At 51.7% G+C, this 60,948-nt stretch overlaps 6 protein-coding genes and 1 non-coding gene across 16 annotated transcripts in view; 5 read left to right on the top strand and 2 right to left on the bottom strand.

The window, feature by feature from the left end:
- The first annotated feature begins 1,000 nt into the window (after positions 1–1,000).
- Positions 1,001–21,717, top strand: Eif4g1 (eukaryotic translation initiation factor 4 gamma 1). Of its 4 annotated transcripts, none has more exons than XM_052159221.1 (33): positions 1,001–1,099; positions 1,834–1,890; positions 2,103–2,196; positions 2,464–2,550; positions 3,596–3,772; positions 3,980–4,079; positions 6,421–6,533; positions 7,325–7,417; positions 7,616–7,682; positions 7,940–8,749; positions 9,289–9,377; positions 9,465–9,651; positions 9,753–9,886; positions 9,989–10,147; positions 10,308–10,493; positions 10,685–10,882; positions 11,295–11,441; positions 12,510–12,746; positions 12,904–13,008; positions 13,109–13,268; positions 13,530–13,630; positions 14,233–14,335; positions 14,581–14,677; positions 14,863–15,089; positions 15,216–15,334; positions 15,466–15,638; positions 15,840–15,965; positions 16,110–16,191; positions 17,731–17,829; positions 17,923–18,057; positions 18,208–18,289; positions 18,444–18,584; positions 21,088–21,717. In XM_052159221.1, exons 3-33 carry the CDS (start codon positions 2,137–2,139, stop codon positions 21,270–21,272), a joined length of 4,779 nt encoding a protein of 1,592 aa, XP_052015181.1. In that variant the 5' UTR covers positions 1,001–1,099; positions 1,834–1,890; positions 2,103–2,136; the 3' UTR covers positions 21,273–21,717. The 4 variants fall into 4 exon arrangements, with proteins under 4 accessions (XP_052015181.1, XP_052015179.1, XP_052015182.1 ...); XM_052159219.1 differs by having other exon boundaries at positions 10,305–10,493; XM_052159220.1 differs by lacking the exon at positions 1,834–1,890 and having other exon boundaries at positions 1,005–1,099; positions 10,305–10,493.
- On the top strand, positions 13,331–13,405 carry LOC127666419 (small nucleolar RNA SNORD66). Its single transcript, XR_007973618.1, has one exon. It is a non-coding gene; the product is annotated as a small nucleolar RNA SNORD66 (small nucleolar RNA).
- A 416-nt stretch (positions 21,718–22,133) lies between the features above and the next one.
- On the top strand, positions 22,134–31,203 carry Fam131a (family with sequence similarity 131 member A). Of its 3 annotated transcripts, XM_052158051.1 has the most exons (7): positions 22,280–22,314; positions 23,470–23,531; positions 24,448–24,590; positions 27,497–27,590; positions 27,838–28,020; positions 28,210–28,326; positions 29,611–31,200. In XM_052158051.1, exons 4-7 carry the CDS (start codon positions 27,521–27,523, stop codon positions 30,069–30,071), a joined length of 831 nt encoding a protein of 276 aa, XP_052014011.1. In that variant the 5' UTR covers positions 22,280–22,314; positions 23,470–23,531; positions 24,448–24,590; positions 27,497–27,520; the 3' UTR covers positions 30,072–31,200. The 3 variants fall into 3 exon arrangements, with proteins under 3 accessions (XP_052014010.1, XP_052014011.1, XP_052014012.1); XM_052158052.1 differs by lacking the exons at positions 22,280–22,314; positions 23,470–23,531 and adding an exon at positions 23,790–23,878 and having other exon boundaries at positions 29,611–31,203; XM_052158050.1 differs by lacking the exons at positions 23,470–23,531; positions 24,448–24,590 and having other exon boundaries at positions 22,134–22,314.
- Positions 31,204–31,206: 3 nt separating this feature from the next.
- Positions 31,207–44,416, bottom strand: Clcn2 (chloride voltage-gated channel 2). Of its 2 annotated transcripts, XM_052158047.1 has the most exons (24): positions 43,939–44,413; positions 41,657–41,813; positions 41,380–41,511; positions 40,951–41,079; positions 40,739–40,872; positions 40,558–40,635; positions 40,398–40,476; positions 40,146–40,271; positions 39,977–40,061; positions 39,782–39,883; positions 38,640–38,724; positions 38,377–38,532; positions 37,985–38,054; positions 37,619–37,729; positions 37,154–37,367; positions 36,689–36,822; positions 36,343–36,515; positions 36,127–36,241; positions 35,893–35,966; positions 35,626–35,685; positions 35,470–35,508; positions 35,246–35,350; positions 31,764–31,850; positions 31,207–31,646 (listed from the first exon to the last, which is right to left on the bottom strand). In XM_052158047.1, exons 1-24 carry the CDS (start codon positions 44,020–44,022, stop codon positions 31,452–31,454), a joined length of 2,724 nt encoding a protein of 907 aa, XP_052014007.1. In that variant the 5' UTR covers positions 44,023–44,413; the 3' UTR covers positions 31,207–31,451. The 2 variants fall into 2 exon arrangements, with proteins under 2 accessions (XP_052014007.1, XP_052014009.1); XM_052158049.1 differs by lacking the exon at positions 35,626–35,685 and having other exon boundaries at positions 43,939–44,416.
- Positions 44,417–45,720: 1,304 nt separating this feature from the next.
- On the top strand, positions 45,721–50,611 carry Polr2h (RNA polymerase II, I and III subunit H). The gene is made up of 5 exons (XM_052158053.1): positions 45,721–46,024; positions 46,786–46,869; positions 47,131–47,224; positions 48,619–48,702; positions 50,266–50,611. Exons 1-5 carry the CDS (start codon positions 45,952–45,954, stop codon positions 50,381–50,383), a joined length of 453 nt encoding a protein of 150 aa, XP_052014013.1. The 5' UTR covers positions 45,721–45,951; the 3' UTR covers positions 50,384–50,611.
- Positions 50,612–53,443: 2,832 nt separating this feature from the next.
- On the bottom strand, positions 53,444–57,308 carry Thpo (thrombopoietin). 2 transcript variants are annotated; one of them, XM_052158803.1, is made up of 6 exons: positions 57,217–57,308; positions 56,866–56,993; positions 56,531–56,617; positions 54,256–54,423; positions 53,964–54,044; positions 53,444–53,847 (listed from the first exon to the last, which is right to left on the bottom strand). In XM_052158803.1, exons 1-6 carry the CDS (start codon positions 57,227–57,229, stop codon positions 53,536–53,538), a joined length of 789 nt encoding a protein of 262 aa, XP_052014763.1. In that variant the 5' UTR covers positions 57,230–57,308; the 3' UTR covers positions 53,444–53,535. The 2 variants fall into 2 exon arrangements, with proteins under 2 accessions (XP_052014763.1, XP_052014761.1); XM_052158801.1 differs by having other exon boundaries at positions 53,444–54,032; positions 54,252–54,423.
- Positions 57,309–60,536: 3,228 nt separating this feature from the next.
- Chrd (chordin) overlaps positions 60,537–60,948 on the top strand; it is a 9,449-nt gene continuing 9,037 nt past the window's right edge. For all 3 annotated transcript variants that reach the window (XM_052158799.1, XM_052158798.1, XM_052158797.1), the window contains exon 1: positions 60,537–60,948. This exon is cut by the window's right edge and continues 101 nt beyond it. In XM_052158799.1, coding sequence (XP_052014759.1) covers positions 60,902–60,948 — 47 coding nt within the window. In that variant the 5' untranslated portion in view covers positions 60,537–60,901.

The following is a 60,948-nucleotide window of genomic DNA, read 5'->3' as shown; positions in this document are numbered from 1 at the left end:
GAGCTGCCCTATGGGTGATGTGAATTGAACCCAGATCCTCTTGAAGAGCAGGCAACAAAGAGCAGTCAGTACTCCAACCATTGAACCATCTCAGAAATCTTCAAGATGGGGGTTTCTGTGTGTGTAACTCTGGCTGCCCTGGAGCTTGCTTTGTAGATCAGGCTGGCCTCGAACTCACAGAGATCTACCTGCCTCTGCTTCTGGAGTGCTGAGATTAAAGGTGTGGTTCACTCCTGCCTATTTTAAAGTTCATGGTTGAGCCAGGGGGTGGTGCACGCCTGTAATCCCAGCACTTGGGAAGCAGAGGCAGGCGAATTTGAGTTCAAGGCCAGACTGGTCTACAGAGTGAGTTCCAGGACAGCCAGGGCTACACAGAGAAACCCTGTCTCAAAAACAAACAAACAAAAACCCCAAACAAAAACAAACAAAGTTGATAACTGATTCCCTGCCGTAGCTATCAGAATTCTGGAGAGCACAGACAGCACATGTACACCAGGCTTTGGGATTCCTTCTACCTTCATTCCAAAGTTTTCATGTTTGAGTTTTGCCTTTCGCTAGGAGTGACTGATTTTTTTAAAAACAGAAAATGTAAAATTGCTTCTTTATTTATCGCGTCAGTTCTTTTGGTGCAACATTGAATTTCCTTTGTTAATATCAAAGATCAAATCTATAGCATTTTCAGAGGCTGCATAATTTGTAGTGTACCATTTTAGGGCAGGACTGCCTTTTAGATTCCGCACTCGGAGCTTCAGGCCGACGCTTCACTTAGCACTCACGCGCTCAATAAATGCTTGCGCAAAGTATGAATGAACTAAAGAACCGCCAGAGCCTCAGAGGGGGTCGGCCTGGGAGTTCCAAAGTTCGGGAGGGGACACGGGGGGCGGGCAGTGGGTGTCACGTGATGGGGCGGAGCAAATCCCATGTGCTTCCCCAGCGCCAACGCAGCTCCGCCCTCTGCGCCGGTCACGTGGGGCGCTGGCTGCGCCTGCGGAGAAGCGGTGGCCGCCGAGCGGGATCTGTGCGGGGAGCCGGAAATGGTTGTGGACTACGTCTGTGCGGCTGCGTGGGGCTCGGCCGCGCGGACTGAAGGAGACTGAAGGTAAAGCCGCCATGTCCGGGTCCGACCCGGCCCCCCACCCCTCCCCCCGCATCCGCCGCCATCCGGGCCAGGGCCCGCCACCCTGCGCCGACGCCCCGGCGCCCCGGGCCCCGAGCCCGCGTCCAGGCCCTACTCGCCAGGCCGATCCCCGGCCCACGTGTGCCGGCCCGGGCCCGGGTGGGGGTGGGGAGCAGGGCCCGGGCGGGGAGGGCGCTGGGGTGGTGGCGAGACAGCCACCTCGACAGCCACCTCCGCCCGGCCTGGGCCGCGGCCCGGCGCAGGCTGCGCGGCGCGGACCCACCACCCCCTCCCCCTGCGGGGCCCGGGCGGCCGCCGGGAAGTGACACGTTGTTCTTTGGCACTGGCCGCGTTGCGCAGAGCAGGGAGGCGGCGGCGGGCAGGGAGGAGCCCCCAGCCCCGCCCGGCGGCCGACCCTCGCCTGCTCCGAGCCGGCTTCTTCGCGGCGGTCGCCGCCCGCCCTGCTGGTGCGGCCGGACTCGCGCCCTTCCTGGCTTGTGTTCCCGGGCGGCCTCAGGCCTCTCTGGCCCCGCGCGAGTGCCCCGCGGCAGGCTCCGAACCCGGTGTCCCCGGGTGGGGGGTGGGGATATCACGGCCGGAGCAGCCGGCTTCATTTGTGATCCGGGAGCCTGGTGCCAGCGAGACCTGGAATTTCCGGTCTGGTTGGTCTTGGGCCCCGTGGAGCCAGGTTGATACCCCTCACCTCCCAATCCCAGGCCTTCGGATGCCCAGAACCTGTAGGCCGCACTGTGGACTTATTCTTAACCGAGGGGGTGAGTGAGGGGGTTGTTTGAGCAGGCAAGGGTGGGGTCAGGGTGATGCGGTGTGTTGGTGGGCTCCATAGGCTATATGTTTTCTGTTGCTGCATTCACTTGGCACCTCTCGTAATCTATGTTGGCCCTAGCTCTTGACACAACCTTTCCCCCAGCCCATTTGCCTTAAGCTTGGGCCCTTTCCTCGTTCCGAGCTCTGCTCTTTCCAACAGGTGCTGGGGGGACCCTGATGTGGCACCAAATGAAATGAACAAAGCTCCTCAGCCCACAGGCCCCCCACCCGCCAGGTCCCCTGGACTCCCACAGGTAATCAAGGCTAAATGACCAGGACTCCCGGTGGGGTGGAGGTCATACAGCTCCAAGTTTTCCCACCCCCATCTGTGTCAGGGCAAAGTGCAGCTGCCTGCTGCCAAATTGAGATAGGGCCCCTGGCTGTCCCTAGGGCTGTCACAGGGAGGGAACATGTGGACTGCTGAGGCTGTTGATGCAGGTCTGCACCCCTTACCTCACCAGCTTGGGTTTAGGCCCCACCCAGGCTTCCCCTCTTGCTGAACTCTGGTCTCTCCCCTTCAGCCAGCGTTTCCCCCGGGGCAGACTGCACCGGTGGTATTTAGCACGCCTCAAGCGACACAAATGAACACGCCTTCTCAGCCCCGCCAGGTGAGGGGCTCTGGCTAGAGTAAGGTGTTGGGTGGAACTGGGAAAATGAGCTGCTGGTTTGGGGCTAGTTTGGAAACTGTGGAGACATGTATACTTGCCCCCCAATTTCCTGACAGTTGCTCTGAGTTCTTCCTTGCTGTTAGTTACGTAGGGTGACTGACTCTTGTGAAGTTTGTAGACTGTGAGAGTGGCATTACTGGGGTACTTGTGCCTTTGAGAACTGGAGACTTGTGCTGTGGGTCCTGCTGCCAGCTCTTTCTGACTACACTAGGAGGTTGCCATTACCCTGTTCTTTTCTCTCTTTCTCTTTGAACTGTGATGAGATAAACATTCCAGCTGTGCTTTTATTTTTATTTACTTATTTTGTTCTCCAAGTCCTTCCCAAGTGGAAGGATTCTTCTCCTACCCACTTTACTACTCCTAACCCCACTCCATCACCTTGGGGATAATTGTCGTCTTTCCTGTCCCCATGTGCTCTCAGGGAGGATTCAGGTCTCTGCAGGTAATACCCCTTCCTAATCCTGAGCCACCTATGCAGTCACCCCATCATCCATCCTAGTCCATAGCTAGACACAGAGTGGGATGGATATTCAGGGGGGTGCCTTGTTTGCCGTTCAGGAGTTTGAGTCCAAATACTGCATGTTAGAGGTCAGCTGTTGACAAGCAAGTGCCCCAGAACTGGGAGACAGTTGCATGTAGCAGTTAGCCTCAGTACTTGAGATGGGATAGTGCATGCTGGGGAGTATGGTGCCCAGAAGGGCATGATGTATCTTGATGTTAGGAGGCCTCTGGAGGGATAGTCTGGAGGTGACAGAGTGTACATGGCAGTGACAGTACAGGATACAGAGTTTTCATTCAAGTTTGAAGGCAAGTGTTAGTACAGGAGGTCACTTAGCCATTGTTGGTCATATGGGTCTTGGGAAGTATTGGTGGCTATGGCTCTGAACCCTGTTGTACTCTTAAGACAGTAAGGACATTGTGGAATGCTGATTTTGCTGTTCGTTCCTCCTAATTTGACCCCACCTACTTTCCTTCTTCCTAATAGCACTTCTACCCTAGCCGGGCCCAGCCCCCTAGCAGTGCAGCCTCCCGAGTGCAGAGTGCAGCCCCTGCCCGTCCTGGCCCAGCTCCCCATGTCTACCCTGCTGGATCCCAAGTAATGATGATCCCTTCCCAGATTTCCTACTCAGCCTCCCAAGGAGCCTACTATATCCCTGGACAGGTGAGGCAGGGGCTGGAAGCAGATAACCTAGTGCCTCACCCTGCACCTTTCCTGCCTGGCCTTGAGACCCATTCCTTTTGGGGGGGGTGGGGGTGAGGGGACTTGTGGTCTTGTCCAGGTTTGGCTTACCCTACTTCATAGTCTGATGTGTGATGATTGTAGCTTTTCTCATCTCTTTTCACTCTTTTCTTCCCCAACCCCCATCAGGGGCGTTCCACGTATGTTGTCCCAACACAGCAGTACCCTGTGCAGCCAGGAGCCCCAGGCTTCTATCCAGGTGCAAGCCCTACCGAGTTTGGGACCTATGGTAAGCAGGGCAAGGAGAAGGTGCGGAGAATGTGTCTTAGGGAATAGCTCAAGTAGTCAACCTTTCTAAATGCTAAGCTATTCCTCTGCATGCTTTTAGTTTTTAAAATGATAGGATTAATAGATGATAGGGATTAGTGCCTAGTTAACTTAGGTTGGTAAAGGAAGTTTTGGTCCTTCCCCACTTCCAAGAATCACAGGATTAAATGTGCACACGCCTTTAATCCCATCCAGCACTAAGGAGGCCGAGATAGGCGGATCTGTTTAAGTTTGAAGCCAACTAGATCTATATAGTGAGTTCCAGAACAGGCAGAGGTACATAGTAACATCCTGTTTCAATAAGAGAAACACAGGATCAGGGCCTTCAATCTGGCTCTGTGGGTCAAAGCACCTACCCCCACGCCTGATGACCTGAGTTTGATCACTGGGACCCGGGTGGTAGGAAGACAGAACTGACTCCCACTAGTTATTCTTACTTCCACTCACCCATACACACATAATGAATAAGTAAATAAACTGATCATTTAAAAAAGAAAGGGCTTGAGGTACAGCTCAGTGGCCAAGAGTGAATTGCTCTTGCAGAGAGGACAAGGTCCGTACCAGCACCCATGTCAGGCAGCTACCAACTGGCTGTAACTTTCAACTCCTGGTGGATCCAACCCTTTTGGATGTACTGGATACCACACACACACACACACACACACACACACACACACACACACAAGAAGATAGATGGAAAGGCATGCAGGCTCTGATTTGAAAGCCAGGTTAGTGAACTTTATGTGGGGTTTCTTTTTATAGTTGGGAGACAGTAACCTGGACTTGAGTGGTTTTCTTTCTTTCTTTTTTTTTTTTTTTTTTTTAGATAGGGTTTCTCTGTGTAGCCCTGGCTGTCCTGGAACTCACTCTGTAGACCAGGCTGGCCTCGAACTCAGAAATCCGCCTGCCTCTGCCTCCCAAGTGCTGGAATTATAGGCGTGTGCTACCACGCCTGGCTTTGAGTGGTTTTCACAGCTAGTTTTCTTATGTTCAAAGAAAAAACTCTGAGCTGGGCAGTGATGGCACACACCTTTAATTACAGCATTTGGGAGGCAGAGGCAAGCGGATTTCTGAGTTCAAGGACAGCCAGGGCTACACAGAGAAACCCTGTCTTGAAAAACCAAAAAGAAAGAAAGAAAAACTCTGAACTTTATGGGTTTTGTTTGAGACAGTCTTATGTGGTTCTAACTTGGCTTGAAACTTGCCATATAAACCAGGCTAGTCTTTTTTGTTGTTGTTGTTGTTGTTGTTGTGGGGGTTTTTTGTTTTGTTTTTGTTCTTTTTTTTCTTTTTGAGACAGGGTTTCTCTGTGGAGTCCTGGTTGTCCTAGAGCTCACTCTGTATACCAGACTGGCCTTGGACTCAGAAATCTGCCAGCCTCTGCCTCCCAAGTGCTGGGATTAAAGGCGTGCACCACCACGCCCGCCTTGAAACCTGGCTAGTCTTAAACTTGCAGAGATCCCCTTGCCTCTGATTGCTGGAATTCAAGTGTATGTTACCATGCTAAGCTTACAGCAGTTTCTAAAAAAAAATCTTCCCATCAGGAGATCTTAAGGAGTACATGTATAGTTGTGTGTGTGTGTGTGTGTGTGTGTGTGTGTGTGTGTGTGTGTGTGTGTGTGTGAGTGTGATTAAACATAACCACCATTGATACTTTCAAAAGGAACAAGTGGGAATTAGGGATGCGTTACAAATTTACACCCCTTTGGAAACAATTGCTAAAGGGAATTTTTATTTCTTTGGGACTGGATGTTACTTTTTGTTAATGGTTGCCCCTTGCAAAGGGCTGTGTTAGAAATTTGAGTCAGCTTCAGTGGAACAATTTGGAAAACCCTGTTCATTCCCTGCCAAAGAGCTGATTGTGTCTCAAGTTGAGGGTGTGCATGTGTGTTGCTGGGTTGGGGGTATGTGTGTGAGAGAGAGAGAGAGAGAGAGAGAGAGAGAGAGAGAGAGAGAGAGAGAGAGAGAGAGAGAGAGAGAACGCGCTTGCGTGCCCTGTAGGGGAGAACAGGAACCTGGTAGCTCCTCTCGGAAGGAGTTCCTCCCTACGAGGTTTGTGAGTGTGTGTGTGTGTGTGTGTGTGTGTGTGTGTGTGTGTGTGTGTGTGGAATTCTTGTAAATGCAGTTCAAACTGGTTCCCCTGCTTTGACAGACACTTAATTCCCCAGGGAGGCGGGCAGGGCAGGGCAAGGGGCCGGCTGTATATGATGAGAGGTTCTGCAGTGGGAGGTGTTCAAGCACATATTAGTATATGTTTGGATCTTGAAGCTGTCACGAATCTTTTCTGTCTTTCTTCCCTCAAGCTGGAGCCTATTACCCAGCCCAAGGTGTGCAGCAGTTTCCTGCTAGTGTGGCTCCTGCCCCAGTTTTGATGAACCAACCACCCCAGATTGCTCCTAAGAGGGAACGGAAAACTGTAAGTAGCAGCTAGGGGCTCTGGGACACCTGGAAAGGGACACTCATGGCTTGGCGTCGGCTGGGATGTTGCGCCTGTGGGAGCAAAACTTGATAGACCTGTGAGTGTAAGCAGAGAATCAGGTCTGTGGAGGAAGAGCGCCCCTTGTAAGGGACTGTAGTGTAGAGACAGCTCACGAGAGGACTAATGGGCGACGGGGGTTCCTAAGACTTGGCTTTAGTCAGGTTCACACGATGTAGGATTGTTTTGGGGATGCTGGTGGTTAGCTTTGGAAATGGTTTGTTTTCTGTGCTCCTAACTCCTTGGTCCTGGAAGCTCTGGAGGCCTACGCCTCTGCTCAGTCCTCAAGCCCTGGGCATGGTGCCCAGAATAGGGTGCCAGGGCTGGGGAAGCCGCTGAGTCACCCTGGCTCCACCCACTGCATCTGGGCCCTACCCCTAGAGATCAGGCCGGCTAACCACAAGTGAGCTAGCTGGATGCTTGACGGGGGTCTTTAGCCTTAGGGTGTTTGGCTATTGACTTAGGGATTGCTGGTGGGTAGAGGGGAGGGAGGGAGGGGCATTGTGATGTACAGGACTGCTCTGTGAGGTCAAGAGTCTTAGGGGTGGGGGCTAGGGCATCGTCTACAAGAGCAGCCGGATGGGTTGACAGTAGAACTCATGGGGTTTCTGGCACCCACCCACCTGCTTCCCAGTAGGGGTGGGAGGTTGGCCCAGAGTGTTAGGAGGGGGACAGGGTGGAGAGGTGGGCTCCTTCTGCTTCCCACTCATCCTATAGCTTTTTCTCCCCAGATCCGAATTCGAGACCCAAACCAAGGAGGGAAGGATATCACAGAAGAGATCATGTCTGGGGCCCGCACTGCCTCCACACCCACTCCTCCCCAGGTACTGTCATATCTTGTGATACCTTGGTTTGGCAGCTATTCTGCCCTAGATTTCAAAGTCACTTGATCTTTTCCTTCACCTTAGGGGTTTATTTCCCTGCTTTCCTGGATTTCTAGGCAGAGCTAAAGTAGAAATGACTCTAGTAGAGAAGGGTGTGGAACTCTTCAGTGCAAACTTATAACACTTTGTGTCCTGCAGACGGGAGGCAGTCTGGAGCCTCAACCCAATGGGGAGTCGCCTCAGGTTGCTGTCATTATCCGGCCAGGTAAGGAAGGCAGTGGCACAGTTTTTATGGGGGAAATGGGGAGTATGAAAATTTACACTTGAAGGAGTGATTCAAACAGTACCAGAGAAGAATGACTTGGGTTTCACGTACTGGGTTTGAAGTTGTACAGTTTCATGAGAGATGGAAACAGCCAAGGTGGGAAGGTTGGGATGTGTTTTGTTAAATTGGAAGTAAGCACACTAAGGAAGGACAGGAACAGTGAAGGACTTGCTGTCATGCATTCATTCTTCTTGCAGATGACCGGTCACAGGGAGCAGCCATTGGGGGGCGGCCAGGACTGCCTGGCCCAGAGCACAGCCCTGGCACAGAATCTCAGCCTTCGTCGCCTTCTCCAACCCCATCACCACCCCCAATTTTGGAGCCGGGGTCTGAGTCTAATCTTGGAGTCCTCTCTATTCCTGGGGACACTATGACAACGGGGATGATACCAATGTCTGTAGAAGAATCGACCCCCATCTCTTGTGAAACTGGGGAGCCATATTGCCTCTCTCCAGAACCCACTCTTGCCGAACCCATACTGGAAGTAGAAGTGACACTCAGCAAACCCATTCCAGAATCTGAGTTCTCTTCCAGTCCTCTCCAGGTTCCCACGTCCCTGGTGCCTCACAGGGCTGAAACTCACGAGCCCAATGGCGTGATCCCATCTGAGGATCTGGAACCAGAGGTGGAGTCAAGCACAGAGCCAGCTCCTCCCCCTCTTTCAGCTTGTGCTTCTGAATCGCTTGTGCCCATTGCTCCAACTGCCCAACCCGAGGAACTGCTCAACGGAGCCCCCTCGCCACCAGCTGTGGATTTAAGCCCAGTCAGTGAGCCAGAGGAACAGGCCAAGGAGGTTTCATCAGCGGCACTGGCCGGCCTTCTCTCTCCCGCTCCACCTGTGGCTCCTTCAGATACTTCTCCTGCTCAGGAGGAAGAAATAGAAGACGACGATGACGAAGAAGGTGGAGAAGCTGAGAATGAGAAGGGAGGAGAGGATCTCCCCGTTGACAGTACTCCTGTCCCAGCCCAGTTGTCTCAGAATTTAGAGGTGGCAGCAGCTCCCCAGGGTAAGGAGGTTGGCTAGCTGATTGATGTTGCTCATCTGGAGATGCTTTCTTACTGACCTCCCATTGGCACCTTTTAGGTTTGGAGACTGGATCTTGATGTAGTCTGGCTACCTGCTTCTGCCTCCTGAGTGCTGTTTTATGAACAGTCCCACAAAATGGGCTTCCATTTTGGCCTAGTGTTAGACTCTAAGAAGTAAAATTGAGGACTCAAGCTGTTTTAGACAAGGTTTTTATGTAGCCTGAGTTGGCCTTGAACTCAATCCTTGTGTCTGTCTCCCAAGTTCAGGGATTACAGGAATCTACCATGATGCCTGGTTTACAGAGGGGATTTTATCATTTAAAGTGGGAATGAAGGGTAGAGGAATCTGCCTGCCTCTGCCTCCTAAGTGCTGGGATTACAGGCTTGCACCATCATGCCAGGCTCAGGGTAGAGGAATGTTATGGCTGGTTTTCTTTCTTTCTTTATTTCTTTTTCTCTTTTTCTCTCTGTGAGGGCTGTTTATTAAATCATTCACACCTTGTCCTCTTTCTCCTTTCAGTGGCAGTGTCTGTGCCAAAGAGGAGACGGAAAATTAAAGAGCTAAATAAGAAGGAGGCTGTAGGTGACCTCCTAGATGCCTTCAAGGAGGTAAGGAAGCAGAAGTAGTTGAGGGGAATGGCGTAGTTTGGAGCACTGATCATGCAACTGAACCTGGGTGTCCATCTGTGGTTGAAGGAGGACCCAGCAGTACCAGAGGTAGAGAATCAGCCTCCCACTGGCAGCAACCCAGGCCCAGAGTCTGAGGGCAGCACAGTGCCCCCACAGCCTGAGGAAGCAGAGGAAACCTGGGACTCTAAGGAAGACAAAATTCACAATGCTGAGAATATCCAGCCTGGGGAGCAGAAGTATGAGTACAAGTCAGGTGTGTTTAAGAAGAGCAGTTGAGCAGTCCTTGTGTACTTCATGAGAACTGGTGTCCTATTGTAGGACACAGGAGTATGACTGATGCCTCCTGTCTTGCAGATCAGTGGAAGCCTCTAAACCTTGAAGAGAAGAAGCGCTATGACAGGGAATTCCTGCTGGGCTTTCAGTTTATCTTTGCCAGTATGCAGAAGCCAGAAGGATTGCCTCATATCACTGATGTGGTGCTGGACAAGGTTGGTGTTTGGAGGAGGTTGATCTGACCTGGAAATGCCTGGGGTCGCCATAGAGAAGGCAGTCATCCTAACCTGTTTGTAAGACATGAATCTTCTTTGCAGGCCAATAAAACACCACTTCGGCCACTGGATCCCTCCAGACTACCTGGCATAAACTCTGGTCCAGATTTCACTCCATCCTTTGCCAACCTTGGCCGACCAGCCCTCAGCAACCGTGGGCCCCCAAGGGGTGGGCCAGGTGGGGAGCTGCCCCGAGGGCCGGTGAGTGGGGCTGGCTGAGGGGCAGATGGTTAATGAATGGGGTGGAATGTTAGGTGTGTCATCCTTTGGGGATGTCTGTCTCACAGCTGTGTGGTAATGGGGTCACATATTGTACTTGGCTTTTCTCTGTCTTCAGTTATCTTCATCCCTTGTCTAGCAGGCTGGCCTGGGACCCAGGCGCTCTCAGCAGGGCCCACGAAAGGAAACTCGCAAGATCATTTCCTCAGTTATAATGACTGAAGACATAAAACTAAACAAAGCAGAGAAGGCTTGGAAACCCAGTAGCAAAAGGACGGCAGCTGATAAGGATCGAGGGGAAGAGGATGCTGATGGAAGCAAGACCCAGGTACTGGCAAGTCTCCACTGCTGCTCCTCTAGAGCTGCCTTGTAAGCCACTGTCTCCACTGTCTTTACTCACCCACCGTCTTTACTCCACTGTCTGGGCTCAGTCCCTACCTTTTTGTCCTGTCTCAGCACCTGTTTTTATCTTGAGTACTTAACTAGATCCCGTATACTAGCTATGTCCTCTCTCCACAGGACCTGTTCCGCAGGGTCCGCTCCATCCTGAATAAGCTGACACCCCAGATGTTTCAGCAGCTGATGAAGCAGGTGACACAACTGGCCATTGACACCGAGGAACGCCTCAAAGGAGTTATTGACCTCATCTTTGAGAAAGCCATCTCAGAGCCCAACTTCTCTGTGGCTTATGCCAACATGTGCCGCTGCCTCATGGCGGTTAGTTTCTACTATTTGCTAAGCCTTTAAAGGTTTTTTCATGCTTTTATTTATTTAACATTTTATTTGCCATGTCTGTCCATGTAGTTGCATGTTTACCACAGCACAATTGGCAGTCATCAAGATAACATGCAGAGTCAATTCTCTTTTACCTTTATGTAGATTCTGGAGATTAAACTCAGACTCCCAAGCTTGCATGGCAGGCTTCTTCACCATCTGAGGTCTGAGCCATCCTCCTGGCCCAGTACTGTCTAGCTTCCGCGTCTTCCTGGGGATCCTAGAGGACAGCTTACTTGGCCCCTTGTCTCTTACGGCAGCTAAGCCTGCAGTGCAGCATAGGCTTTCTGGGTCCGGGAGACTTGAATGGCCTTCTCTGCTTTGGACTGATCTTAATGTGAACTTTGGCCTACAGCTGAAAGTGCCCACTACAGAAAAGCCAACAGTGACTGTGAATTTTCGAAAACTGTTGTTAAATCGGTGCCAGAAAGAATTTGAGAAAGACAAAGATGATGATGAAGTTTTTGAAAAAAAGCAAAAAGAGATGGATGAAGCTGCTACGGTGAGAGACTGCATTGCCAGCCACACCCTGTACTCCCTCCCACCCTCGACACTAGCAGTCAGAAGTCTGGACAGTATTAAGGATCTTGGGGGCTCTCTTTATTACCTTGGGACATGAGTGCTTAGTGCTGGCCTGGCTGGCTATCCAGATAAGAAGAGAAGGGGGTTTTAGCCAACTGGCTGTATGGTTTTGTTCTTAGCTTCTTTATATGTATGTTTGGCCATCCTGTATATATGTGTGCAGTATACATGTCTGGTGCCAGAGGAGACCAGAAGGGGGCACTGGATTCCCTGGAACTGGAGTTAAAGATGGTTCTAAGAACAAAATCTTGGTCTTTTGCAAGAGTAGAAGTATTCTTTCTTTTCTTTCTTTCTTTTTTATTTTTTTGTTGTTGTTGTTTTTTTTTGTTTGGTTTTTGGTGTTTGGTTTTTGGGTTTTTTTTTGAGACAGAGTTTCTCTGTATAGCCCTGGCTGTCCTGGAACTCACTCTATAGACCAGGCTGGCCTCAAACTCAGAAATCCGCCTGCCTCTGGCTTCCAGAGTGCTGGGATTACAGGCGTGCGCCACCACCGCCTAGCTCTCTCTCTCTCTCTTTTTTTTTTTTTTTTAAGACTTATTATATCTCAGTACTATGTAGCTGTCTTCAGACAGGGACATCAGATCTCATTATGGATGGTTGTGAACCACCTTGTGGTTGCTGGGATTTGAACCCAGGACCTTTGGAAGAGCAGCCAGTGCTCTTAACCACTGAGCCATCTCTCCAGCCTGAGCAGAAGTATTCTTAACCACTGACCTGTCTATCTCTCTAAGATCCCCCCTGCTTATCCTTTTATATATATATATATATATATATATATAAAGATTTGCTTATTTTATGTATAGAGAACTATGCCTTCATACATAACAGAAGAGGGCATCAGCTCCCTTTACAGATGGTTGTTAGTGTGAGGCACCATGTGGTTGATGGGAATTGAAGTCAGGACCTCTGAAGAAAGAGCAGCTAAGCCATCTCTCCAGCTCCTTGGTTATCTTTTTGACATAATCTTTGTCTTACGACTGACTGACAGGCAGAAGAACGGGGACGCCTGAAGGAAGAGCTGGAAGAGGCCCGGGACATAGCTCGGCGGCGCTCCTTAGGGAATATCAAGTTTATTGGAGAGTTATTCAAGTTGAAGATGCTAACAGAAGCAATAATGCATGACTGTGTGGTCAAGCTACTTAAGAACCATGATGAGGAGTCACTGGAATGCCTCTGCCGCCTCCTCACCACTATAGGAAAAGACCTGGACTTTGCAAAAGCCAAGGTAGAGGTCCTGGGATGTGGTGTGGAATGAGTAGGCATGTGGGTCTTCTGTTTGCTGACAAGATACAGGCTGAGGGGTTTGGGATGCTTAGCTAATGTCGGAGGTAAAAAGAAAGAGAGGGCGGAGACAAAATTGATGTGATCCCTTTGCTGCCTAGCCCCGAATGGACCAGTATTTCAACCAGATGGAAAAAATCATTAAAGAAAAGAAGACCTCATCTCGCATCCGTTTCATGCTGCAGGATGTACTCGATCTGCGGCAGGTGTGTGTCGTCTCCCCCACTTCGTCGGCTCCTCCAATTCTGATATTACCTTGACTGATCCCTGCCAACCCCAAAATAACTGTTTCCATTTTGTTGTCAGAGTAATTGGGTGCCACGCCGAGGGGACCAGGGTCCTAAGACTATCGATCAAATTCACAAGGAGGCTGAGATGGAAGAGCACCGCGAACACATCAAAGTGCAGCAGCTCATGGCCAAGGGCAGCGAGAAGCGCCGGGGCGGCCCTCCAGGACCGCCTATCAGTGAGTCTGAGGCTAGGCCTACGGAGGAGACACTGACCCTCCAGAGGGGATGATGGCGTTCTTTCCGCTGATGACCTCTGTTAGTGCCACGTGTCTGGGCCACTGAGACCACATGATGGGATTGAGGATCTGAGGAAGGGAGGCTGAGGGTGGCCCAAGAACAGGTTGTTAGGACTTGTTACTCCAACATGCTTCCCCCACCCTTCCTTCTTCCCTCCGTCCCTCCCTCCCTTCCTTCCCGTCCTCTTCCCTCCCTCTCAGACCGCGGCCTTCCACTTGTGGATGATGGTGGCTGGAATACGGTTCCCATCAGCAAAGGCAGTCGCCCCATTGACACCTCACGGCTCACCAAGATCACAAAGGTAAGGCTGTGTTCTGGAGTAGGTGAGTTGGAGGGTGAAGAGAATGAAGTGTGCATTGGACCCACAGTTAGGGTGGTGGTAGCCGGTCTTAGTAAGCTGATAGGAACACCAAAATCAAGCCAAGAATGGTTTTAAAGGAGTGATATTTTATGGTATGTTGAATACGTACAATTTGGACTCAGGTTAAGAGCACTGGCGGCTCTCTCAGAGGTCCTGAGTTCAATTCCCAGGAACCACGTGGTGGCTCACAACCATCTGTTAATGATCATGGGCTGGTCCCTTTTTCTGACCTACATGCATACAGAACAGTATATTTGTGATAAATAATCTGTTTTTAAAAGTCTATAGAATTTGAATTCTACTGTCTATGGGTAATTACTTGATACAAGTTATATCTTATCTATTTTCACACTGTAATAACAGAATGAGTAGTAACCATAGGCTGTGGATTGCAAAGCCCTAAAATGTTTACTGTCTTGACTGTATAGTCAAAGCTTGCCTCACCCTTCATTTGGGCCCTTTATCCAGTGTGGCTGTGTGTGGTGGGGTTGGTGAAGGGTGTAAGCTATGTAAGACATACAAGTCTGCTGTCTCCTCTGCAGCCTGGCTCCATTGATTCCAACAACCAGCTCTTTGCACCTGGAGGACGACTGAGCTGGGGCAAGGGCAGCAGTGGGGGCTCAGGAGCCAAGCCCGCAGACACAGGTACTGAGGCCTGTAGGGAAGGGGGACTTGTGATTCTCGGCTTCCTTGAGTTAGTCTTTCTTACACAGAATAAGTAATTAGGGAATAAATAGAGGAGTCATATACATGATGCCAAGAGCTGAAATACTTTGTCATTGTTGTGACCGAGAGTCACAATAAGGGAGAGGGCTGCATAAAGTAGTAAAGGTGTGGCGCACTCTGGAAAGGGAGAAATGGGTTAATGAAGTTTCTCTCTGCCTTCCTAGCATCGGAAGCTACTCGTCCAGCTACCTTGAATCGCTTTTCTGCTCTTCAACAAACATTACCCGCAGAGAACACAGATAACAGGCGTGTTGTACAGAGGTGAGTTTCTGGGGGTGGGGCTGTTGTTAAGAGAATACTGTGATTTGGGTTTTAGTTGTCAAAGCATAGGGCTCTCTCATGCCTTTATTGCCTGGACATGTCCTTGATAGCAGTGGCCTGAATATGGATAGTCACATAAAATGCTTGAGTGGTACAGCTGAGAAACAGTGTGTTTCGTCTTCCAGGAGTAGCTTAAGCCGGGAACGAGGTGAGAAAGCTGGGGACCGGGGAGACCGGCTAGAGCGGAGTGAGCGGGGAGGTGACCGTGGGGACCGACTTGATCGTGCCAGAACACCTGCCACCAAGCGAAGTTTTAGCAAAGAAGTGGAGGAACGAAGTAGAGAGCGGCCATCCCAGCCTGAGGGACTCCGCAAGGCAGCTAGCCTCACAGAGGACCGTGGTCGGGACCCTGGTGAGGAGGAGGGAAGGCTTGCAGAGGAATGGCCTATTGGCTGATATGGGACTGAGTACTCCCTAACTTTCTTGGGGAGCTCTGGATACTTTTAAGATGAGTAGCTGAAAAGTTCTTCCCCTGTAGTGAAGCGGGAAGCCACTCTACCTCCAGTGAGCCCCCCAAAGGCTGCGCTTTCTGTGGATGAGGTGGAAAAGAAATCCAAGGCCATCATTGAGGAATATCTCCATCTCAATGACATGAAGGTTGGCATTGGGAAGGGACTAACTAGTGATTGCTAGAAAGGGTAGGGAAAGGGACTCGTGCTGACTGGCACGGTCTGTGTAGACTGCAGACCCAGCACTGATGGTTCTCTTCCCTGTATGTCCTGCCTCAGGAAGCAGTCCAGTGTGTTCAGGAGCTGGCTTCACCCTCCTTGCTCTTCATTTTCGTACGGCTTGGCATCGAGTCCACGCTGGAGCGCAGTACCATTGCTCGTGAGCATATGGGAAGACTGCTGCACCAGCTGCTCTGTGTGGGGCACCTGTCCACTGCCCAGTACTACCAAGGGTATGATCCACATTAGTCTGTGGGCCTTCCAAAGCCATGTCACCCACTGATCCCTTCTCCTTTGGGGGATTCCCGGGATCTTGGATGTTAGCTTGAGGTTGTCTCATGTCTAGAAAACATTGATTACAGTTGTGCTGTATTTCCCTAGACGCAGGCTGTCTAACCCATCTCTAAATGCCCTGGCTCTTATTCCCTTTTCAGGCTCTATGAAACACTAGAATTGGCTGAGGACATGGAAATTGATATCCCTCATGTATGGCTTTACCTGGCAGAACTGATAACACCTATTCTCCAGGAAGATGGGGTGCCCATGGGAGAGCTCTTCAGGTAAGCCCTCCCTCCCTATGTGGATGGGAGGGAGAGAGAATAGGGGAAGTGAGACAAGTTGCATACTTGGGTTTGGAGAGGGATGGAGTAATATTGAAGGCTTTGGAGGTCATCAGGATTGATTTTTTTTTTTTTTCCTTACAGGGAAATTACAAAGCCTCTGAGACCCATGGGTAAAGCTACTTCTTTGTTGCTGGAGATCCTGGGTCTCTTATGCAAGAGCATGGTGAGTTGAACCTTTCAAAGGTTGATGTATTCAGAGACTTTTGTGTGGCTTTGGCTGCCCTGCTGGGTGACCCTGGAGCCTCTCTGGCTTTGTGTTGGCCAGGAGTATTTGTAATGCTAAGAACACTTTGATACTTGAGAGAGGAAAAGGTCTAAATAATAGGTAGTTTCTGTCCTGAGTTCTTCCTGGGCTGAAGGAAGATTGGCCTACACCCATGGTTAATTCATTTGACTGGCGTTTCGTTTACCAGTTCATTATAGACTAAGTCCCTGGGATGACAGCAGTTAGACAGTATGAACTTGGTACAGAACAGAGGAAGAGATGGGAACTCCACCTAGAATGAAATAGGGAGACTGTCTCAGGGCTGGCCGTGGAGTTGCAAGAATATTTGGCAGTGTTTACAGTGGAAGACCACCTTTGATGAGCACTACAACTATTTTGTGAAAGCTAATTGGGCGTCAGGAATGTAAAGCCTTGAAAAGGGGAAGTTGAGAGCGCTGCCTGAAGAAGTTGGGTATGTAGTGTGCACTTCCATGTCTAGATCTCTGGGGGATAAGACAAGATTGAAAGGGACTCCAAGACATTTTGTGAAGGTGTGGAGGTATTATTACTGCTGCTAAGGTTTTCTGAACATAGGAAACCAATAGGCATATCTTTTTTTGTTGTTGGTTTTTTTGTTTTTTGTTTTTGAGCTAGGGTTCTCTTTGTAGCCTTAGCTGTCATGGTGGACCACCACTGGCTGCCAATTAGAATTTTTAAGCAAATGTACATTTACTTGGGAAAAAAAAAAGCTCAATGGCTAAGAGAAACAAAAATACAGTTTTAGATTTATTTATTTTTTGTTTGTTTGTTTGTTTGTTTGTTTGTTTTTGTTTTGTTTTGTTGTTGTTTTTTTGGATTTGGTTTTTTCGAGACAGGGTTTCTCTGTGTAGCCCTGGCTGTCCTGGAACTCACTCTGTAGACCAGGCTGGCCTGGAACTCAGAAATCTGCCTGCCTCTGCCTCCCAGAGTGCTGGGATTACAGGCCTGCGCCAACACCACCCTGCTATTTGTTTATTTTTACTTATTTACTTATTTAGGCTTATTTATTTTTGTTTTGTATGTATATATGTGTTTTGTTTGTATGTATGTGTGGAAGAGTATGTCAGAATCCTTGGAACCTGCCTTATACCCATTATCCTTTGAGAAACTACAGTGTAGGTGCTGGGACTGAAACAAGTGTTCTTAACTGTTAAGCCAACTCTCCTGATCTGAAAAACAATAATAAATATATTTCTTTCAAAAACAAAATCAACAAAACTTGTTTGGGAAAGGAAATATAGGTGAAATATATGTACTATATATACCTTTTTGTAATTGATACTTTTCCTAGAGGCTTTCCCTCATCCTAATATCCTGTCACTGTGGTAGTGGGTGAGTTCCTATTACTTGTAATGTCAACTTAATCTAGGTGTGGAAGGGTGGTGCCTATGTGGTATGACTAGAACTAGAAGAGGCGAGAGCCATCTCAGGATGCTGACTTAGTCTTTTGTTTTTCAGGGACCCAAAAAGGTGGGGATGCTGTGGCGAGAGGCCGGGCTGAGCTGGAGGGAGTTCTTAGCAGAGGGCCAAGACGTCGGCACGTTTGTGGCTGAAAAGGTTTGAGGCTGGAGTTGAGTTGTGCATTTGGGGCTAGCGGATCTCCTCTTTCCCTCGCCTTTCACACTAGCTTTGGCCTTCTGTTGTCTGTAGAAGGTGGAGTATACCTTGGGAGAAGAGGCCGACGCTCCCGGCCAGAAGGCACTTGCCTTTGAGGAGCTTCGGAGGCAGCTGGAGAAGCTGCTGAAGGACGGCAGCAGTAATCAGAGTGTGTTTGACTGGATAGAGGTACGGCTCGTGGATGCTGGGGGGAGGGGGGAGGGAAGGAGGGGGAGAGGGACGGAGGAGGAGAGGGACGGAGGATAGAGGTAGTTTTGAGGTGAATGGTTTGGGAGTAACAAGAATGGATACTTAGGGCCCATTTGTTTTTCTGTACAGGCCAACCTGAATGAGCAGCAGATAGCATCCAATACATTAGTTCGAGCCCTCATGACAACTGTCTGTTATTCTGCAATTATCTGTAAGCCAGGGAGGTGGTGGGACAAGGGTGGGCCAGGCAATCGAATAGGGGTGGTGGTGGCGGCGTGTGGAGTTTTGGTCTTGTCCTTCTAGGGCAAAGCCAGGTGAAGTCTTCCTTATTCCACTCTATTGTTGTTTGATTTCTCCCCCTGTAGTTGAGACTCCTCTCCGAGTGGATGTTCAAGTGTTGAAAGTGCGAGCAAGACTGCTGCAGAAATACCTGTGTGATGAGCAGAAGGAGCTACAAGCACTCTATGCTCTCCAGGCCCTTGTAGTGACCTTAGAACAGCCTGCCAGTAAGCCAGGCTGCAGGGGTGAGGGTGGGCAGAGGGACTGCCAGCTAGAAGAAGCTGGTCATGGAAGGTACTCAACCCGAGAGGCGGGGAAAGAGCAAATGCCTGGTGATAGGATGATTACTTACCATACCCTCTGCTTGTTTCCTTGCCTACAAATGGAATGAGTTAATCTAAGCCTGGAGGGTTGATTGCCTGCCCGATTTGTGCTTGACCAGTAGATGACAGCAATGCAGAGGTGATAAACAGTGGCATCTTTCAGATACCATGTGCCCATCTATCTGACACAAGGCTGAAGTGCTTTCTAATAGCTGTTAGGGGAAGATGGGGGCTTATGACAATGGCTGAGGGTTACAGTTACAGCACATGGGTATGCTTAGGTGTTGAAATAACCTTAGTGAGCAAATAGAGCACAGTTCTATGCTGGCCTGGAGTCAGTAAGAGCTATGAGTGTTGGAAGATGGGTCCAAGAGATGATGGGTATGAGTTGGTTACCTATAAATATAGAGCAGGCAGGCCCTGAGTTGGAATAAAGACATAAAAAGAGCTACTGAAAGAAGTGCAGCAGTCAAGAACCAGAGGGACTGGAGAAGTAGGGTGAGGGGCAGAAACTTCAGGCCAGGTAAGTACCAACAGGGAGGGGCCTTGCATGGAGTGGAGTAAGGATTATATTAAGCAAAGAAAAGAATTTGAGCTGAGAATGGTGTTGCCATACCCCGTGATCCTAACAACCAGAGGCAGAGACATCTCTACAAGCGTGAGGCCAACCTGGGATGAGTAATTAGACCCTGTGAGAGAATGCCTTCTACCCCAGCTGGTCATGGTGGCATTCAGGAGACAGGAAAGTGCGCTCCTGATCAAGACAGCCAGGGCCACATACATCAGAACAGCAAAAAACTACTTACAACAAAAGTACCTTTACAATACTCTGAATAGCTGTTGACTTGTATTTTACAGTGGAGGAGACTGAGGCTTGCTTGGAATGAATGGAATTGCCTGGAGAATAGGAACCCTGGCAAGATGGAGAACACAGATAGGGCCAGGGGCTGTGAGCAAAGAGAAAGTTTGTATAGGAAAATGGTTGAAAATGGTAGATGCTACAGTGTGGCAGGAGCCTAACATCAAGGTCTTCCCAGTGAGCTACAGAATTTGATAGAGTAGGTAGGGGTCCAAAGTTCTGAATTGGAGAGGACTGAGATAGTTGGCTGAGACAGAAAAACATGTAAGCAAGATTAGACTTAACAGAAATGTGGTAAATGTGTAGGGCAAAGTGGATAAGCTGTTGTACAGGGTTCTCTGAGAGAACGAACATGGATTTTGGAGTACAGATGTGGGGTTAAGTGAAGGATCAGCTATACCCACAGAGACAGGGAAAACCCAGAGTTGTGTCTTGGCCTGAACCTTCCATAGCTGGTAAGCCAGCTTATCACCCTTGAGCTGGGCTTTGGGGTCCTGTGCTTCACTTAATGGAGTTGGTGAGGAATGGGACAGACGGTGTTGTAAGAGGCACCTGAGGAAAGCTGTGATGGCTAAAGACAAGCGAGGAGGAAGAGGTCAGAGGAGGGTCCTGGGGGGTTCACCAGAAAGATAGGATGGTAAGAGAAATGGCCAGAGACAGTAGAGTGTGTGGGAAATAGGCCACAGTTTTTCGGGAATCTTGTCTGCCATGGACTCTTAAATGCTGGACCTAGAGTTGAACTCAGGTGACTAATTTCCAGCTCTTTATTTAGTCTTTGGAATGCAATCTTAGGTAGTCTGGGCTGGCCTCAAATTAGGTACCAGGCCTAGTATTTTTCCTTTCTTGTTTTTATTTTGGTTTTTTTTTGAAACAAGGTTTCTCAGTATAGCCTCACTCTGTAGACCCTGGCAGGATATACCACCACACCCAGCCTTCCCTCTTTGTTCTCCTGAGACATGGTCTCACTTGTGTAGAACTGACTGGCCTAGAAAATTCTATTGCAGGCTGGGCAGTGTGCACGCCTTTAATCCCAGTACTTGGGAGTCAGAGGCAGGCGGATTTCTGAGTTCAAGGCCAGCCTGGTCTAGAGAGTGAGTTCCAGGACAGCCAGGACTACACAGAAACCCTGTCTCTCAAACAAAAAAGAAAATTCTATTGCAGACCAGGCTAGTCTCAAACCCAGATTTACCCTTCTCTTCCTGAGCATTGAGATTAAAGGTGTGTAGCACCACAACTGGCCTCAGTTTTCCCCCTTTTCAATTTTGCTAAACTGCCAGAGTTGGCTTTGAGCTTACTTTCTTGATCTGCCTCAGTCTCCCAAATATTTGAGTTTACATGCCTGTCTCTAAGGATTGCTAATAGCTAAGTAACTCGTTCTTAAACAGGTAGTCTCTGTCATGAGATTAGCATTCTGTCAGAGGCCTAGTTACTCTGAATACCAGGATGGTAGATCACAGTTGTGTTTAGCAGTGTCTCTGGGAGGGATCTCTGGGAATAGACTGCTAAAGTTTTGACTAGTCACCTAATTGATGTCCTTGTGGCTTGCAGACCTGCTTCGGATGTTCTTTGATGCTCTGTATGATGAGGATGTAGTGAAGGAAGATGCCTTCTACAGCTGGGAGAGCAGCAAGGACCCTGCTGAACAGCAGGGCAAGGGTGTGGCCCTTAAATCTGTCACAGCATTCTTCAATTGGCTTCGTGAGGCTGAGGAAGAGGAGTCTGATCACAACTGATGGCGGGTGGGGCAGGGGACTTGGAGCCATGGACACGTGGATGGCCCAGCCGGCCAGCCGCCTGGACTGCAGGGGGGCGGCGGCGGCAGTGGCGGCAGTGGCAGTGGGTGCCTGTAGTGCGATGTGTCTTGAGCTAATAAAGTGGCTGATGAGGCAGGATGGCTTGGGGCTGCCTGGGCCCCCCTCCAGGATGCTGCCAAGTGTCTCTCTCCTCCCCCCAGGGCACAGAGATATATATAAAGTCTTGAAATTTGGTGTGTCTGCGGGGGGAGGGGCACTACCGCCTGCCTCTAGGGTCCTTTTTTATTTTCTGAAATCACTCTTGGGACTGCCGTCCTCGCTGCTGGGGGCATATGCCCCAGCCCCTGCACCACCCCTGCTGCTGCCTGGGCAGGGGAAAGGGGGGGGCACGGTGCCTGTAATTATTAAACATGAATTCAATTAAGTTTATTGCCTCTTTACTGATCTGCACCGCTGAAGGAGAATGGATAGGTAGGCATTTACCAAATTTGGACACTGTATCATTAATAGTGTTTTTCCCTGTCAGAACATTTTGGGAACCTGGGGAGTTGCTTTTCTGGAGAGTTTGAGATCTCCAGATCAGCCTGAGGACGACGAAACAACGGGTACTTTTGCTTCTACCAGATTAATCCGAGCTCTGAGTTTGAGGGCCTTGTAGGAACCATAAATGGGATGTCCCATGTAAAATGGACATACCGGCTTCTGTCCTCAGTACGGCTCCGCAGTGGACTGGAGATGCTGTGAGACCCAGGCTGTCACTGAGTGGCTGTGACGTAGTTTCGCCCCGCCTGTTCTGGGTGGGCACGGCCCCACGCTTACGTCACTGGCCCTGTTCCCCTCTCCCGGGAGCGGCAGCAGACGCGCTGCTCCCACCCCCTCCCCTTCTCACAGGCTGTCCCCTCCCTGGTGGTGACCGCGGCCCGACCCTCTGCAAGGCGATGGCCCGGGTCCCGAGCGCGGGCTAGCGTGCCTGGGTACCTTGCCATGGGCTGTATTGGCTCTCGGTGCTCAGCCGGTCAGGGTAAGAGGCGGAGGCCGGAGCATGGATAGGGAGTCGGGCTACATAGCTGCCAGGTGGGGCCGTGGGTGGTAGGGGCGGTGAGGAGGGGGCTGGTATAAGGAGAGGGAGGAGCCTGCGTCAGGGAGGCGGGTTGGACCAGATGAGCGTACCGCGAGGGGGCTAACCGACTCTGGCTTGTTCCTGTGGCCTGCCTGCTACTGGGATTTTCCGTGGTGTACTCACCTTCTGCCTTTTTGCCTGTATTCCTGCTGCTGGGAGTGCCTGCAGGGGCACAGCCTGGGAGCTGCAGGCCAACCTGCGGCCCCCACCTTCCCGGCTCCTGGCAACTAGCCTTTTGTATCTCCATACTTCATTTCCTACACCTACCTCTCTGATCTGTGTCTTAGGAGTGGCTTTGCTGTCCTACCGGGATGCTATCATCCTCAGGAGTCAGCCTGCAAAATGCTGGTCAAGTACCCCACCACGGAATTTTTGCCTAACACTTGCTCCAAGCTTCAGAACCAGCTGGTTGATTAAAGGGTCTGAAGCCCCAGGTGGAGCATCTGTGAGCAAATTGATAACTGTCACGCTCATAGATTTTAATCCTATTACAGCCCCACTCCCCCCAAAAAAGCCAAACAACCCCAAAACAAAACCAAATCACGCTTACTCTGAACAGAAAAAGTCCAGAGAGAGGACATCATCAGTTTTTCCTATAGCAGCTGAGCCCTGCTCAGGCCCTGGTTTCCATAAAAACATGGGGTGGGGGGTGGGGGCGGGGTGAGGAGCGTTTTAACTCTAGGTCAGCCAGCCTACCTCCTATGTCAAGGAATGAGTTTGGAATGGGTCCTAGGATCTCCAAGCAGGTGGTCAGTCACACAAAGCATTAGTCTGGTTGATATTTGAGGTGTTTTACAAGTAAACTCTGGCTGAAAATTGTATTTTCCTTAAATTCTGAGATTTGTAGTCCCAGAAATAACCTCGTGGGTTATGAATTTGAGAGGTATCAGGGCTCTCTGACTCTCCTGGTCTGCATGGAGTTCAGGAGGTCATCCTTCCCCGTAGTCTCTGTAGTCGGGAAGAGTTTAATTGACTGAGGACTGGCCTTGAGAGCATGGTTAGGTACTAGCTAGGGGTCAGACCTAGCCAGTAACCTGCCTTCTTTCTGGTTGGTAGCATTTCTGGGGACCACCAACTGGCTGAGGCCCAGGGACAGAGACGCCTGCTCCAGCTAAAAGGTTAGTTGTGATGTACATGGCCAGTTGGCACTGTGTAAGCTAAGGATGAGCCTCAGCTCCACAGCCAGAGAACTTGGCGAGGTCCGTGGCACTCCCACTTCCTCAAAGCTATGAGACAGGAGTGTTCTCCTTATGTGACTAGGCACAGGTTCCAAGTGGGGAGGGGACTGGCTCTGCATCCGGAGCCAAAACAAGAATAGAACTGGGAGCAGAGCCTGAAGCAGTTCAGGCTTTGGGCTCCTGCATCAGCACAGCCAGCATGCCTATGATTTCTGTGCTGGGCAAAATGTTTCTGTGGCAGCGCGAAGGGCCTGGAGGACGATGGACTTGTCAGACAAGTCGCAGAGGTGAGAGCAGAGATCATGGCTGAGACCTGGGATGTGATGGGAAACAGGAGAAAGGAATGGCAGATGGGAGAGGAAAATCACTGTGCTTTAGATATCGGGAAACAGACTGAAAGGGGGAGACTCAGGTTGGGGCCATTAGGTAATGGCTTACAAGGGTGAAACTTAGAAAAACCATGGGTTTGTTGGAAAAGAATAGAAAGATAGGCCAGTAGAGATTGGTGAGAGGAAAGAATCCCGGGTAGAAGAGTGGGAGAGGAGGGGCAGTGCTGGTGGACAAATTTCACGGCCTTTCGAAAGGTTGAGAAGCTGGGGGAAGAGTTCAGGATTTACCCATGTTTGGGTTTCACCTTAAGTTCTGATGGCAAAATAGTTGTAGAGTAAGGTGTTCTTAGGGTTGCCACAGTCAGCTCTGGGATAGGAGGTTTCAGAAGAGTAGGTGCGTGGTCTCAGATTGTCTGTGAGATGGGGGAGGGGTAATAAAACATGACACGGCAACACGAGTGGAAATAGCATTCTTTATAGAAGTGGGGAATGCAGATGAACACCTTTCCCTCCCTCCGACTCCTCAGTGGCTTCGGACCCTGCCTGGGCTGTGGAGTGGATCGAACTCCCTCGAGGTCTCTCTCTGTCCTCCTTGGGATCTGCTCGGACTCTCCGAGGCTGGAGCCGGTCCCCGCGTCCTTCTTCCGTGGACAGCCAGGACTTGCCAGAGGTGCTGCGCCTTTTCTGTGCATGTTTGGGGGGGGGGCGTTCACATTGAGGATTCGTGTGACCCCTCCCCGTTCCTGCCTCACCATCCTGCTTCGGGCTCTCTCTTTCCTGCTAGCGGAGGCGCTATCCGGCAGGCCGCCCCCGCGCCGGTCTGCTCTGCTCGGCGTGGTGCCAGCGGGCTGGCTTGCTAGCGCCTTCGGTGCTGACGTCAGCTCATCCCAGGCCGTATCCCAGGAGACCCTGTTGCATGGTGATGGGTTGCCAGGGAGATATACACCTTTTTCTCTGGGCCAAGGCCGCAGCTGCGCGGAGTGTCGCCCGCCCGGCATGGATGGCTCCGGCTCGGGGAAGAGAAGGGAGGGAGGGAGAGAGGGCCAGGAAACACCCGCCAGGTTCTCCTTCCCACAGGCCTGGTCAGAGGCTATCGGCGCCAATCTGGAGGCCCTGTCAGTCAGGTACTGAAGGAGAGGGACCGAGGATGGGCCTGAGGTCAAGGGGCAGGTGGAGGCCGCTTGTGCCAGGTGGAACCAACCATGATGGAGGAGAATTAGGTAACGCTGGGAAGGGGGGGTGTGCCTCAGTTACATTCAGCGTAAGAAAACATTTGCTGGGGCTTATCAAAGGAGCATGAAGTCAGGTACAGGATGGAGTTAGGAGCCCATATAGATTTAACTCTGACCCCCTCCCATCTCCTCAGGAGTACGAGGTAATACAGAGGATGGGAGGGGCCACACGTGAGAGTGGAGGGTGTTAAAAGGATAAATCTATGGGTTAAGCATTATTACTAAGAGACACTTGTGGCAAGTTACAGGGAGCATTTTGGGAAGCTGTCTTTTTGAACCCTTTGATGACCTTCTTGGCCTAAAAAGCCTTTCCCTTGAGGCAGGCAGGACGGTGAGAGAATTTGATGGTATTAGGCAGAAATGAGTGCTGGACTTCAAGAAGGCTCAGGCAAAGGCAGAAGCCTCCTTGTGGCGGAGTCCTTAAGCGCCTGAATAACAGAGGAAGAGCCTAAAAAGAGACATTATTCTTTTTAAATTTTTTAAAAAATATCTTTAATTATGTGTGTGGGAGCCCAGAGGTGTTTGATCTCCTGGAGCTAGATTAACAACAGCGACCAGATGTGGGTGCTGGGAACCAAACCAGGGTCCTCTGTAAGAGCAGCAAATGCTCTTAACCTCAGAGGCATTTCCCATCTCTCTAAAAAGTTTTCTTTTTCCCTAACACACACACACACACACACACACACACATAAAACCAAAAAAACTAACAATTTAGATTTAGTGTACAAACTATTTTTTCCATTATATTTTCATTATGACATTTCATGCATATATATGTATATATATTATGTATATATATATATTATATATATATGCACAGGTTTTGAAATGAAGACATTTTGATTCACTGTATTCTTGGGAAACTGGAAACTGTATCTTTATATCTTGTCTTATTCACTTGGCTCATGCATGTATTACCAGGCGTTGTTTAAACACTAGGCTGCAGCAGTGATCATGAAAAACTGAATTCCTCAAAGAGGCAAAGACCAATGAAGGAAAACCATTTGTACACCTGGCTAGTAGGCTCCATCAATGGTTCGCTGATAGATATACTGACTCACTGGAGACTCTAGTAAAAGGACAGACCAGTATTTGAGTAGCAGGAAGGCTACTGAGGGGGTGATACTTCTGTCACAACTGGAAAGATGAGAAGGCCAGTCATAGGAAGTGATGGAGCATGAAAAGACAGAAAAGATTATAGGTACTGACTTGGTGGCTGCAAACCTAAGGGATCTTAGGGACCAGTGACCTGTGCTACCCTCGGGAGGGGCCCGGGGAGGCTTGAGGTAAGAAGTGGGAGGATAGTATCAAGGGAGGCTTCCACGCATGAACTTAGAGATTCTGTGTTGTCAGAGGTATGCTTGTTTTGAGATAGGGTCTTATGTAGCTCAGGCTGCCCTCAATTTCCTAGTAGCCAAAGATGACCTTAAACTTCAGATCCTCCGCCTTCACCTCCCAAGGGCTATGCTAGTTGCCACAAGGCTTGCTTTATGTGGTGCTCAGGACCAAACAGTGCTTTCTCAAATGGTAGGCAAGCACTACATGAACTGGCGCCCTCGCTGGATTTTAGGATCAGATGTGTGCAGGCAACGCCTAGGGCAGAGTTGATGGTGATCCTGAGAAATGGAGAATGGTTATGAATAAATAGGAAGTTAGAAAACAACCCCAGATGTGAGGAGGAGAATGTATTGCCTTGGCGTTGGTAATGCTGAGTGTGTGACTCTGGCAGGCAGGCTATAAAGAACAGGACATATATCTAAAGACCAGACGGGGGAGAGGGGGAAACCTTAAGGCCGTGTCTGCTTTAGCTTCTCCTTTCCTTCTTTCCCTGTCTTGTCTTGTTTTGTTTTGTTCTTCTTTTTCAAGGGCATGGTTTCTCTGTGTAGCCCTGGCTGTCCTGGAACTTGCTCTGTAGACCAGGCTGGTCTCAAACTCAGAGAGCTCCACCTGCCTGTCTCCTGAGTGCTGGGATTAAAGGCGTGTGCCACATCACCAGGCCCATCCTTTCTTCAGAGGCTCTACGCCACATTTCTTCATATCTTCATTTGTGTCCTTCCCTGCTGGGAGCTGGGAAAGTGAAGGCTCAGATCTACTTTTGTGCTCTTGGGCTGAGTCTCCATCGCTCCCTAGGAAGATAGTTTATGCATTCCAGCTTCTTAGCCCTTTCTGCATGCCAGTGGCCACTGTGCCAGTATCCCTGTGGCATACAGGGCATACAGGACATGCCATCCTAGCAGTTTTCCAGCTCCCAGCTACCAATGGGGCCTTGGCTTATGCAGGAGCATGTTGGAGAAAAAAAGGTTGTTTCTGTCAGGGACACTGAGCTTCTGATGGTATCACTCAGGTGAATGTTGGAGACAGAGTCGCGATGCTGCCCAAGTCCCGGAGAGCTCTAACCATCCAGGAGATCGCTGCGCTGGCCAGATCATCCCTGCATGGTACGTACCTAACATCTGTTCCCCTGCCCACTTTGTCCTTCCTTCTTTTCCTCATGTCTTGTGGGACTGATTACTGTGGGAATATTTCCTGTGGGCTTTTTCAGGGATTTCTTTTTGCAAATCAATCCTAGCCCTTCCTCCTCTTACCCAAAGGACATGGAGAGACTTTGTAACCTTTTCCACCTACTTCCGTACTGGCTATTCCCTAGCCCCTGTCTTCAACCCAGCTTCTCTCTCCCCGATCCAGGTATTTCCCAGGTAGTGAAGGACCACGTGACCAAGCCCACAGCCATGGCCCAGGGCCGCGTGGCTCACCTGATTGAATGGAAGGGCTGGAACAAGCCTAGTGACTCACCAGCTGCTCTGGAATCAGCGTTTTCCTCCTACTCAGACCTCAGTGAGGGTGAACAAGAGGCTCGCTTTGCAGCAGGTAGGTAGCAGGAAGGGAATTAGCCCTACAGATATATCCTAGGGCTGCCGCCTCTAATCTCACTGGATCTGGGGTTAGCTCTTCCATACTTTCTCTGCCCAGAGACCTCAGGGACATCTCCTGTCTGCAAAGCAAGCCCTAGTCTTAGCTTTAGCTCCTGTATGTCAGTGAACAGTGTCTCTCTGATAGGAGTGGCCGAGCAGTTTGCTATTGCGGAAGCCAAGCTCCGAGCATGGTCTTCAGTGGATGGCGACGACTCCACCGACGACTCTTATGATGAGGACTTCACCGGGGGAGTTGACACAGGTGAGGAGTGCTGCCTGTTGCCACTTGGGGTGAGCTTGCCTAGTAGGTGTGATTCACTCTGAGCCTCCCAGAGCAACTTAAGTCTTCCAGACAGGAGGAAAGAGACTGTCCGGGCTGACCTTGACACCCCGAGGACAGAGATCAGCAGCCACACTCAGGTGGGAAGACAGCACTTGGAAACGGAACAGTTCTTTTCTGTAGGTGCTGAGCCTGCTCTCTCCGTTGTGTGGTTGTGTGTAGTGAGCCTTGCAGTTCTCAGGATATAGAAGGAACAAGCCCAGGGAACTGGGTGCCTCTTCCCTATCCCATAGTACAGCCTCGTCTCCAGAAGACTCTGTAGTATCCTTGCCTTACCTCTTTGAGGGGGCTTCAGTTGGCTGTGGCTGGACAGATGATCCTTCAGCACCTCAGGGCAGCGATCCCAAACAAACAGGAAGGCATGCTGGGCCTGGACTCCACAGGATGCTGGCTCCGGCTCCGCATCTTTGTGCTCCCGCCTGTGGGTCTTGCTTTGGGGACCCTGGGGCCTTTGCAGCTGTGCTCAGCTCCTTTCATCTTCCATTCCTTGGCCTGCACAGCCAGCTTTCCCTGCAGCTTCTGGTGGCTGGCCTCACAGGACCCCTGCCCCAGTCCCTGACTCTTTGCCTTTGAAGATCACCTACTAGTTCCTGCTCCTCTGGCTAATTAACAAGATTTTCAAGGCCAAACCTGCTTTTAAAGCGGGCACAGAGTGGCTGCTGTAGTTTGGAGGGGACTGACTTGAATGCTTAAGGCCATTTTATGATTTTTTTTTTTTGGTCTTAATTTATTTTGTTTTTGAGAAAGGGTCTTACTATATAGCTCAGGCTACTTAGTATATAGCTCAGGCTAACCTTGACCACTTATTGAGAAGTCTGTGTATAATCTTTGAGCAAATTTTTAAAAATGCACAGCTTTTTCTGCTGAGCACAAGCCTGTGGTGGGACGCCCTGCTTAGCGAGCGAGAGTAATGCTCGCCCTGCGTGGTCCTATGGGGACTCCCATTGGTTGCCTCCTCTTGATCTAATACTATAAAGAAGATACTAGAATTTCTAATTCACCATGGAAGGAGCTGCCCAAAGTGGATTAGGAAAAATGAAGACTTGTTCAGGTTACCCAGTTCCTACCGACTCCCCTGTTGGCCCCCCTCCCCGAAGCTATGGTAAGAATATGAAGAGGGCGTGGGGGGTCTGTGATTATATGGTTTCCACATTGACCTACTGAAATGGGGCCAGCAAAGCTGATTTTTTTTCCTTCCCTTCACAGACATGGCTGGGCCTCTGGGGTCCCACCTCCAGGACCTCTTCACAGGTCGTCGATTCTCCCGGCCTGTGCGCCAGGGCTCTGTGGAGCCAGAGAGCGACTGTTCACAGACCGTGTCCCCAGATACCCTGTGCTCTAGTCTGTGCAGCCTGGAGGATGGGTTACTGGGCTCCCCAGCAAGGATGACCTCCCAGATGTTGGGCGAAGAGCTGCTCCTCTCCAGACTGCCCCCCAGCCGGGAAAGTGCCTTCCGCAGCCTGGGTCCTTTGGAGGCCCGGGACTCCCTTTACAACTCACCGCTCTCAGAATCTTGCCTTTCCCCCACTGAGGAGGAGCCCGATTCTTGCAAGGACTGCCGGCTGCTCTGCCCACTGCCCACAGGCGGCTGGGAGAGACCGCAGCCGGTCTCTGATGTGGCCTCTTCTGGGGTCGTATCCTTAGACGACGATGAGGTGGACCAGTGATCCGGACACGCCCGGTGGGGGCGTGTCTCCCCGGGCTGCTGCCTGGGGCAGAGCCTCTGTGGCCAAATGTGGGCTCGGAAGCTTTAGAGGGCTTCTGGGAGCACTCACTTCTCCATTGTGTGTTTTGCATGAAAGTGTTTGGAGAGGAGGCAGGGGCCAGGCTAGGGGCGCATGTCCTGCTTCCACTCTTGGGGTTTGCCGGGGCTTGCCCGGGGCCCCTGGGGCATGGCTACAGCTGTGGCAGACAATGACGTTTCTTGAATCCAAAATGCCACATTTCCTCCTGGGATGTGAACCTGAGGGTTGTGGCTGGGCTGGGAAGGTGGGAATGGAGGATGCCCAGCCACACCCCTCTACCCCCCCCTCATGCCCCTCTCCTCTGCTTTTTCTCTTCACCCGAGTCCATGTGCAACGTGTGACTGAACCACCTCCACCTGTGGGGCTGGCTCTGCCCTCCTGGAGTCTACAGATTGAGCCACCCCCTAAGGGTCCCCTTGCCCACCTGGGCTCTGCTGTGCTTCCCCTCCATTGTCTCTAAACCTTTTTCCCTAAAGACAGGGGGTTTCTGGTCTGTTCTTTGAGGCGATCTTCTTTGGGAGGCACTGGAAATGCTGAAAGAGTGTGCCCTTGCCCCCTTCACAGCCCCTCCCTCTCCCCTCCCCCCCTCCCCTCCCCCCAGGCTGTTTCCCAGCATGGCAAGGTTGTGTGGGCACATGCAGAGTCTCACTAGGGCGGAACTGGAAAAAGGACGGGTTCTGCTTGTTACAGAGCTGGGAGGACTTTGTCCTTTCATAGAGGACCACGAGGGGGCCACCCGGGTAGTCAGATTTGTGCCAATGAATGGACAGTCATGAGGGAGGGAGTAGCTGTCCTTGGGGGAGGAGAGGGTAGTGCTTTTCTTGGCTGAATGGAAGGCTGGAGCCACAGTGATAGGGGGCCTGCCCCAGGCAGGGTGTGGCTGGTCAGCCAGTGGAGGCCTCTGGCAGATCTGATATTACGAGGACACTGGGGCTGGTAGGTGGCCGCAGCCGCAGAATGAATCTCAGAGGCTTGGGCAATAGGTAAGAGGATCCAAGGTGAAAATATGAGCCAACAGCACAAGTGTTCTATACATGAGTGGCTAATTAGGTGTTTATTCTATTTATTGTTTTATTAAATTAATATAAAAATCTTTGTAAATTTCTATATACATCTTGTCATTGGAGGCTCCAGTAAAAACCCAGTTTAGTTGTGCCCTCTTCTCAAAGATGGGGCAGGGGACAGAACCCCATGTCATCCCACCAGGGTATTTGCTCTTCCCCCGGCAGCTAGGGTGGCCTTGGGTTCCAGCTTCTGGTCACTGCTGCTTGCAGAAAGAATGCAGGCCATGCAGTAAGGGGCTCACTGGCACTTGTCATCACTGTCAGAGGGGGTACCCTCTCGTGGGAGGCCGTGGCGGGATCTTGGCCCCCAGAGTGCATGCACCTCCGTGGTCTCTGTGTCACTGCTGCTGGTGGCACTGTCCCGGAAACTGGCGAGGGGTGGCCTGACTTTTACACCCTGTGCTGTGACAGAGCCTTCAATGGCCTTCCGGAGCTGGAAAGGTAAAAGTCAGATGCATGCCCCAGACTCCTCCCGAGCACGTCGTCTGGGGGAGCCGGACAGCTCTGATGCTATCCAGAAGTGTAAGTGGCTCTGGCCGTGTTGCCTCACCTCCTTTAGGGTGACAATCCCAATGAGTCTGCCAATGCTGGTGACATAAGCGTGGTCCACTCCCAGCAGTGAGAAGATGGTGTGGGTCTGCAGAAGAGGGAGCATCTCAACATCACAAGCCAAAGGAACCCGGGGCAAACTGGGGATGTGACAGTGGGAGGGACTGCTGGAGGGACATTTGAGCTCTCAGAATGTTCCTGTGTCCCAAAGCTTAGGCTGCTTGTGTCATGCTTTCCCGAGCCATCGGATGTGACCACCAGGCTTCAGACGTTATCAACAGTGTCCATCTGCTGTCTTGAAAACCGCTCTTGGCATTTCCTGGAATTGGTTATCTACTATTTGGGGTACATTTATGAGCCTCTCGGCATAGCAGGTGATTCAAGATGGGTGATCCCAAGTGTCTCATGCCTTACATACTTTCCTATACAAGACACGGCACACTGAAGGAGTCTCAGTGTTGTCGCTCTGGGGACCGAAGCTAGGGTATCACATGCTGGGTAAGGCACACCGGCTGAGCAGCGGCTCGGCAGTTCACTACTTAGCCTAGGCTGCCCTTGAACGTATTACAGTGCTGCTTTTGCCTCTGCCTCCGAAGTATTGGATTACAGGTGTGTGCCACCACACCCATCTTAGAAATTGTCTTTGAAGTCATGTTTCTTCAATACCTGTAATTGTCATGTAGTTAGCAATCTCGTTATATAACTAACCCTACATGCTACAAATTAGTTTTAATTTCCTTGTCTTCTCCTGGAGGAAACATCTTTGCCGTAAGATCTCCTAGCTTAAGGTCATGTAATCCGCCTCACCTTCTCCAAAGGAGCTATTGAACAGTTCCCTGTTCATTCCTATTCACAGTGACCTAGCGGCCAACGTGCTTTCATAGGTCTGTGTACAGCTTGTGCCTGGCAGCTGCCACACTACTCACGGCTCCGCTTCTGCCGTTCTGCCCAGCTCTGCCTCACTCTGCTCTGGACTGCGAATGGAATGAGTTTTCTTTCCTGCCTCTCCAGCTGGGCTCTGCCATTCTAGGGCTTTTTCAAACCTAAGTAGCACCAGGACTCCACAGAGTGGCCCAGGCTTTTGGAGGGAAGATCTTCCCTCTCAGGGTGGTCTTGAACTATTGAGCTCCTGGACGACTGACCATCTGGTCCTCCCCCTCCCAGGTGTTGGGGTACTGAGTTTATGCCACTCTGACTTGTAGATAGGGGAGCCCAGAATGGCTAATCTACTCGTTAACTTCTACAGCCAGGCAAGAGAGGACTTGGGTTCAGCCAGTCTTGCTGGGTCACCTCAGGCTCCCTCTTCATCTCCTCATCTCTACCCACTGGAGCTATAGCCACTACCGTGAGGTTCCCAAAGTCTCATGTGTTCTCGCCCTCTGAAAGTGCCCCTCCTGAACTTAAAACTGCTTACTGCTTTCTTAGTAAGTAGATCCTAATTTAGAGCTGAAGCTGTAGAATTCTGATCTTTTATGTTATCATCCCCATCCTTTGTACTTTTGTTAGTGGGTCCTTGGGGGCTCTCCCCTTCCTGTGGTAGTTTTAAGTTTATAACAAACACCTACTTTGTTCTTTTCCATTTTAATTTAATTGGACACCAGGGAGCCCATTGGCGGGCGGGAGGGCAGGCCCACATTATGTGGGCCTGGGAACTAAACTGACAGGGAGAAGGACAACGGGGCCTTCTGAAAGAATTCTGAGTGCTTCGCCAGGAGAGCTAGGCCTTGGGCCTGACTCTGGAAGACTGATGTAGGCAAATGACTTTCTTACTGCGACCACAAGATTTTAAGTCGGACGGTCTCTGGGTCCAGGCCCAGCATGGCTACTTCCTGGATGTGTGACTTTGGGCAATTTACTTAGTTTCTTTATTCAATTTTATTTTACAATTTCTTCCTCTATAATAATTAGATTGTCACACCAGGCAGTGGTGTGCATGGCTTTAATCTCAGAATTTGGGAGTCAGAGACAGGTAGATCTCTGTGTTCTTTTGTGCTGTGTTAGTTGCTTATGGTGGCTGACTCATTGTGAGGTTTATAGACTGTGAGAGTGACGTTACTGGTCTACAGAGTCAGCTCCAGGACAGCCAGGGCTACAGAGAAACCTGTTACATATCGGTTAGCGTGGCCTTGAGAACTGAGTTACACACACGGAAGACCTTAGCACAGCACCTGGCAGACTGGGCACTCAACGCAAGCATCAGGACCATTATGTATGACAGACAACCAAGGGAATCCTAGCAGGCTGCGATGGTGCGTGCCTGCAGTCTCCTGAGACCAGGGCGGGAGGCCTGCTTGTGCTATGAGAACCTGTCTCTGGAAAGAAGAAAACAGATAGCTGGGAAACCTGAGGTCTTGGGGAAGCCGGGCTCTAAGGACAGCTCACTGTACCTTCTCTCTTGCCCATCTCCTCCTCCTCTGCCCTAGGAGGGTGCTTCCGCAATCATTTGAGCTGAGGTCTCTATCTGAAAGTCTCCACAAGTTCCTTTTGCTGTTTTTGCTTTGTTGTTTGAGACTGGGTTTCTCTGTGTAGCCCTGGCTGTCCTTGAAATAGCTCAGTAGACCAGGCTGGCCTTGAACTCCGAGAGATCTGCCTGCCTCTCCTGGGATTAAAGGCCTGGGTCAACACCACCAGCTGTTTTGTTTAGTGGCCTCTGTTTAGTGTTTGGTATGCTGACTTTATAGCAAGTTTGTGTCAACGCCAGCCACCCCTGAGGCCTTGGGACCACTGATCCCATTACCTGTCACTCTTGTCTGCACCTACCAAAGGAGGCTTACACATAGGTCTGTTAAAAATGGGATTTAAATACCCCTTGGCTTTGGCTGGGCAGCCCACATTCCCTGGTCTCCAGTGTGCCAGCCACCCCAGCTTCCAGCCCACACTGCAGCCTTGTGTGGAGCCCACTGACCTCCATCTATCTGTGCGCATTCCTCCTCCTGTTCCCTCCTCTGCTGTGCTGTCTTCCCGGATCTCCTCTACCAGTTCCCCCTAGGATTGCTGGCTTAGGCTCTCCGGGGTCTGACATTCCAAGCCCCCTACTGGCGTCTCTCATCTTTGTTTATCTCTCCACTGCAGTGGCCTCATCGCGCTCGCTCAGCGACTGTTTGTTAGCTTGTTTATTAGATTTTCTTATCTGGCCTGTTTTTCAGCCCCTCCCCCCTTTTCCAGCCTGGGTGTGTATCAGCCTTGTTGGGCTCTGGCAGCCTCCTGCCTGGCTCTGACCCTGGCCTGGCCTTCTGGCCTCCACCCAGTTCAAGCTGTGTCTTTGTTGCTGCTTTGGTCCAGAATTCCATGGGGTAACTGAGCAGAGAAAAAGTCGTGCGTGGCTCCAACCAAAGAGCAGGACGGGGCTGAGCCGCGGCTCACAGACACCCATGGCGGGGAAAGCACATGGAGTGTTCCATCTCCTATCCCTGCCGACTGCCCCCACCGGTCTGAGTCCAGACCTAGGTGGATCCCTGCCATCAGGTCCCTACCCTGTCCTACCTTGTGCAGAGAAGTGCGCTCCACCAGCTGGAAGGGGGCGGGGTCGATTTTGCAGTCACTGAAGTTGACTGGTTCATCTAGCTGCTGCTCTTCCCACTCTAAGATCTGAGGAGAAGAGACTGAGGAGTAGGGAGTGGGAACCCAGAACTCCACTCTCACCTCCCCAAAGGCTGGGCGGCCAGGCTTCCTCCCAAGATAACACACCCAGGAAGAAACAGTCTTACCTCCTCAGGACTCATCTCGCCTTCCAGGTCTGAGTCACTCTAGGAGGAAGACAGGAAGGTGGATGTACCCCTGGCTCTGGGAGGTCTGTCCCACCACCTAGCACCCCAGCCCTCCCTGCCTGGTGCTCTCGAGCTGCGGGGGCAGGGCACACGTACCGCCAGGGAGATTCGGACCCGCTTCAGCGTGCGCTTGCCACAGGAGTCCGACTTTTCCAACTTTGTCAGAGCCAAAGCAGAGAGGAGTTGAGGTTATAGGGACAGGGGACGTGAAGGCTGGGCTGGAGCCCGGGAGGAAGGACACACTGCAGGGGCAGAGCTGACAGGACAGCCGGAAGCAGGTCGAGTGGGAGAATCATTGTAGGGTTGACTGGGAGGATCAGAAAGGGAGCTGGGTAGGCAGGAGGGGAGCGGTGGCCTACTCACTTCCGAAGTTGCCTCCAGAGGGGGACTGCCACAGAAGAGGCTTCTGAGGGCAATGCCTGCTGATTCCATGTTGCCTGTGTTCCAAACCCAAGGTCCAGAGGGGCAAGGTGGATGGGGTGAGGTACAGAAGGCAAGGGCAGGGGCCCTTCCAACTCCTCCCTGGCTACCTGGGTAGCCGCATCCAGTGGCAGTGTGGCTCAGGCTCGCTCTGAGCTGGAGGGGGAAATGGCTCACCTGTGGTACCTTCCTGGAGGCTTGCGGCGTTGCTGGGCCCTCTCTTTAGAGCAGGCTTCAGGGGCTTGTGAGTCTGCCCATGGGTTCCAGAGAAGCCCGAGTCCTCTGTGTTCACCTGCACAGACAGGAAGGGCCGGGAGACTATGGTCACAGGACCTATGAGGCTACAGGCTGACACTTTAGGAGTATGTGTGGGGATGGAGCCTTTTCCCCTACCTGGAAGCGGATAGACGTTTCAGAGTGAGGGGGGCTCTCCTGATCTGATGGTGGAGACATCTGGGCTTTTCTTAGCTTTTGCATGTGCTGCCGCCTGCGTGCTGGGCTCAGCTGGGCTCCCAGCAGTGCCACCACCTGTGAGCGTTCGATGGAGCCCAGCAGGATCATGGACTCTGGACAGAGAGAGGGAAGAGACTCGGGAGCTGGGAGTGTGACCTTACTACCTGCCACCTTCTACACACACGCTGGAGCCCTGGATAGAGTCTGAGACCTAAGGGAAAACCTCATTCTGGGATCCCTGATCCTTCCCGATGCCCAGAACACCTGGGATCCCTCCTGGCCTTACCAGGGGACTCCACTAGGGCCAGCATCCGGCCCTTGGTTCTGTGCAGTGCCAACCGCAGGTCTCGGAAGGTGCAGCTGAGGGCTACATGGGGTACATCCCGCACCATGATGTCCTCTACTCGGACCCGGTACTGCCTGGAAGAAAACTGGGCATTCAGTGTGGACTCAGCATGGAAGACTGGCCCAGAATTACCACCACCCCCGTGTCATGAGGAAGGCTGGAGAGCCACAGGGGACGGGAGTGGAGGGTCCTGGGTCTCTATACTCCTTTTGGGTTGGGTCAGTAGAGGCCCCAACTACAGGACCACCACCACCCCCGCCCCTGCAGGGTGAGGGCAGCTCTAATGCAGAGCAAAACAGCTAGGGTCTCAGCCTTACTCGTAAGGGACATTGCTGGAGGTGGGGCTGAAGGGTCCTGGGAGGCCTACCCCTCACTCCCACCCTCCTTGCACTGGGCCCTTCATACTGGTGGCGGCCCCAGCCCAGTTCAGGCAGGTAAGGCAGCTTCTTGATGCGGATGATACTGTCATAGAGGGAGGGCTGCAGGCTCTGGGCGACAGCATTAGCCAGGATGACAGCAATCATGACGGGCAGAATGTGAGCAATCTGGCCCGTGAGCTCGAAGACAATCACTGCCGTGGACACCGTGTGCGTCACTGCTCCTGCAAGCGCAGCTGCCCCTGGGAACAGCCATGCTTAAGTTTCCTAAGGATGCTCAGGTCCTCAGGCTACTGTCCCTTCCCCAGGGCAAGGGGCCTCTGGGAGTCCCTCCGGATGGGCCCATAGAGTACTGGGGCCTGCCAGCAGGGGGCACCAGAGCCCCACAGTCTAGCTGGCCCAGGGCTCTCCTAATGCAGGTATGGACTGGGGACACTGCTGGGAGTGTAAATACACACCAGGCATGGGAAAGCAGATAGAACTGGGTGCTCACCAACCACGGCATAGCCTCCAGGCACAATCCGGTAGGTACTGCTGTCCGTGTGAATCCCATCTGGGAACCAGGCGGCCATGCTTTCGCCCACCAGCCGCCCAAACGCTGCTCCTTCAGGGAGGGTTTTAGGAAGAGAAAGAGGTAGTGGGGGAGCACTAGGAAGAGAGAGGGTCAGAGGGGTGGGGGAGGGGCCGGTGGGTCACTCAGTCAAGGGGGGCAGCCCTACAGGAGTTGGGGTTTGGGCTAGAGTTGGGTCTAAACCCACTCCCGGGCAGAAAAGGACTCTGCAAGCCATAGCCAGAGGGAGAGAAGGGTGCAGGCTGGGGGCGGGCAGTGCAGGCTGGGGGCGGGCAGCTGCAGACTCACCGATGACGAACACGGGCATGAAGGCCCCACAGGGCACTGGGATGGTGGTGGCCAGTGCAGACATCCAGAACTGTAGGCAGGGTGGGTGTGGAGCACAGGCCTCAGGGAAGCAGGCCTTGCTCACCTTCAGGCACAATCTCCCCAGCTAGCCCGGACCCCCAGAGGTGAAGAGAAAAGAAAGGACTCAAGAACTACATGGCTTGGGTTCAAATTCTCACATCTGACCAACTGTTTTGGCAGTTACATCTTGTCTTTTGACTTGCCATCTTTAAAAACAGGGATAGGAGTCCCTTTCTCACAATATTGTGATTCGTGTTAAGTGCTTGGGCTAACACCTGCATTTAGCGGCCTGGGGAAACATTAGTGGTACACAGCTGTGGAAGGAGTCTCACCTTCATGAGGATGAAAATAACCAGAGTGAGGAAGACATTGGCACGTGGCGGGCTCCAGGCCTGTGAAGTGCTGGGTAGTTCTAGATCCTCTACTAGGCCCTGGCGGACCCATGTCCGGTTGTCAAACAGGGTGACTAGGGTCTCTTTCTGGGAGAGCTGGAGAACACAGAGCTTCAGGTTTGGGGCCCAGGACCCCAGGAACATGGGGTCCCAGTCGTGCTGCTAGGGGGCAGGGTGTGTGTCACAAGTCTGATAGGGGCTACCTGTCCGGCCATGAATTGTCCAAAGCCAGGGGGAAAGGTCAGAGTGGAGATGAGCAGAGTCACCAGTGCCGGGAAGAGCAGCCGTCTGAAGACAGAGGGTCACAGCATCAGACGAGCGACACCTCGCATGGGCCAGGAGCCTTTATTTACCTCAGGACTAAGATCGGAGCAGGGCCTTGACTTACATATCAAAGTACAGAGTCTGGGAGGAGGTCCTTTTTATTGTGTTTGATGCCACAGCTCCAAGGGTAATAATGGTGGACTGGGGTTATTATAAGAGCTGAGAGCAGAGGGGGCCTTCCTGACCCCATAGGAGGCAGCAACAGCAAATGCATGTCTAGCCTGGTCTTGGATAAGTCTGAACTGTGGCTGCCTCTGTTCTCAGAAGCCCCAGCTGAAGGGCAAGTGATATGGGCTTAAAGATGTCTCTGCTACTATTTGCTCCTCTGTGGTGACTTGAGGGACAGCAGTGTGAGCTGGGCGCGGTGGCTTGCACCTTTGACCATCGCACTGGGAGGCAGAGGCGGGTAGATCTCTGAGTTCAGGGCCGGCCTGGGCTACACAGAGAGTTCCAGGACAGCCAGGGAAGGAAGCGTGGAAGAAGCCAAGGTCACTCATAAAGTTGACCAGAAGCCTTGTAGGGAACTCCCATGTCTCAGATACCTTCACATTCCCAGTTCTCAGGCTCTTAAGAGCTATGTTCTGGGGAGAGTTTATCCATTCACACCACTGACGGGGTAAACTGAGGTACGAACACTATCTGCTGTCTGGACTGGGCCTGAAACCCTGAGAAAACCTCGGTCTTTTATCCCTGTGCCCAGCCACTGCCTGCGGTTCAGCAGTGACCATTCCCAGGTGGTTTCTCAGCATCAGAGGAGTGAGTTTCCAAGCTCAGCAGCCTTTATGTTTTCATTTGAGAGAGACACAGTGTCACACTGTAGTCACAGATGGCTTAGAATCTGCTACAGTCCTCCTGCTTCAGACTCTTGCGGTGCTGAGATCATAGATCTGTGGTACCTCGCCTTGCCCAAGTGCCTTATTTTGACGGGGCTTCTACTTCAGACCCTCAATGCTTCCCTCTCTCCCCATGTGGTCCTTAGACAACCCAGAACAGTCTGGAGAAGAGTCTGTGGCCAACGTACTTCCTCATGAGGAAGCGGTTGATGGTTTTTTGCTTCCGCATCACCTGGACAATCTTCCGGTTCAGGTAGACAAAGAGGGCTCCCCCGAAGCCACTTGCAATGCTGGAGAGAAGGAGGTTCGGGGTAGATTTCACGAGAAGTACAGCCTTTTCACGCAACCTCGGTCGTCACCCACGCCCTCCCCTCAGCTCTTACCCAATGACAGCAAAGGCTGGCAGCTCCTGCAGGTCAAAGGGGAAGTCCAGACGGAACCGAGTTTTGAAGAGAGCTGTGATGGTTTCTAAAGGGCAGAAGAAGTAGAGGGGCAGGTTTAACTTGTGTCCCATTTAAAATACCTTAGGTCCCCGACCCCTAAGACTCCCACCTTCGTCGCGGTTCCACACTGCCAAGACTCGGAAGATGAAGGCGCTGAAGGTGGCCGCGAAGAAGCCTCGCCAGTAGTTCCTAACGGCGAAGAAGGTGGAGGTGACCTCAATGCTGAAGAGGACCCCTGCGGGGCAGAGGACATCGCCCTTGAGGCCAGGGTCTGACTTAGGGACTTGACTCCCTGGGGAAGAGGGTACAGGAGGAGAGGCCAGATGCAGGGCTAAACTGTGCTGGCTGGAGCCCCGCCTACCTCCGATGGGAGCAGCAAAGCAGCAGCCCACTCCTACTGCGCATGCGGCGGCTAGCATCTCTGTGTTCCGGGACTCATTCTGGCAAGGATGCGAGGTAGTGTCAGCTTGGGGTCAGCAGCCCCTCCCCGCCTCCCCCAGACCTTAGGGCTTTCCTCTTACCTCATAGATACCCCCAAAGAGGGAGAGGAACTTGCTGAGCAGGGCGGCGCACATGCTGGCGATGTGCACAAAGGGTCCCTGGAGGTAGGGGTTGGAGTGAGAAGGGGCGGGACTTTCTGGACCTTCGCCTGGCCTTTTCTTCCAGTGGGAGGGACTCCTTCAGTGCCCAACCTGCAATTACCTCTTTGCCAAGGGGCATCCCACTGCCCAGGGCACAGGTTAGCCCAATGACCTTAGCTACAAAGGTCTTGAGGGTGAGGTATTCTTTCAGCACCACTCCCCGAAGAATGGTTTTCATCTCGGGGATGCCAGACCCTGCAAAGATACACGCTCAGGAGACTCGTCTGATACGTGCAGTCGAAGCCTGAGCCTCCCCGGCTCCTCCTATCCTACCGACAGCCTGTGGGGCCAGGATCTGGGTGAATCCGGCAGAGAAAGTGATGAGGACGACAGGGTAGGTAACCCAAGCCAGGTACTGGAGTAGGATGTTGGTGTTTAAGCCCCGGGACATCCATTGCTGAGCTGTGGGCAGAAGAGATGCTTGCTGGACTCGAGGTGCGCATACACCCGCACCTTGCCTGCCGCTGGACACAATGGTAAGACAAGTGTGCAGAGCTGGGGCAGAGGGAGGGCGGGCTCTAGGAGTCATTCATGGGGACAAAGCCCGTCATAGATAAGCCCGTTGTGGAGGGAAGGTAGGAAGGTGTGTCCGTGCAAGCGGCAGTCAGTCAGACTGGCCAGAGAAGGTGGCCCGTAGCCAAGGTACCTAAACAACTGTGGCATGCAGGAGACAGGCTAAGCCTCCCCAGCCTTTGCCCTCACCCTGTAGACAGACAGCGATGGCATAGTCCATGGCCCAACTGACCAATGCCATGAGGAGCCCCAACAGGACCAGGAAGATCCAGTCTTCACCAACCCTGGACACAAGGAACTTGTGGCAGCGTACAGAACAAACTGGAAGCAAGGAAGGGAAGACGCATAAAGAAGCCGGTCCCAGGTGGGCCCACTCTGCTTCTCCCCATCCCCCACAGGCAGCTCTGATGGGCCTTGTCTCCCTCAAAATACAACACCCGGGTCCCTGCCCCAATCCGGATCTTACTGCGACATCTGGCGCATCGGCTCTGTCCATATTCTAGGAGCTCTGGGGTGGCCCGGGCAGAAGGGGACCCTGTCCAGGGCTCAGGCCCTCCCAGGCGGATCCGGGCAGCTTCCTCCTTGGCAAAGGCCCCGAGTTCCTGAGTGTACCGGCCATACATCTGGAGCAATGGACAGAACGTGGATGGAGCCGAGTGGCTGACTGGGGAAAGGGAGAGTGCCTGGGTTTCGACCCCGCCCCTCGCTCAGCTCCCACACGGTGTACCCCATCTTGAATCCAGTTTATACTCGGAGTGTGGGAACAATGCGCATTGCAGACTGCGGGGGCTGTCCTGGCCAGAATGATGGGGACAGGCAAGGTACAGGGTCATAACTCTGGGGGTGGCAGAATAATCGGTCCTCTTCTAGTAAGTCAGGGGTGGAGCAGGAGGGAAGAGTCCAGAGGGGGGAGAAGATGGAAAACCCCCAAGGCAGTCTGAAAGTGGGAGGGGGGAAGGTCAGAGAATGAGGGGTGGGCAAGGGCACATGTACAACAATAGGAGCCTGGTGGAGCTGAGGCAGCAGGGCTAGGCCTAGGAGGTCCCAGCCCCAATCCTTATCACGTTCCTGCTGGGCCTTTGGCCTGTGACCAACTCAGCTGCACCCTTCCCACCCACCCTAATCCCCTTGTCCTCATTCTCCACTCCCAAACCCCCGTAGGCTGGTAGCCTGTCAGCCGGGCTGAAGTGGAAAGCCTCTTTGGGTGGGTTGGCAGTGTTGGGCGGCCTCAGTCCTACTCTGGAACTGCTCTTGGGGCCAGTGACAGGTCTGAGGGACCGCCGAGCTGTGGACGGCAGGCTGTGCATACGAGGCTGATGGGAAGGGAGAGTGTTATGGCTGGACCTGCCAAGCTGGGCGAGTGTAGGGGGTGGGGAGGAGTAGATTCTGGCTGCCACCCGCGGAGCTTCAGGACACAAAGGGCTCCTGTTGGGGTTGGGGGGGGGAGGGAAAGATAGAGACACTGGGTGAGACATAGAAGAAAGGCAGAAGCAGGGGAAGAGGAACTTCAGAGGAAAGGCAGAAAGGAGAGGCTAGGAAAAGCAACACCAAGTGTCCAGGGCAGGGGGGGAGGAAGGGCGGACAGAAACACAGCAGGTGGGAGGAGGTGAGGGCAAGACAAAAGGGTAGGAGGGGAAGTGGGAGAGGCCAGAGCTGAGCGCTTGACCCTGAGAACTCATTCCACAGACACAGGAGATGGAGCAGCCGCTGGGGCAAAAGAGACACCATTGGGAGGTTAGGTGCCTGGCTTCCATAGCCCGGGGATGACCAGGAGTCCGGCCATCTCCAACAAAAGAGCTTGCCTCCACTATCTGCACTGAATTCTCAAACCTAGCACCTCTCCCAGTTATCCTGTTTCCCAGTCTCTGGTAATTGGGCACCTCTCTGACTCAGTTACAGCCCAGGCCCTCTCCTATAGAGGTTCCTCCCTGCCACCCTCCCGGGCAAATTCCAGCCTAAGCTGATAAAAAAAGGAGCTATTGGGCCAGTTTCTTTCCTTAGGGCTTGGTCCCCCACTCTAGTGACATGAAGGTGAATGGCTTCTCAGCAATGGTGGCATGAGTCACCTCAAAGCTCAGGACCCCTGCTTCTTATGAGGTCAAGGGACACTCCATGGGCGTGGGTGGTGGTGGTGGGGTACCTGGCTAGATCCAGCTAGAACAAAGGTTTCAGTTCTCACACCCATTCCTGCTTCCTGCACCGGCCCTAGAGCTTCAGTCCTCAGGGTGCCAACAAGCAACCTAAGCCACCTTTTCCAACAGGGTCGACTGAGGAGTTCTTGTCAATGTTGGGCTTTGAGCCATTAAAGGCAAGGGTAGGGTTTGATCACTTCCTAGTCTTTATGCTCAGCTTCGGACCATGTACACAGCAGGGACCCAGGGAGGGTGTTCATGTAGATAGACAGACAAGTGGAGAAAGTTCAGTGGTGTAGACAGTGCTCAGAGCTGGGCTACTGTAACTTGGGCTAGAGTGGTAAGTGAAGAAAACAAAAACGTGTACGCTGAAGGGGGTAAGGGAAAGGACACCTGGGCCAAGTACCTGGTGTCATTGTCCTCTGCAGGCCACCAGTCTCAGCCAGAAACCAATAAGCAGCTTTCCAACACTCAGAACCCCAGCCTGGCGAATCCCGAACCTCAGTTTGCACAGCTGAGGAAGGCCGAGGCCGGGTTAGGTAGGCCGCCTGTCTTCACACTTTCCAGGGCAACCTGCAGCAGTGGTCCGTCAGGGCAAGCCTTGGCTTTCACTTACCAGGGTCTGCTCGTACTGCAGCGCTCGAGGCTCCATCCCTTCCCCCGCCGCTGCCGCCGCCGCCGCCGCCGTCGCGGCCGCCATCTCGGTGCACTGTCCTCTCGCCTCCCTTTGCTTCTCGGGCTCCGGCCTTGACTCAGCTCCCGACCCGCTGAGCCCGCGCCCGCAGCCGTCCCGTTCCCTCAGCCCGGGCGGCCGAGTGCAGAGTGCGACGGGTCCCCGGGCGCGCGCCGCAGGCTCAGCCTCCCGCTAGCGTCCCCTCCTCGGCGGGCGGGCCGAGGGCGGTGCCCGGCTGGCTGCTCCGCCCCGGCCCATCTGCAGGGGCGTCCCGACCCGGCCAGGGTCTGCACTGGGACGGCCGCCTGGTCTCCGGAGAGGCGGCAGGGGGCGCCTGCAACACGATCTCGCACCCCTTCGCCACGGAGGCCGGAGATTGACCCAGCCCCGTGAGAGTGCGGGGGCCGGGCGGGGGCGGGTCTGCTGGCACGTGGAAGGGACGGGCTCTCCCGCGGCTGCAGCGTTGTGCGGGAGGGGCTGGAGACGTGGGGACTCGTGGACTCGGGTAGGGGGCTACTGAAAAGGGCTAATTCGGGCTCTCTGGGCCAGACCCGACCCGGGCAGCCTCGGCTTCGCACTTTCAGGCGGCTCCGACGCGTCTGGGAGGATGCCTGGGAGCCCGCTCCCTCGCCATCCCTTCCTCCTTTCTTTCCCCCGGGTTCCCCCGGGAAGGTGCACCTGGAATGGCTGGGCCTGGAAAGAGGGGCGGAGGTGGAGGTGGGAGGGGACGGGAAGGGGTGAGGCCCGAGGGAAGGGAGCTATTGGTGCGGGGGGGAGGCCGCTCCGCGGAGGCGGGTGCGTGGGGGAGCAGAGGTCGCTCCTCCCAGGCACCGCTTAAGGGGGAATTTGAGTAGCTGCCCACGCCCTGGGGAAGCGGCCTACTGAGGCTCCACATTGTCTTTCGGGATCCTTAGAGGGACAAGAAGAAGGTGGCGAGGGCACCAAGAGGATATGCAGTGTTAGGTTGGAGCCACTGGAGAGGACAGTGTCCAGAAATCGGTGGAGAAAGAATAGTCCCGGGATGAAGACGCATTCAGGAAACAGGGTGCCCAGTACGGGGGCTGCAGTGAGAGGGGGCAGCACCTAGAAAGGTCCTGCGAGCTGCCGTCCCCAGTGAAAGGCCAATGTCGGGGGAAGGCGCGCTGCAGTGTCCAGAAGAGGGTGGTATAGTGGGGTGACAGGCAGTACCAAGTTCAATTGGCAGTGTTGTAGGGGATCAGTGTGAGACTAGTGCCAAGCAGGGCCAAGGGAAGACGGGAGAGGCGAGGAGGTGAAGCCCCAGGGGAAGGCACAAAGCGGGCTTTCCTTTCCCCGAGAGTGACATCATGGCAGATTCCCAAACCGGACGCACCCGGCTCGAGTGATGTCTAGCTGGTCAGAGCCAGCTCGGACCAGCGATGGGCACCTTGGCGACAGTCTGAGGGGCTGGGCACTACTAGGTCCTGGAGGGCCGCTGCTCCGCGGGCGGGGTTCTGCTCCACCTGCCTGCAGCACGGACTGTGCCCTCGGCCGGCACGCGGACTGCAGGGCCGGGCCAGGGCCGGGCTTCTCGGGGCCAAGGATCAAGGTTCCCGGCTGGGTTAGGCCCCCAAGCTTCCCACGCTTCGCGATCCACCGTCTGAAGAGGGCGCTGGAGAGCCGGGCGCAGCGCGGTACCCGCCGGGGGTGGGACTTAATCTGTCCCCGCCCTGGGCGGAGTCACCGAGCTTTGAGACTCGCCCACTGGGCCCGAGCGGCTCCGAGGTGGCCCTGCCCGGCGGAAGTGAAGGAGCCCCGAGAGGGAGGCAGCGGAAGTGGCTGCGTCGCTGCAGCGTGTGCGCGTGCGCCCTCGGCCTCGTTGCCGCTTTTGGGGCGGTACTCTGCCCTGTCTTCTTTCCTCCCTCCACGTGAGGGGGTGCGTGGATTCCCAGTGGTGGCCGCGCGCTCTGCACCTCTGCAGCTCTCGTGCCCTTCACGATGGCGGGCATCCTGTTCGAGGATATTTTCGATGTGAAAGACATTGACCCAGAAGGCAAGAAGTTTGATCGAGGTAAGGGTGTAGGAGACCCAACCACCCCAAGTGGCCCGGCCCACCCTCTCGGTACCTCCCCCAGGAAACTGTTGTTCTGAATGAGAAACTTGAGACAGCTTTTTTTATTCTGTTTGCGGTGCCCTCGCCTTGGGCTGGTGTACCCCTGGGAACCTTTAACTCCCTACAGTCCTGACGTGCTCCACCGTGCGCCTCGCTCTCACGCTGAACTTTATTATAAAAAGTAGATGGTGCCTTATCTGCTTTGTTACCGCGGGTCTTGCTGCGAGTTACCTGCCTGCCTTCCTAACCCATAATTCTGTATTGGCCTAAGAACTGTTAGCTCCTTTCGAAGTTCTCTGCATTTCATTCAGCTGACTGCTTGGTGTTATTCATTTGCCCAACGATCCGGAAGTTGTTTCTTCTTGGTGTCACTTTGCCTGGAGGCAAATGTTTTAAGACAGCTGTCAGTTCTCAATACATCCCAGCGAATCCCTCAGCACAGTGTCTCCTATTAGGAAGAGGAAGTCTTCGGACAAGCGAGAGTTTAGGCTAAATCATCCAGGCATATTTAGTTAGAGCCTGGAGACCGGCTACGGTCAGAGGTGCTTGCCACTTTCTTGGGACCTTGTCACCAGACTACCTTCTTCCTTCTTGTGAATCTGTTTCTGATTGCACTTGTGTGATGGGTGTGGGCATGTTAGAGGATTTGATCTCTGGCATATGGCCCCAAGCTGCCAGAACTACGCTTTGTAATTATGTCTGCCACTGCTCTTCCCCAGTATCCCGGCTGCACTGTGAGAGTGAATCTTTTAAGATGGACCTCATCTTAGACGTAAACATCCAGATTTACCCTGTAGACTTAGGTAAGTATCGAACACAGGCAGTGGCAAGAGGAATTTTGGTCTTTTCTTTGGTATCCACTTCTTTTTGTTGTTGTTGTTTGTTTTTTTGAGACAGGTTTCTCTTTATATCCCTGGCTGTCCTGGAACTCACTCTGTAGACCAGGCTCGCCTCGAACTCAGAAATCCGCCTGCCTCTGCCTCCAAGTACTGGGATTAAAGGCGTGCGCCACCACTGCCCAGCTGGTGTCCACTTCTTTACTCTGATGTTGCTGCTCTATTCAGGTGACAAGTTCCGGTTGGTTATAGCTAGTACTTTGTATGAAGATGGTACCTTGGATGATGGTGAATACAACCCCACAGATGACAGGCCTTCCAGGTAAGGTAGCAGTAAACAAGTGAATTAAGATAAGAATACAGTGCATACTGTATAAAGTATAATATGTAGATTATAGGTTATGGATTTATATATATTAAGTATAATTATATATTATAGAAGATTTGATGTCTTGCATATAATATATAATATACTATGCATATTATATGCCAGTGTATAACATAAGCTATATAATATGTATCAGATATGAGGCGGATATAACATTAATATTACATATAACTATGTATAGTATTATATAATACTATACAATACTATATAAAACTGAATATAATAGAAAGCATATTACATTTAATTTTATATATTATATGTTATGTTATGTATATATATTGTAAAGAAAGAAAGTATGTAAGAAAGTTTTTATTTTTGGTTTTTTGAGACAGAGTGTCTCTGTGTAGCCCTGGCTGTCCTGGAACTCACTCTGTAGAGGAGGCTGGCCTTGAACTCAGAAATCCGCCTGCCTCTGCCTCCCAAGCGCTGGGATTAAAGATGTGTGCCACCAACGCCCAGCTAGGAAAGTCTTTATTTCTAGGGATAAATGATGCTGTCAGTGAATCTGAATTACCTTAAAGACATTGCTGCAGTTAGAATTCTGACAACCAAAACTGGATGTGATGGCTTTTGTCTATAATTCCAGGAGTCAGGAGATGAATCAGGAGTTCAAGAAAATCTTTAGTCTCACATCAAGTCTGAAGCTAACCTTGGCTACATGAGACCTCATGTCTAAAAAAAATTGAAAAATAATTCAAAAGACTAGTTTTATTGATTACTGAGAGCAGTGATCGTAAACTTGTGAATTGTAGCTATTTATTTGTTTATTTGAGACAGGGTGTTTTCTCACTTTGTAGTCCTGGTTGACCTGGTCTATGTGGATCAGGCTGGCCTTGAACTCACAGTCACATCTACCTCCTCTGCCTCCTCAAAGCTGGAATTAAGGTTATATACCACCATTGGTTGCAGGTATAGCTTTTTTAAGGCTGAGGAAAGTATCATAGTAACTTAGATTTTGTGAGGGAGCTTGGTATGATAGACTATGAAGTAGTAGGTCTGGTGGCCCACACCCTTAATCCCTGCACTTGGGAAACAGAAGCACAAATATCTGTCTGTGAGTTTGAGGCCAACCTGGTCTATGTAGCCACTTGGGATAGCCAGGACTACATAGAGAGACCCTGACTCAAAGGCTAAAAGGCCATGACTCACTCTGAGTTGTCAGTTCTCAGCCTTCTGTCTCCTCATCAATAAAACACATGTCATGTCTAGCTCACAAGAGTTTCTGTGGGAATTAAAGAAGTTCATGATTCTATAATTTTTATCAACCTCCATTTTTAAAGTTACCTTATACTGTTACTATGAAGAGTAACCTGGTCTGTTGTTTGTAGGGCTGACCAGTTTGAGTATGTAATGTATGGGAAAGTGTACAGGATTGAAGGGGACGAGACCTCGACTGAAGCAGCCACGCGTCTGTGAGTAGCTGTCTAGGAAAAACCTTCCCTCCCTGCCTTGAGGTGGGGCCATGTTTCTACTTCTGTGTTGGCCCCACTCCCTTTTTCTAGCATTCCCAACCTAGGTACAAGAATTTGTCTTGGGAACAGTTTCCAGTCTGAACGTGGGTCACTCGGTATCACCGTTGTTAGGGTTTCAAGTTCCTGTAGTGCAGAGGAGACACTGGTCACCCTGTGTGAGGAACAGCAGAGCATCTTCCTGGAGAGCCACATGCAGTGTTCATAATTACGCCTTTTTTGTTGGTTTTTACCTACGTATGTGTTTGTTGCTTCTCTGTATCTCAATCCTCGGATCTTTGGTTTCCCTGCCTGATTTATTCCCCCTTTTCTTTAAAATGATGTTAAAGCAGTGTGGTTGTCAGAAACTTGAAGCAGAGAAATAATGGAAAAAAGAACAAAAGTCATCTAGGGAATCTTTTAGATACGGAGTTTGAATAGCTGTTGTGGTAGCAAATACCTTTAATCCTACCCTTAAAAGAGAGAAAGGCAGGTGGATTTCTGTGAGTTCCAGGCCAGCCTGGAAGAGTTTCAGGATACAGAGTGAAGTTTCAGGATAGCCAGGACTACATAGTGAGACCCTGTTTTTCAAAAACAGAAACAAACAAAAAAAAGAGTTTGAGTTGGTTTTTGTTGTTGTTGTTGTGTTATTTTAGTGTTTACTTTTTTTGGGAGGGGGTTGGATTGTTCCCCCCCCCCCCCCCCCCAGACAGGGTTTCTCTGTGTAGCCCTGGCTGTCTGGAACTCACTCTGTAGACCAGGCTGGCCTCAAACTCAGAAATCCGCCTGCCTCTGCCTCCCAAGTGCTGGGATTACAGGCTAGTGTTTACTTTTCTCTTTAAGATCCTTTACAATATTTTCTTCTTCTTAAACATAATTCCCCTTGTTAGTTGAAAACTCCCCAAACTTTTTTTTTTTTTTTTGAGATAAGGTCTCTCTGTGTGCCCTGGGCTGGAACTGACCCAGGCTGCTGTTGGACCCAGGAGATCTACTTTATTGCTTCCTATTGCTGGGATTAAAGGCATGAGCCATCCTCCTGGCTCTTTAGCATTTTCAAAAATGTATTTATTTGTGTATATATGTGTATCATGTGCAGGCATGAGTCCACCAGGGTCAGAAGAAGGCTTTGGATCCCTTGGAAATGGAATTATAGTGGTTATGAGAAGCCATGTGGTGCTGGGAGTGAACCCAGGTCTTCTAAGAACACCTAGTGATCTTAAGGCTGAGCCATCTCTGCAGCTCCCACCTAAACAGTCTAATAGCTTTATAACATTGCAGTCTGTGGTGGCACCTTTTGTATGGCTCCTGGTTTTGAGACAGGGTTTCTCTGTGTAGCCATGGCTGTCCTGGAACTCACTCTGTAGACCAGGCTGGCCTCAAACTCAGAAATCCTCCTGCCTCTGCCCAAGTAACAGGATTAAAGGTGTGCACCACCACTGCCCTGGCCTTCTTAAAGACTGGATGGAGAGTTGCTGGGAGGCGGTGGCCTTAGAGCCCAGACTGAGGACGGCCTTCTGTTTGTTTCAGCTCTGCATACGTGTCCTACGGAGGCCTGCTCATGAGGCTCCAGGGGGACGCCAACAACCTGCATGGATTTGAGGTGGACTCCAGAGTTTATCTGCTGATGAAGAAGCTGGCGTTCTGAACTTTGTGGGAAACCAGACTTGTTGCATGGACATTGTTCAAGCCTGTGTAGAGCTGTGGATGTTCGCCTGTAAAAGGGACAGGGCGCTGTGTCTACTGTGGGGACATCTTCAGTTTGTCTGAATCCAGTGGAAAACTGACTTGTCTGTAAATGTCAAGTGGGAGAGCTTACCATGAACCTGAAGTTGTATATGATTTTTTTTTTATTAAAGTTTACTTTTTCAGAGTCTTCTCCTTTGTCATTGGGGGTTGGGGAATCCAAGGTTTTTTCTTTTAGCCTACACTGGCTTTGAGCTTGATCTTCCTGCCACAACCCCCTGAGTTTCTGGGATTGCATCACACATGGTATATGCAAATACGGGTCTTACAACCCTCTGTGTTCTAAATCTGTCTGTTTGTCTCTCTGTCTCTCTTTCCTTACCTCACTCCGACCCCATGTGTGGTGTTTGTGTGTGTGTGTGTGTGTACTTCCATCACTTGAATCCTGGGACTTGGACTCAGATTGTCAAGACAGGCTTCTGTAATACTCAGCCTTTTTGCGGTCCTGCAGTTGTCTCTTGATGGCCTGGGTTTCTCACAGGAGCAGGTTTCCCTGCTGGGATGCCCGGGGTGTTTCCTTCCCCATCTCTTTTGGTCTTTACAAGAGGTGTTAGAAATAATGTTTAGGGAAATGGGTTGAAAATGAGTGGCCTCAGCAGGGAGGAGCAAAGGTGTTTCTTCTGTTCCCACTGTAGGGTGTGTGTGGGTGTGCTGCATTGGGGGATGGGAGGACTCTTAGGCTCTTAAGCATCCCATGGAGTCCTGCTTGGTAGGGTTGAAGGAAGATGGATTAGGTTACACTGGAAGATCCTTATCAGTGATAGTGGTACAATGTCACTGGCAGACTCCTGGCTGTCCTGGTAAAGAAAAGGCAGCTTAAAAACTGTTCTACTTAGAAGTACCTTTTTTTCCCCTTCAAACATTTATTTTGTGTGTATCACACATCTTACTGTATGTGTGTGTCAGGAGTCCACTAATGGACACATTTGGTCAGGCTTGGTGTCAGTCTCCTTTACCCACTTGAACCATCTTGCCAGCATGCTCTTCATTTGGTGTGTGTGTGTGTGTGTGTGTGTATGTGTGTGTGTGTGTTGGGGAAGAAATGATTGAATTGGATCCACAGAATAATTGAGATTAGGCTTTTGGCTTTGGTTTTGACAGGGCGGGGATCCAAGGCTTACTATGCCAGCAAGTGAGGCATCACTTAGCTGGATCTTCAGGCAAGGTTAAAAAAAACCCTAAAGGTGGAGTCTGAGGTGTCAACTGTCTGAAACTTGTTAGTCAGGGGTGACCTTGAATTTAGGATCCTCCTGCCTCAATTCACAAACCGTTGAGTTTACAGGTATGCACCTGGTTTCAGGATTAGAGTCTTAAGAAGGCAGCTAGGTAGAGTTACATCGCAGAAACCGGTTCCTCAGATGTGCCAGTGTGGGCCTGGAGCTTAGGCTGTGCTGCAGTTCGGCATTCTCACGGGCCGTCTGACTGCTGCGAACCCACCCCTTGGTCTCCGGCTTGTGTAGTTGTGTAGCTCTGGCTCTTGTGTGTGTTGTAGTGTTTGGCTGGATGAGTTTTGTTTGTTCACTTTGGTTTTGTGCTGAGAGGATTGAACCCAGGACTTGTGTTCGCTAGGGAAGAAAGGGCTTTATCACTGAGCTATGTCCCTACCATAAAAATTAATTTTTGAGACAGAGTCTCTTGTGGTCTAGCCTGGACTCAAACTCTGTGTGTAGCCGAAGTGCTGGGTTTGCAGGCATGTGCCATTCTGTCCAGCTTTTTTTTTAACTTAAATTTTATTTTATTATCGTGTGTGTGTGTGTGTGTGTGTGTGTGTGTGTGTGTGTTTGGAACTGTGAGATCCTGGCTTCTCCACCTACATGGTAGTCTTTTCTCCTTTACTTTGGGACAGAAGAAGGAAAACTGTCACCAGTCTTCTCATACGACTGGCCATTGCAGGTTGGCCCTTGGCAATATAGTTTTTGTAGTCGTGCAAGGTAAACCTCTAGCATCAACAAAGTTGAGACTTAGGTTTACTTGCAAAAACCCGTAAGTCTGCCTTCATTTTGGGGTTCCCAGTAAAGTTTGTGGTGGTCACACAGGGCTGCTTTTTTAGATGTATTTGTGGAAATTATAAAGAGCCTTCAACTGCTCTGCGCTTGTCCTGCTGTGTGCGCTGTGGAGGCTGACTCTGGCCACTCCCTGCACTTCCGCCTGACCTCCACAGGAGGGAAGCAGGAGCCCAGGCCTGCTGAGCTCCTGCTGAGCTGCCGATGCTCAGGTGTTTGCTCAGCTGTCACATCCCAGTCTTCACTGAACCGGCATCGTGTGCACAGCCTTACCTGGGGCGCGGGGTTCCCTGGCTTCCTGTTAGCTTTCTTGGGAGGTAGGGTTCAGGAGATCTGTTGTCTCAGTGAAGATCATTGGTCCCTGATTTTTAATTGGCTTTTGGGTGCTCTCAGTTATGTCTCTAAGTAGGGTCAGCCTTTCTAAGAGATAACCTGCTAATCCTTTATCAAGAGCAGTATCTCTTGAGGACCAAACATTCTCACTGAGAGTTACAGTAAAGGGAATGAGGGCATTGCAGGGGTGGAAGCAGGGAGGCTTAAACTTGAAGCCAAGGAAAATTCCCTTTTGTTTTCTGACACAGTGTAGTCTCTACCTGGGTTAAAAGGCCAGACCAGTCTAGGGATTTGCAGACTTAATGTATGAAAGCACATATAGAGAATTAGTGATTTTCAAATTTATACAGAAAATAGACCAAAGACCGTTAGCTGCGCTGATGTCTATTGCTGATAGGTTAAAAAAAATAGCTCCTAAAATTTTACAGTGTCCTGTCTCGTGTAGCCCGTTCCTGGGCCTTCTAGGTGAAAGCAGGACATATGGTGAGCTGCAGCGCCTCTCAGAGCCTTCCAGGGAAAGCTTGGCCCTGAGAGGTGTTGCAGGACTCTTGCTCACTGTGCTTCCTGAGACAAATTCCGGGAATGAGGGTGCACTGCGATTGGATGAGGGCTGCTGGAGTTAGGCATGGCGGTGGAAGGGTCAGATAACAGGGAGTGGAACTGAGGTGGAGATCCACGGGTGGGCAGGGTAGGTGAAGGGGGGAAGAGTGTGTGTCCATTAGGAGCAAGGCTTGGAGAAGGAGGAAGTCCACCCTGGAGGTCGAGGGGCAGGGAGCCTTTGTAGAAATCTCCTTGCACAATGTCTGGGACTTCCAGGGTCTGAAGTGATGTTCCAGCAAAGAGCCCATGAGTTCCACTCACAGGTCCGTGTGTCCTGTTCAGATGTCCAGGGATTTGGTCTGGGGACCTGGAGGTTTGATTTAGCTGACCAGGAATAATCTTGGCTCTGAGTCCTTGAAGCCTGCTCAGAAGTCCAGGGCCAGTAGTTCTGGCTATGACACTGAAGTTCGTCTCCAACAATCCAGAAGTCCTGTTTGGGAACTTGTTTAGTGTGAGGAGTTGAGAGGTACTGCTTGGGACAGCTGTGGTGGGCAGGGTCCGTCTGACACAGAGGATGGGACCTTCCACCAGAAGCAGGAAACGCACCTTTCCCCGCAGCAGCTGTTGCAAGCTCAAGAAGAGGGCATTGGGGTCCTTGTGAGCTGTGGTCCGGCCCTGTAGAGGAAGCTGAGGGCAGAGGATGGGCCTGAGGCCAGTGAGTTAGCCCACATATCAGGCCTCTTCTGACCGAGGAGCTAGGTTTGCTTGCCAGTACCCAGGTCACTCTGTACAGGCGGGCTTTCATACACTGAAAGCACCTAGAATCCTTTGTCTTCCCCCAGCTCCTCAGAGGGACTGAGTAACAGGGTAGTTTCTATAGGTCTGGGTGGGGACTTACCTGGGTTCCAAGGAGGCCTTGCAGGGCCCCCAGGAGGAGGCGGACCTGCCCAGAAAGCTGTCCCAGGAGGGATGAGAGGCAGGAGGGTTCCAGCTGTCCTCGCGCTGCCATCACTCCCTCTAGTAGAAGGGACACGGCCCCTAGAATGTCCTGTGCCTTGCTCTGTTCCTGGGAAAGAAAAAGTGGACTGTTTAAAAAAAAACAAAAACCCGTGCTAAGAATGGGTGGGGAGCCATAGGAGTAGCCAACAGGATGAATCACGGAGCGGAGAACTGGACAGGATGAGGCTCCCACCCATCCCAGGAATTCCTTCACAGTCTCCTAATAACCGGCCACTGGCCTCCGCTTCAGCAACTCCAGTGTCCATCAGTGCAGCCTGGTCTGGCATGGACGCTTAGAATGCCACTCCACCTTGATGCGACTTTTAGCTCTAGGCTGCAGCATTGCAGTCCTAGTCTTTCCAATACAAAACTGTTGCCCATAGCGTTTCTAAGTTAAATGTAGCAACAAAACTGTCACCATAACTGTGAAGATGAAGGGAGGGGGCTTAACAAATGGCAGAGCTGGAGATGATGGCACCTGCCTGGAATCCCAGCACTTGGGGGGCTGAGACAGGAGGATCTCAAGTTCAAGGCCAATCTGGAATCCATAGGTAGACCCTGTTACAAACACAGAGCTAGAGCTATAATTTATATGACTCATATAATAGGCTAGCCTGTAGCTCCTTATCTTTCTGCCCCACTCTCTGAGCTGCTAGAATTTCTGGTTTGTGTCACTATGCTCAGCAAGGATTTGAATCTTGATTTTGCCTTAATTTAGTGGTGCTTTCAGCTTTATGTCCCCTGTGGACAGCAGATCGGATTTCATGCCAGCTTCAGAAGGGGGAGAAGCTGGGCAGTGACGGTGCACACCTTTGATCCTAGCACTTCATAGGTAGGCAGAGGCATATGGATCGCTGAGTCTGAAGCCAGTCTGCTCTATAGAGCAAGTACCAAGATAGCCAGGGATAGACATAAAGACACCCTGACTTGGAAAATCAAAGAAGAAGAAGGAGGAAGAAGAAGAGGAAGAAGAAGAGGAAGAAGGAAGAAGAGGAGGAAAGAGGAAGAAGAGGAGGAAGAAGGAAGAAGAGGAAGAAGGAGAAGGAAGGAGAAGATAAAGAATAAGAAAGAAAGAAAGAAAGAAAGAAAGAAAGAAAGAAAGAAAGAAAGAAAGAAAGAGGAAGAAAGAGCGAGTCAGACAGTGGGTTGGGCATGCCTTTAATCCCAGCACTTGGGAGGCAGAGACACGCAGATTTCTGAGTTCGAGGCCAGCTTGGTCTATAGAGTAAGTTCCAGGACAGTCAGGGCTACACAGAGAAACCCTGTCTCGAAAAGAACAAAAACAAAAAAAAAAGAAAGGAAAGGAAGGAAGGAAGAGAGAGAGAGAGAAAGAAAGAAAGAAAGAAAGAAGGAAGGAAGGAAGGAAGGAAGGAAGGAAGGGAGGAAGGAAGCAAGCTGGGTCCTCGGAATGGCTCAGAGGGTGGAGGTGCTTGTGGTCGAGCTCAATGACTCTGACCTCCATGTAGCACGTGCCGCCATGGATATAAACAAATGCATTAAATAAAAGATTGAACAAGAATAAGAATAGGTCAAAGGTATGGACACGAAAGGTTTCTAACCAACTTTTTATGGTATTCAGTTTCAAACCTTTTTAGCATGCATATATATGTACTATCTCATATATGTGTGTGTATTATATATACACAAATATACATATATACAAATATATATACGTATGTGTGTGTATATATATACACATATGTATGTATATATGTACACACACACACACACACACACACACACACACACATATGTATTTGAGATACTGTCTCATCCCTGACTGGCCTTGAATTTACAGAGATCTGTTTGCCACTGTCTCCTGAGTGATGAGATTAGAGGCATGAAATTAAAGCCACCAGGCCCAACCTATTTGACATACTGGTCAGAAACTTGTTATTGTTTTCTCAAGAGCTCATCATAGATGAACGTAACTTGGGATAAGGTGGCCAACCTGAAAGTAAGACTTTTAGGGAATTCAAGAATTTTCAAGACTATGGGGAGCAGGAGGGATCTGATAATAACAGGATTTAGGGAAGGCGATGTAACACATTTTCTCCCTCCTTTTCCTTTTTTTTTTTTTTTTTTTTTTTTTTTTTGAGATGGGCTCTCACTCTGCAGTCTAGCCTGGCCTGGAACATCGTAGGTTAGCCGATGTGAGGTAAGGAGCCTCTTACCGTCTGGGTTTTCCATTCTCCCAGGCTAAAGTCCACAGCAGGCAGCAGGACAGGGATAGACAAAGGGTTGATGTCAGGACACTGGCTCTGTTAAGAAAGATGGGGGCAGGAGGGAAAAGCTGAAATAGAAGTCAGGATGGTGTCCCCTGACTGGGGTGGTCTTCCTTAGTACCGTGTTCATGCTAGAGCTTCTAAAGCTAATGCAAAGCACAGTCCTTCCCAGAGTTAAGACATGGTGGTCTCGCCAAAGACAATACTGGAGCGAGAGGAACTGGAGGTCTGAGTTCCTTAACTCAGTTAAGTGGATAAACAGCAGAGGGCTTGGGACTGCTCACCAGTCGGCTGTGGAGGAGGTAGGAGTCACGAAGCAGTTTATTTAGGAGTCTGGGGTCACAGGCCGGAGGAACTGGGCTGGACAGAGTTAGTCTTGCCGTGAGGAGAAGCATGGCCACCAGGAGCAAATCTTAGATGAGGACAGGTGAAGTTGAAGGGTAGATAAGGAGAAACTAACTCATTCTCAGGTGGTGACTCAGGGATCCCCACTTGGGAGCCAGATCTGAAATCCAGGGGTCTGCTGTCTAGACAGATGCCTTTTGTTGGGAGACGGGGTTTCCCAGCCCTCTGCCCACCTCCCCAGCTGCCAGGCCGGTCTTGGACCTGCCCTTAGCCCGTCATGGTCGCCTTACCAGTCAGCTCCATTCTGGCCAGGGTGTCTAACTGGAGTGGCTCCCTGGATGGGGCCTCTCCCCTGAGTCTTTCCTGGGGCCATGGAGGCGGCTTGGGCTTTTGTACTTCTGCACAGAGCGGGGTGGGGGAGAGGTGGGCCAAGGATCTGTCCTGAAAATGACAGAAAGAGTGAATCTTCCAACAGGTTCCAAGGAAAAGACTTTCTGGCACGGAGGTAACAGATGCTTGGAGGCCGTGAGCTGCTGGCCACCTGGGGCCTGAGCTGTTTGTATCCCAACTGGTCCCATGCTTTCTTGTGACTGAAACATATAGTGCCTCCTCTTTGTGAGGGCTCTTCAGTGACTCTGAGAGACTTGGTGCTGGGCCACCAAAGGCTGCCCTGTTGAGAGCAGCATGATGCTACGTGCACATTTTAATGGACTCCATTTTGAGCACCATTGGTTGTTAGCTGGGAGAGAATGTGGGATGGGATAGAGAAGGGGGTGTTGTAAAGTCTGGAGAAAATGGGTCACCAGGCCAAGAAGAGAAAGCGGCAGACGGGCACATGTGCCGAGGAACAGCTACAGTGTTGGGGTGTTGGGAGTGGGGCTGAGGCAGGAGATTGGCTAAAGACATAACGGACCACCAGAGATAGGAATTAAAAAGAGAAACTTGCTTTTCATTCCTTGCCTTCTGGCCTTCAAATAAAACCCAGGACTTTTCTTTGGATTTTCAAGTTCTGAAATGCCCCATACACAAATCAAAGGGCTGTTAGAACAAGGACTTTTTTCCTGAGGCAAGTGGCCTGGGAGACCCTTACAGAGCAAGATGATACCTACCTCACATGACCCACCTCACCGCAGACACTGCCAGTGTATTTACTGCAGCTGCAGCTGCCTCCCTGCCCCCCTCCAGATACCTTCCAGATCCTTCCTGGGACCCTCACTTTTCACAAGTTGAGCAAAGAGGCGTTAAGGACCCTCCTCTTCTCACAAGGTGAGCAGAGACCTGCACCTGATTCAATATTGGGATCTCCTGGAGGTCTGTCAACACCTCCCCCACCCCCATTTCCCTCCTCTTGCCCCTCGGCTCATCTGACCCAGCTTCCCAGAGCTTGGTTCATTCAGACCCTTAAGCTAACAAGAATGAGCATATTAGGATGGGAATTAGGATTATGTCCCTTAGGGCAAAGTTCTCCAGGCCTACTGCACCTCTTTTCTTATTTTCTCATGGTCCTAAAGCACCCAGACCTATGCTGAATTCCACGAGTCTGTGAATAGTCCCTCATAAACCAGTTACCCAACCCCCTTTCCCTGCTCCGACCCGCTCCTCCCATTCTGGGAAGGCTCCACTCTTCTTGACAAAGGTCAGTGCCTGGAGGTTCCAGTTTGCTTGCCCCTCCCCCAGCTAAGAGCCCGGTTCTTTTTTGTTCTTCACACCGCACCCTCACTTAACCAGAAATGGTGCTTGCCACTCACCGGGTGGAGAAGGGCTTCAGGACCCAGGTGCACAGCAGGCAACACTCTGGGGAGCAGGTGGGTAGGCAGACACTGGTTGGGGTACAGCCCCTCCTCTGTAGTAGGGTCACAAGCCTGCCCAGGCCACTTCCGCCCAATCAGAGAGCAGAGAACCACCGAGCCCTGGTGAAGGCCCCGGAAATGACGACTTCTTTTCCTATCTACTGGGACTAGAGCCCAAGGCTGGACCACACTCCATGAGTAGAGCCCAGCTCCTCCACCCACACACACTCTAGAGAGGATTTGTAGCGGGGACTCTCATGTCCTGGTGACGGGACAACCTGGGACCTGAGTGAGAGAGAGGAGGAGAGGGTTCGTCCAGGAGAAATCTGGCAGAATATGTTTCTCCCTGGGAAAGAGAGGTCTTGTTTTAGATGGAGGAAGTCTCAGTTCCAGGCTCTCCAAATTTCTTTTCCCTGAACTGTTTACCTGCTGCTGAAATCTGACAGCACTCTGCCTCTTGCCTTTCCTCCCATACTCCCCTGCTCCAGGCGAGCGTCTTTCCCGGCATCTCCCCTTGCCAACCGGCAGTGTAGGTGCTGCCTATATTACAGAGTGATCATGTTATAGGAAGGAGGGTATGGACATATATAATATGTGGGACCTGGGGAGTGAAGGGATGTGTATTTAGTTAAGCCGGAGCCCAGAGCATGTCTTTAATCTCTGCACTTGGGAGGCAGAGGCAGGTGGATCTTTGCGAGTTTGAGGCTAGCCTGGTCTACCTAGTGAGCCAGGGCTACATAATGAGAACCTGTTTAAAAAAGAAAGACAGACCGACAGATTGACCGGCTTCAGGTACCCTTCTTTCTGCTGGGGGAACAGGGACCTGGAGAGCGAGACCCACTCAGCTCTGTGGGCAAGCCTGCCCTTGATTGCTCAATGGTTCTCTTCCAGTCCTACCACTCCACATGTGACAAGGGAAATAACCAGGCCCATCTGTTCCTGTCTTAGGAAAGACAGCTGCGGAGCCTCCCCCACAAATACCTCTTTGCTGGCTCCTCTCTCCCTTTGGCCCTGGCTCTAGCTCCTGTGCTTTCTCCTCAGTCCCTGTCTCCCCACAGTCTCTGTCCTCAGGGACCTTGTGGCCTGACCCTGTCCTCTCTCCCTTGCTCTTCCTCGGGCATTCCCTCCTGCGCGTCCTCTGAGGATGGGCTATCTTCTAAGGAGTATGGCCCGGATCCCGGAATTCTCCAGTTGAATAAGAGATGGCTCCTAAGATTAGGAAGCCTAGTTCTGGGATAGTGGGAAGAACGGTGGGGGTGGGAGAGGATGGGGAGGCACGTCTAGAAAAGCGGGACAAAGGAGGTGGGGACTGAGCTGGAGAGGAAGAGGGTCATCCCTTGGATGAAGGAAAAGAGTGAGCGAGCTGGAGGTGATAGTTGGATGGAGTTGAGAACAGGTAGGGGTGGTGGTGAATTATGACTCCACTCGGGGAAGCACAGGCTAGGTCCTTTGAAGAAAGAGGAGAGACCTTAGAAGGGAAATAGGAATACAGCCAGAGTGAAAGGAAGGGGGGCCTGGGTCCTAGGTAGGGGAGCATCGGGGTCCTTTTCAAAGACAAGTCCTCGTCTTCCAGCGGCTGGTCCGGTTCAAGACTGGCACAGGCCCGAGGAGGCGGCATACTTCACTAGCCTGAGGCTCTGGTCTTGGGATGGACACCACCTCCAGGGGTGGCCGCAAGGAGTGTGTGTGGGGGTGTCGAGGCCCGCCTCTCCTCCCCCTCTTTGCGCCCCCTAGTTCCTCCCTTCCCCCTACCCACTCCGCTCCCCCCTCCTCCAGCCCCTCCCTCCTCCCCTGCCGGGTCCCAGCCTGTCCCCCTCCCCCACTCGCGATCCGGCCGCTGCTGCTGGGCCGGACCCCCCGGGCTCAGCCGGGCTCCTTGTGGAGCCGCCGCCGCGCCCCGTTTGCTGAAGAGGAGGCCCCGGGCCGGGACGCCTGGCGCGGGCATAAAACGGGCCAGAGCCGGCGCCTAGGGCACTAGAGTGGCGTACGGCCCGGGTCAGCGCCCCTCCGCCCGCTCTCTCCCGCCCCGCCCGGCCGGGAGCGGACTAGGCGACTGCGAGACGAGCCCCTCGCCACTGCCCCCCTCCTGGCCCCGGCCCCCTCCTGCCGGCCCGCCTCCGGTCCGGCCCTACTCCCTCTCCTGCTCCCTCCTCCCGCCCGCCTCCCCAGCTGTCTGCTCCGCGTCATGCCGAGCCTCCCGGCCCCGCCGGCCCCGCGGCTGCTCCTCGGGCT

Source organism: Apodemus sylvaticus, chromosome 15 (assembly GCF_947179515.1).
Source record: "Apodemus sylvaticus chromosome 15, mApoSyl1.1, whole genome shotgun sequence".
NCBI classification, from domain to species: Eukaryota; Metazoa; Chordata; class Mammalia; order Rodentia; family Muridae; genus Apodemus; species Apodemus sylvaticus.
Note: the sequence above shows the minus strand (reverse complement) of the source record. Positions and strands in the feature narration are given on the sequence as shown.

Excerpts from the sequence above, each read along its gene's own strand:
- Eif4g1 (XM_052159219.1), top strand. The coding sequence starts at position 2,137 with ATGAACAAAGCTCCTCAGCCCACAGGCCCCCCACCCGCCAGGTCCCCT. Across the intron at positions 16,192-17,730 it reads GTCTCTTATGCAAGAGCATG|GGACCCAAAAAGGTGGGGAT; the intron begins GTGAGTTGAACC and ends TTTGTTTTTCAG. Across the intron at positions 18,058-18,207 it reads GTGTGTTTGACTGGATAGAG|GCCAACCTGAATGAGCAGCA; the intron begins GTACGGCTCGTG and ends TTTTCTGTACAG.
- Fam131a (XM_052158052.1), top strand. The coding sequence starts at position 23,791 with ATGCCTATGATTTCTGTGCTGGGCAAAATGTTTCTGTGGCAGCGCGAA. Across the intron at positions 23,879-24,447 it reads TTGTCAGACAAGTCGCAGAG|TGGCTTCGGACCCTGCCTGG; the intron begins GTGAGAGCAGAG and ends CCGACTCCTCAG. Across the intron at positions 24,591-27,496 it reads ACAGCCAGGACTTGCCAGAG|GTGAATGTTGGAGACAGAGT; the intron begins GTGCTGCGCCTT and ends GGTATCACTCAG.
- Clcn2 (XM_052158047.1), bottom strand. The coding sequence starts at position 44,022 with ATGGCGGCCGCGACGGCGGCGGCGGCGGCGGCAGCGGCGGGGGAAGGG. Across the intron at positions 38,725-39,781 it reads AACCGCTTCCTCATGAGGAA|ACGGCTGCTCTTCCCGGCAC; the intron begins GTACGTTGGCCA and ends CTCTGTCTTCAG. Across the intron at positions 37,730-37,984 it reads CATGCCCGTGTTCGTCATCG|GAGCAGCGTTTGGGCGGCTG; the intron begins GTGAGTCTGCAG and ends CCCTCCCTGAAG.
- Polr2h (XM_052158053.1), top strand. The coding sequence starts at position 45,952 with ATGGCGGGCATCCTGTTCGAGGATATTTTCGATGTGAAAGACATTGAC. Across the intron at positions 46,025-46,785 it reads AGGCAAGAAGTTTGATCGAG|TATCCCGGCTGCACTGTGAG; the intron begins GTAAGGGTGTAG and ends GCTCTTCCCCAG. Across the intron at positions 46,870-47,130 it reads GATTTACCCTGTAGACTTAG|GTGACAAGTTCCGGTTGGTT; the intron begins GTAAGTATCGAA and ends TGCTCTATTCAG.
- Thpo (XM_052158801.1), bottom strand. Across the intron at positions 54,424-56,530 it reads GAGAATGGAAAACCCAGACG|GAACAGAGCAAGGCACAGGA; the intron begins GTAAGAGGCTCC and ends TTTCTTTCCCAG. Across the intron at positions 54,033-54,251 it reads CCTCCTTGGAACCCAGGTAA|GGCCGGACCACAGCTCACAA; the intron begins GTCCCCACCCAG and ends CTTCCTCTACAG.